Source organism: Ruditapes philippinarum, unplaced genomic scaffold, assembly GCF_026571515.1.
Source record: "Ruditapes philippinarum isolate M1 unplaced genomic scaffold, ASM2657151v2 ctg638_1_1_1_1, whole genome shotgun sequence".
Lineage (NCBI taxonomy): Eukaryota > Metazoa > Mollusca > Bivalvia > Venerida > Veneridae > Ruditapes > Ruditapes philippinarum.
The window spans coordinates 5,260-59,709 of record NW_026861796.1 but is presented as its reverse complement, the minus strand read 5'-3'; the positions used below and the strand labels follow the sequence as shown (position 1 = coordinate 59,709).

The window sequence follows — 54,450 nt, the reverse complement described above, 5'->3', positions numbered from 1 at the left end:
AAACCGTTGCAACGCTTTTCACTCAAATTGGGCTAAAATAGCACAAAAGTAGGATTTTTATTTTATTTCTGAGTATATTTCTAAATTATCTTTGTATATCTGTTTTAAGTGCCCTTGTTGATTTATAAAAGGAATTAAATTTTTATGTCTTTAGACTTCCGGATCTCAGTGGAGTTCCTTTAAGTACCAAATTTTCAGCACTACAGAGCAACTCATTTTATAAAACAAAGAGCGTGGCTATTGCTTAGAGATGTTGCTTCAGAAAGTTTAATTTCTTGTAAATTTAACTTACTTAAAGAAACGATGTTACTGTAAAATGAGTGTTGCTTAACAGGATGGCTCTCTGCAGATGCTGTATTGTATTATTGTACCATGTTTATGTCTGACCAGTAAAACAGGTCCGACTGTGTGTAGGATTAGAATGTTTCTTTATAACATACGTTTTCTTATGATTGTCTGTAAAACAGGATCGACTGTGTTAAGTATTGTAATGTTTCTTTATAATATACGTTTGTTACGATTGGCCTGTTAAACAGGTTCGACTGTGTTTAAAAACATTAAAAATGTTTTGGTTTTTTTTTTGTTGTTGTTTTTTTTTTTTTTTTTTTTTTTTTTTGTTTTGCTTTTTTAGTTATTGGTGCCCGTTATGTCTCAGAAATCCTTTTATTTTATTTCTCAAAATCTTTTTTATATTTGATGTCTTACGATAGGTGAAGTTTCCAAAAAGTTACGCATTGGTTATTTATCTGAACCATTTGTTTCTGTGTCCATATGGTAATAGTACAGATGTAGTGATTTAGTATTTGTATTGAGGTCAGAATACTACTTTGTTTAAATTTTGCTACTTTTATGACAAATTATTTAACATTCAGTACAATTTTCTCAACGTGGTAAGCATTTAACATGCTCTTAAACTATCATTTATCGTTATTATTACAGATACATCTCATGTTTTCCCTTTCTAAGAAGGACATATGAGCCGCGTCACGACAAAACCAACACAGTGCGTTTGCGACCAGCATGGATCCAGACCAGCCTGCGCATCCGCGCTGTCTGATCAGGATCCTTGCTGTTCGTTAACCATCCCTATTACAAGTAGAGAAACTGATAGCGAACAGCATGGATCCTGATCAGACTACGCGGATGCAAACCCTTTTGTCGTGACGCGGCTAATATATTCGTTTCTGAGGCATAATGTGCCTTTAAATAATCTTTATTCGCTTTCAGTAAAAAAATAATTTAATATTATGATGTGGAAGTTTAGAATCTCATCAAAAAATCATGAGGGTTTCATTGTTAAAATAGGTTAGATATTTCTTTATAATTGCCAAGTGTCATAATATCTTTCATAAAAGAAAATAGTTATTGATTTAGTTGTTATTTATTTTCATACCACTTGATGAATGTATAGATATCCCCTCTATGCATTCTTCTTTGCTGGCTAGTCATTTCAAAAGAATAGTGCCATTGAAACGTGCACCGGAATAAAACGTTGAATATGTAAGTGATTAAGATTACATTCTTGGAAGACCAAGTTAGATGGGTGTCTTCATTCTTGGAAGACCAAGTTAGATGGGTGTCTTCATTCTTGGAAAACCAAGTTAGATGGATGTCTTCATTCTTGGAAGACCAAGTTAGATGGGTGTCTTCATTCTTGGAAGACCAAGTTAGATGAGTGTCTTCCAAGAATGTAATCTTAATCACTTACATATTCAACGTTTTGATATTGAAGCCCAACAGTTAGGCTACACTTTTTGGATTTCTGGCGTATACTAAGAACAGGTTGGCATACGAATCATGGGAGAAACATTTCGTGAAAGAAAAAGGTTGCTTGCCTGTTTAATTTAAATATATATTTAGGGAAAATCATTATGTAGAGAATTAATCCCCTTCAAAAATAATTAACCTTCAAAGAAATTTAAGCGATGTGTAAAAAATAATCATAAGTTACTTTTATTTCGCATAGTACATGTAATACTGACTCAAACTGTAAAGATCTTTATTGTTTTTCTAGCATTACATTAAAAAATATCAGAAATATTTTTCTACAGGCATTCAAATGAAAAGAAAAATTAAAATATACGAGTGACATTAAAAAGGCCCACACGAAAGTACTTTTAAAACTGTTACGATGATTGTCTACTTCACTGCGCCGACTTTTGAAAACAGATTTACAAAGATAATAATGTTATCAATGATGAAGGAAATTTAAATATTCTATGAATATAACAATATTGAATTTATTATGTTACCATAATAATACATTTTTATATAAAAAAAAATGTAAATTTACAGAAATTTCGTCAAGTTAATTTTTTAATCGTTGTTGCGGATAGATAAACTTTACCTTTAAAAAATAAATTAGATATTTATATTAAACAAGTAATGTAAATCCGTGCAATAGCTAACTTTAAGTTTATCATGAATATACAACTTGCGACATTAAACAAGGGAAAAGCTTGCGACATTTAACGATACAAATGCGACATTTAACGGCATAAGATTTCGAGACACTTATTGGAGGTCAAGACATTTAATTCGCAATGATGTGACATTCAGCGGTAAGTGCGACATGTAACGACGTTACACTGTCCAATTTTAGTCACTGTTGTGCCCAATTGACCTTTTCGAAAACCTAGCTAAACACCGTTTTCCGGTACGTTGCGGATTTAGCTCTGGTGAAGTACATAACTCAGTTACATGATATTTCTATTTTTCTATCATTATTTTACCGTTTAAGGTGAAAAAAATTGATGTTTTTGAAAATTATCAATATTCCTTTAATATCTATTGCAAATTTTTGTTAAAAATAAATTGTTTTATGATGAAAATCAATAAAATTTAAACAGACATAGTGGAATCTTCCATAATAAATAAGGTTATTTTCTGCGTAAACTTATGTATTTACTTTATTTTTTTGTATGGAATTATTCATACAATGATATTCAATTATTTTCTTGTAAACAAATAACTGTTTTATTTCAATTTAATTTAAAAAAGGCCGAAAACATCGAGTTCGCTATTACACTCCATTAGGTGAATTCCCCAGAGCTATGTACAGAAAGACCGGAAAACGGCGTTTAGCTAGGTTTTCGAATTGCTGAATGACCGTCTATATTCTAATGTAAAGCGGTCATTAGCCACACTGAATGGCAGGCTTTATTCTAGTGCACAGGGATGATTTGTGCCTAATTAGATATCAGTTGGCTTGACCACTTTAATAAATTGATGATAATTCTAATCTTTAATAATTCAGCATATTTCCACAAGTACTATTATTGGACTGGGACAATTATTGTGAAATACACAAATAATAAACAATTTTATTATCATTTAATTCTTTTAATTACTCTATAACATTAAGTTTCAACTGTAAAATTTAACCCATAACAAGGTATATACATTGCTTAAACTAACTTCAAAGATTCACATTGCAATACATTCCTTCAAAAATATTCAAAATAAAAATTAATGCAATTAAAAATTCAATATACACTGTATAACGCTGTCTTTGCTGGTATTGGATAAACAAGAAAATCTACATTCAATAATTTACTTTTTCATAACAAAATGCTAATGAAGGTCGAAACAACTTTCCCATGGAAGCCCTACACTGTACATTCTTCACTTCCCCTCATCTTCTTTTTTCAGTATGTCAGAAATATAATTATTTCCCAAATGTGAATTTACTGACATTGCAAGCTGGAAGAACCAGTGTTCATTCAATAATCACACAGGATTCTAGCCTTCCAACTTGTTTTTTTTTTTAAGAAGCTAACCAAACAAATCCAAATAATCATAAATATATTAGCTCAGTATTTTAAAAAAAATATATATATATTTACACAATTTTACATCAATAAAACAATAATAAATAAACAATAGACTTGTTAAGCGAGTCTGTGTTGTTCAACTGAATAAATGAAAACAAAGATGAAAATTTTTATATGGAAGATCTTCTATACTTTACAAAACGCTTGGTGTTGATAACAATAACATTGTCCAAAATATTATGTAAATTACAAAAATCTTGACTGGATTTAGATGGTTTTTACATCTTTAATATAGTGTTTTTCATTTTATGAAATAACCGGTCATATGTGTTGGTTTTAAAAGACTGTACCTACTATGGTTTTGACAAAATTGAACTATCACCCAATATCATTTCCACTCTTAAAATAAATACTTGAAATCTGCTGAATTTAGTTTCATAATTAACCAGTAAAAAGTATATACATGTACATGTTGTTTTTTTTAAATTAATTGCAAAATAATGGCATTTACCCTTCCTCAATGCTTAAACATATGGTTCTTTATGTTCAAGAGAGAGAGAGGGGCGGGGGTATTTGTTTTGCATGTAAGATTGAAATATATTAAACTCATGAACACCAGCTATTATATTTTCCCTTGTGGCTAAGTCACTTGTGAAAATATTGCAGCTGGTGTCCACCCAGTGAAATAGATTTCATTCTTACATGCAGAACATACAAATTATTATTTCATGTTTTTTGTGATTTTAAGTCATTTGTTTTACTTGTTTTGCCGTGTAACGTCATATAATTTCTTAATGACGTCACCATACAAATGTTGAAATTTAGTTCTATAAAATTTCTTTTTTCAACACAATGTATGCAGTTATTTACTTTCATCTCTAAAGAAGCAAAATTTACATATGACTGAATTTATTCCTGTTGATAATTCTATTTAGTTATTTCAAATATTTCACTGTGAAAATTATCAAATATAATTTCACTGTGAAAATTATCAAATATAATTTCACTGAGAAAATTATTAATTTCATTTTCAACTCCAAAGCATGTAATAAATTGAATTGTTCCTTATACTATATGATAGTTTTGGTGCAAGATTTATTAATGAATGTCAAAAATCTAGACATAATTTATCTCTCTTTTCCAACTTGCCAATGGTCAGATCATAATCATTTACGGGTTTTTAATTCATATTATAAACCCATCTTTTAAGAGATGATCCTATTCTCTCAAAAATCAACAAAATTTTGCTGTTCAGCATATCTTTAAAAAAATACAAATTTCATTACAACTGGGAATTAGATACTTTTTTTTTTAGTTACAGGTGATATGTACATGTATTACATATTTTCATGCTTATGATTGCACATATTTATTTATTCACAATTATTATCTAACATTTATGAATTCCATTGGCAACAATTACTTGTAAATTAACATCAGGTTTTATACGGTTGATTGTTCATTCTTTTCTCATTTGGTTTAAACATATTTATTTATCTCGATTGTGAAACAAGTTCTTGCAACTTATATTAATCGCTTTCGAGTCCACTTCCTGGAACCAACCAGTACTGGTGTCATATGAAGAAACATGGTCGTGACCCGAGTAGGGCTCAAACCCATGATCCCTGTGTTGAGAGGATCGTCTTAACCACTAGGCCACTTCTCATTTAATTCTAACAAATCTTACAATAACAGTTCCTAAATCAGAGCGGGGAGCCATGCAACTCCTTAACATAAAATTCCACATGGTAAAGGTTAAGTCCCATGATTGCATTTGAGAAAAATCCTATGCCACCGCATGGTTCAAATTTCATAGCTGTACATCAAAGGACAAGAAAGTAGGTCACATCATCAAAATCTAGGTCACCTGATATCAAAGTTCAATTTTACAACTAAAACTGTGCACATGGTCAAAATGTCGTTGCTTTACATCAAAGGACAAGAAAGTAGGGCACTGTCCCATTTGGCAAGGCATAATTTTGACTCAAGGGTTTTATTCAAAACAATCTTGATACAGGTCCACCAAACAACATTTCAAGTCAAATATCTAAGCTATAGCTTTCTCCCATTCAGAAAACATTTGTTTTATTTTCTGTTTTTACTATGTGTACATAATAAGGGGCAGGGCCAATTTTGACACCAGGGGAAAATTTGAACAACTTTGATAGAGGACCGATAAATGATATTATATATATCAAACATCAAAGCTCTATGCCTTGTACCTTCAGACAAAAATATTTTTAATTTCTTCACTATATGTACATAATGAAAATCAATGACCCCCGGGGTGGAACCATTTTTGACCCCAGGGCTATAATTTGAACAATCTTGCAAGAGCTTCACTACACAATGTTTCGTGCAAAATATCTTAACTCTAGCCTTTGTAAATTTAGAGAAGATGATTTTTTAAGTTTTTACTATATACATATAAGGGAAAACCTATGGCCCCCGGGGGCGGGCCTAATTTTGACACAAGAGACAAACTTTGAATAACTTTTGTAGAGTACCTTTAGATGATATTATTTAACAAATATTAAAGGTCTAAGCCTTGCACCTTCAGACAATAAGATTTATTATTTTTTACTATATGTATATATTGAAATCAATGACCCCCAGGGCAGGGGCAATTTTGACCCCAGTGCTATAATTTGAACAATCTTGCTAGAGGCTTACTACACAATGTTTCATGCAAAATATCTAACCTACAGCATTTGTCAATTGCTAGAAGAATTTTTTTTGAAGTTTTTACTATAAGTTTTTACCTTATACATATAAGGACAATGACCCCCCCCCCCCCCCCCCCCCCGGGCGGGCCGATTTTGACCACAGGACTATAATTTGAACAATCTGGGTAGAGGTCTACCAGACAATGCCTTATGCAAATTATCTAAGCATTAGGCCTTTTGGGTCTTTACAAGAAGATTTTTTAAATTCATTCTTAGAATTCTTTTGGTTGCCATGGCAACCAGATTTCTGCATGGAATGAAATTCTTTGAATTCTTATAATCTATATAACACACACACACACAGGTGAAACGCTATATGCCACTGCATCGCTATATGCACTGATTTCATTAACACATCTGTAAAAACCTCCTATCAAACCTTTTATTTGAGAACTTTTGAACCTATACTTGCATACAATTGTTGACGACATATCCTGTCAACATGAGAGACCCACAATACAATGGTCTCCAAACTGAGAGAGACAGAGGTTGGATCTCTTGTTAAAATTTTTCCATTCGGTGGTTTATGTAATACCAGCATATAATACAAAAAGTCTTAAAAAAGTTCACACAGGAATCTTGTTAAGTCTTAATCATGTCTGTTTATTCATCTTTCAAGGCAATTCTTGTTTTACATCTCTGTTTATTCATCATTCAAGGCAATTCTTTTTTTACATCTCTGTTTATTCATCATTCAAGGCAAGCATCTCTGTTTATTCATCTTTCAAGGCAATTCTTTTTTTACATCTCTGTTTATTCATCATTCAAGGCAAGCTTTTTTTTACATGTCTGTTCATTTATCTTTCAATACATTAACATCTGTGTCATGCAGTCTTTTTACTTGTAGAGTTCACTGCATGTTGTAGAGCTAAATCATCAAATATGTCCCTGAAATAAGTCAAATATTGGTTCATAAACTAATGATCAAACAGCATCATACCATAATGTGTCTCAAACGTCTTGGGCATTTAAAAACACATAAATAAGCACCAAAACCCATATTTTAATGGAAAAAAAAATCAATAAAAAAATACTATTATCAATAAGAAATTTGCCCAAATTACATCCCCCACCCACAAATTGATTCTTTCAACTCAAGATTCATTGCTAGAAATGGTCATAATTCTTCAATGCAAAGTATTTAGGTTAAATTGAGGCATGCCATTCTTGACCTAATCAGAATGATTCATAATTTTTTTTTATACATATCGACAAGGACAAAAAGTGGAGAGAAAAAGCAGGATTTAAATAACTTTTGCTGCGGACCACTAGTTAATGCTGCATACCGAACATGTCAGCTCTAAGCATTGTAGTTGACATACAACTTGCATGAATTTCTCCGATGAACTAAAAACTTTCAATAAAGACCATCAGAAAACTATTGAATATTGTTTCCAATCATTTATAAATAACACTTAAATGAAATTCAAAGTTTTTTTTTTTTTCAATTTTCAAAACACTGAGGGAGAAATATAGAAAAAAAATCTGAAATCAATTTCTAAAAACTGAATAGAATTTTCCCAATTTTTTTTCATAATTTTTAATTTCAATTCAATATATCATGCATGGTACATAGCAGAGGCAATTGTAGATGAACAGCTGTCTGTCTGCTAGCTGATATAAGTCAGATGCTGTTGTGTCCTGGCTCTGGTGAAGAATGTTTAAACAACATTTATGTACAGGAAAATATACTTATTTTGGGCCAGGGGAAACAGTCTTTATACGGCTGTAAAATAAAGGTGAAAATTTCACTGAAATTATGAGTAAGTACTTACTTGCTCATATAGAAAAAGATGTATCCACTTCTTTCACGTTTTGTTTTCACCTCTTGTTCAGTGATCTTTGTAACATGAGAGTCATCAAAACTATACCACGATCTCTTCTTCATGTCATACACATCACTCAGGTAATGACCTATATGATAGACATATGAAAAGTCTTACTAGCTCAGGGGAAATCATTGATAACTTAAGAAAATAATGAGTAATTTTTTGTTCTTTGTTTTTACACCAATTTTAAAGGAACTTCATCGAGGTCAAAAGCTTAAAATAATAAAATTTGAATTTTTTACGTAGATCAACTGGCATGTTTCAAACAAAAAGGATATTTTAAGGATAATTTAAAAACATACTCAGAAATAAACTGAAATCAAATTTTATTTTGATTCTTAGTCTTATTTGAGCTTAAAGCGTTGAAATGTTTTTCAACTTTAGGTCATTTTTCATAATCAAAATAATTATTCTAGAAAAGCAGAGAGAATGGATGATCTGAAATTTTGCACATAATGTATTGGTGTAGATCTGCATCAAATAGAACTTTAATTGTGTAAAAAATAATTTCCTGTTCCATCATGTCAAAAAACCTCAGTGGAGTCCCTTTAAGACTAGTCATATACCGGAGGCCAGTCCACCTCACCAGCTTTCAAGGATAACTAACCAGAAATTTTGGCCGCATCAAGACAAAACCAACATAATGGGTTTGCGACCAGCATGGATCCAGACCAGCCTGTGCATCCTCGCAGTCTGATCTGGATCCATGTTGTTTGCTATCAGTTACTCTAATTGTTATAGAGTTGGTAAGCGAACAGCATGGATCCTGATCAGACTGCGCAGATAAGCAGGCTGGTCTGGATCCATGCTGGTCTCAAACCCATTATGTTGGTTTTGTCGTGACATGGCTCAATTTTCTGTTCAAGTGACAACTTCTTATTCCACATGATTTCTGAATCTGTGGCGAGAGACCAACGACCATTTTACACCCAATTTTTAAGATGGATTATCACATATAAAAGTCGCCTGGGCCCAGTTGTTAAAATTTCACAAATAAGACGTTTCTTTGTTTTCAGCTATGCAGGTGTAACTCCACAGAATGTTTATAAAGAAAGATAGCTTTGTTGCTTCTTATATACAAATGTTCAGTATGATACATATATCTGGTAAATAATTATGCACCAGTATAACTTTGACAATTTATTCTGTTATCTTTTTTATTAAGTAAAATTAATTTACAATACATTTTAATTTCTAAAGTAACTTATTTTCATAAAAAAAATATTTTTGACTAAAATTATTTCAATATTGTTTAGTGTTACATTTCAATACATGTTAAAATGAATTAGATGTATGTGTCTGGAAGAATGTTTACGTACCCGACTATATAATAAAGATATACAAGTCTGAGTGGCGGCATGGCCGCGTGATTAACACATCGGACTAGTTATCTAATGATTGCTAGCTGCTTAACTTCAAACCAAATCAAGGGAAAGTTGTTGTTTCCTTGAGCAAGAAACTTTTCATTGATTGCTCAGTATTGGCTGGTTCCACAAAGATTCGAAAGTGTCTCAATAAGCTTTATATACATTTATATACATTATGAATTCTTTATAAACCAAGATATATCTTACCTGTTGCAGAGGACAGGCCCATGTGGTTGACAATACTGACTAGTTTGTAGGAATAAGGCAAATCTCCTTTCTGGAATTACACAACAATTTACAACTACTAACAGAATCAATTATAATAAAAAAAATACCCTTTTAAAGTTTCTTTTCTGGTAAACAAATTTATTATCTAATCTTATTTAACTGGCGTGAACTAGATTGCATTTAATTCAGTCTGACGCAAGTGATTCGGTGAAATTTGGAAAACCTGTCAATACAGAACAGTATATTTTACTTTTATCAATGCTTATCAGTAGCACAAAAGCCTGTGTTATAATGCAGGAATGATTCACAAAGGACAAAATACATTTTGCATATGAAATTGTAAATCATTGCAGGCATATATAGCATTTCAAATACATCGAGACTTTTAACCTATACACATAACTATCCATATTATTATGCTTACCTCATTAACAATATCTGGTATTTCTATATTTTCCTCAATGTATGCGTCTACTTCGTCTGTAGATTTTTCTGTAACATCCATGGCAAATTCGGAAGGATCAGATAATTTGGGTTTCTCTGTTAAAGGCACTTTGTTTTCCTTGTCTTCAGCCATCAGCAACCAGGAATCTATGAAAAGCATAATGTATCACATATATACTTCTGACCCTACTGCACTTTTTGTACTGGTTTTATACTGCTTAGGATTTTTAATAATCAGTTGTAAATTTTGCATATTTTAATGTAAAAAAAATTAGTAAAATTTGTTTGATTAACTAGGGGACACAACTAAAGCTGGACTATAAATAACACTGTAATTTACAGTCCACTCCAGCTTTAATTGTGTCCCCTAGTAAATCAAACGCCAATTACTTCCTGTCATGGCCGCTCTATTTACAGTGCAGGATTTTAAATTGATTTTGGGCTTGTGGGTTATTTAATTCAGCGAGGTTTACATGTCAAAGATATGTGTGTGAATTTTAGTTTATTTATACTCATCACCAGTTGCCAATGTCACAGTTATGATATGAATTTGAGATTTTGCAAACAATTTGAAGACAGATAAAACAACAAAAGAGCGGATAAACGCTTACCTGGGCATTTTTTTTACATCTTTGGCGCTCATAAATGTCCTAATAACAATTGTTTATTGTACTTGACTATCAAATTGAGCAAGCGTTATAGCATGCTATAAATCTAGGTCTACTTAAAAAAATTTGGGAGCCAAGGTCTTTGAGCGCTATACTGAGATTAGCGTTATAATGGAAGGCAAGTTATCGAGGCTACAGTGTACTTATTTTACTGCACTCGGCTACAGAATCAGTCTTATGCTTAAGTATAAAACTTTGCCAAACACATATGTATAAAACATAAAATGCTGCTGTAATTGCCATATCACTCACATTAGGTAAAGTTTTATGCTTGGCCATGACGTCGATTCCAGGATAAAAGGCATCTGCAGTCTGATTGTGTACTGAATAACTTCATTTATTATGTTTAGAGAAACATTTGGATTAAAAGAATCTTGCTCCCCTGGCCGGGCAAGTTTAATCACCATTTTACTTGTCCAACCCAAACTTTCACTCGCAAATTTATCTGAGCAGGCCAGTGGATATATTAAAGCCTGGAGCCTACTTAAAACTTTAACACAACAAAGATTGTTAACTATAACAGAGACTCACCATCTTCCTCCTCAGCCTCAAACACAAATTCATCAACATCAACATTTGCAGGCAACTCTTTCTGCTCATTATCTCCCTTGCTTGTTAACTGACAGTCCCTATGTAAATCATAGCCCTGCTCTCCAACTTTTCTATCCTCATTACAATCATCATTAGCACCAATAACAATTATGTCATTTTTGTCGTCAAACTTTTCCGATATAGTCCGATTTAATCCATCATCGGCATGGACACCATTTGATCTCATGTATTTGTTGCATTCGTCCTCGGCTAAAGCCTCAATGTCATGGAGTTCATACACTTTACCTGGGAACTTCACTTTTACCTTGCATTTGTCACTTTCAAACTCCAGGTCATCGGGAATTTCTTCCGTACACAAAAGGTCATTACTATTAACTGACTCATCGTCACTGAGCTGATGGGACAGATTATTGAGCCTATTTCCCCAGTTACTAGCACGCCTCTGTGCCGAATTTCCTTGGTTATTTTCACTACCGATATTCGAACAATGTTGATTACAATCATTATTATTATCACTATCATCAGCGTCACACTTATTATTATCATTCTCAACCTCATCACCACTTACACTTGAATTTATTTCAATATAATCATGTTCAAACATGGACTTAGACAATTTTTCTTTATTTCTGGTACTTTCTGTCAAGGGTTTCTTCGATTTTGATTCACATTTTGTATCAAAGTCACTTTCTGATTTGTGTCTGCGTCTTTCGTAAGTTTTGTGAGTTTTGACAGACAATCGGTCTCTTTTACATTGTTCATCATCTTCAGGGCCAATGTCAAAACTTTCTGTGTATGAATGATCATCTTTGTGTACATCTTTGTTTCTTGTGTACATGTGATCACCGTTTTCTGTGATGTCATCAGTATGTGTGTTGTTACCATGACTATATGGATCAGAATCCATGAGACTTTGTTCTATTGCAAGCTGTATCATCTCGTCTTCTGTCATTTGATTTACATTTTTAACTTTTGAGACATCTGTAAGTAAAATAAATATATTATTTTACAATGTTCAAGTCGTAAATGCTTGTGCAACTAACAGATCTCTGAACTTTATGATCTTTGCAAAACAAAAAACAAATTAACAGTAAAGATATAAAATCTGCATAAATAGCAGAATTAATATGAAAGTGACCCAATAAAAATCTTTATCTAAGTATAATTTCAGCCATATGAAAGCATCTTAGTTAGATTAGCAAGAAACACGCAAGCCACTATTGTCTTTCTTGAGCACCGGAGTAGATCCACCGACATTCCATAAGCTAGCCGGATAGCTTTCTCACATCAAAGAATGCAAATTTTCTACGAGTAATCAACAAATACATCATAAAATAATTTACGAGTACATTTCCGTATCAATAAACTATTTTTTAATGTGAAATTGGCAAAGGCTACTGAATTAATGCAGCACAAAATTTAAATTATCTAGTACGGAAAACTTGAGGTAGTCTTAGTTTAGTTTTCTTAGACTGATACATTATTCTCAAATTATGTGAAAAACAAGCTGAATTCCATTCAAATTAAAAATTGCCCAAAACTGCAGATTTTGAGAAATTTATTTTACAATACAAAATTAAGAAATATTTAAAAATTTGTGATTTTTTTTTTAGAGATTTAAAAAAAGAACGGTCAATTAATACTGATTGTTTTTTTCTTTTTGTTACCTGATTTACGTTCCTGACGACTAAGTTCTAAAACTCTCTCAAAATTGGTCGTAGAGTCTTCCCCGTAGTCTCGACACATCTGTTTGATAAAAATATTGTCAGTATATAACTACAATATTATATGACAAAACCAACATAGTGCGTTTGCGACCAGTATGGATCCAGACCAGCCTGCGTATCCACGCAGTCTGATCAGGATCCATGCTGTTCGCTTACAAAGTCTATAACGAGTAGAGAAACTGACAGCAAACAGCATGGATCCTGATCAGACTGCGTGGATGCGCAGGCTGGTCTGGATCCATGCTGGTCGCAAACCCATTAAGTTGGTTTTGTCATGACGCGGCTCATAACTACAATATTATATATATATATATATACCGTTAATGTGTAGCTTTGATGTCATCATCAAAACAAAATTGCATACGATTTTGCTGTACACCAACAGCAGAACTGTTGGTGTTCTTTTTAACGTTGGAATTAAAACAAGAACAGTACAGGAATTTTTCAAGATCACAAAACTAAAACTAGCTGGATAGCTTCTTCACATGAAATAAGCCAAAGTCACTGTCTAGATTCAAACGTACAGTGGTCAGGAGCAAGTGGATTTAAGTAAACACCCTTAACCACTCAACCCTTAAATTGGTAACAAGATATAGTAGCTCATTTTTCTCTCTAAAAGAAAACAGACTGTTATATATCAGCTCTATCTCATGCTGTTTTTTCTCAGGTTTGACAGGGTTTTCATTATCAACAGATTTGCTAGCCATATCACCTGTTAAAATGCTTTGTATTTTCAGTCTGTAGATAAAAATATTCCCCTTGACCCTTAGCTAAATAGATGTTATCCAGAACTCGGCAAATGTTGGTTTTTCCCCAGCTAATCAGTAAACTAGAAATGTGTCATCATGCCACGGATGCCCCCGCATGCAGCCAAAATTTCAGATGGTGCATTAATTATTTTTTTCATTTTAAGTTTAAAGCCCTTAAAACTTTTCAATGTTAACACAAACCATTTTCATAAAATGTTCAAGGCATTGAAACTATTCAGTCTAAACCTTTTAAAAATAGCATATTGCATATTTGTAGCCAAAATAATGGCTAAAAGTAAGAGTGCTGAAACTGAAAGTTCAAAATTTTTCCAACATTCAGGAAAGATAAGTTTGTCTTAAATCATTGAACTACAACCAAATTCAAACTTAAACTGCTTATTCCTAAGATGTATCTATATTATTTTCAAAGTGAAAGGGACATAACTCTGCCAAAAAATCATCAAACCATGATCAACTTCCAACTTGACCTGCCCATTCCTTTGACATATCCATATGTCAAATTTAAGTTGAATATGTAACACTGTTGGGTAGATAATGAAAAGAAACTGTAAATTTCATATTATTTTCAAAGTAAAAGGGGCATTACTCTGCCAAAAATCATTGAACCATGACCAAACTCAAACTTGGCCCGGGCATTCCAAAAATATATCCATATGTCAAATTTGAGTTGAATGTGTTGTACTGTTGGGGAGATAATAAACAGAAACTGAAAATTTCATATTATTTTCAAAGTGAAAGGGGCATAACTCTGCCAAAAATCATTGAACCATGACCAAATTCGAACTTGGCCCGGGCATTCCAAAAACATATCCATATGTCAAATTTGAGTTGAATGTGTTGTACCATTGGGGAGATAATGAACGGAAACTGAAAATTTCATATTATTTTCAAAGTGAAAGGGGCATAACTCTGCCAAAAATCATTGAACCATGACTAACTTCGAACTTAACCTTCGCATTCCTTTGACGCATCCATATGTCAAGTTTGAGTTGAATGTGTTGTACGTTTTGGGAGATAATGAACGGAAACTGAAAATTTTATATTATTTTCAAAGTAAAAGGGGCATAACTCTGCCAAAAATCATCGAACCATGACCAAATTCGAACTTGACCTGTATTTTCTCATGACATATCCATATGTCAAATTTGAGTTGAATGTGTGCAACCGTTCTTAAGATAATGAACGGAAACTGATGATGACGGAATGACAGAATGACGGAAGGACGGAAGGACGGAATGACGGAACAGGGTAACACTATATGCCCCGGCCATTACATGGCGGGGGCATAATAAAAACAAACTTTTACCCTTATAGCTTCGAGAGGCAGTACCCATCACAATAGATAAGTCAACCTGTAGCACTTTTTTTTTACGAAGCTATAACTGTTTTAACAGGGTTCATACAGACCATCCAGGACAAAATTCAAGGACTTTTCAAGGACTTTTTCAAGTATTCCAAGGACTAAAATATGTGACACACTAAAAGACAAATATGTGTAAAAGGGCGACAATGTATGAAATTAGTGTTTTACATGCAAATACCTGTTGAAGTACTATCAAATTTATGAAGTTTTTTCTAAGAGTGCAAGATTTTGCAGTAGTTGCTTCAGAGGGTGGGAGTGGTATTGTCAGATTATTGTTATTGTCATCTTTATTCAAGATAGTACTTGCACCTAAACTGAAGAAGCTAGTTATATCCTGATTACATTCTCTCACTGTTGTGAATTGTTTGTGTTTCTCACTTTAATGTGCGATTTTATAGCACTTTCACCCATTCCTAAAATGTCTATAATCTTATCACAAGCGCTACACATCGCCTTTCTTTAATCACTCTTGAATTCTTTAATGAAAGGGTATTTTTCTACTTACTTTGGCGAGAAATTACACTTCTTCATTTTTTTGATGAATAACCCAAACCGGTCCGTGAAATTTACACGTCATGAATATTTCAATCATGTATAAAAGCCGATACCCATTCTGTACCGTTTCACTATCTCGTTACGAAGTCGTTTTTTTTAAAATTGATGTATATTTGAGTTTTGTTTTTTGGCTGCTGTTTTACTCATTTTAGTCGTTTTGTGGTACTTAACCCTTTCGCTGCCAGAGGGTTATTGTTTTATTGTTCACCTATTTGCCAGTGGGTTTTCTAAGAAATTACTATATTATTAATTAATATAATTATTATTATTTGTTATTAGTATTATAATAATTATATATGTTTCCAAATCTGTTAGTATAATAATAATTATTGTCGATGGTATAATTTTCTTTATATTTATTATCATTTTTATTATTATTATTATTAATTTATTATTATTACTATAATTTTTAAAGAAACGGCTAAAGCCGTCCATATGGCAAATACGCCGAAAACAACAGGGACGGCTTAAGCTGTCCCTATGGCAGTGAAAGGGTTAATGAAGAATTCGTGGATTATTGAACAAAATTCTCAAGTTTCCTGTAAAATTCAAGGAGTTTTCAAGGACTTTTTCCCTGGACAAAATTCAAGAAGTTTTCAAGGACTAACCACCAAATTCAAGGACTTTTCATGGCCTGTGCGAACCCTGTTTAATTTGTTTGTACCTACGAATTAGCTAGGAAAAGCCAAAATATTCTTAGTTCTGAAGGTTAGTCTATAAATTGTTTTCACTGGCACATCTGTTGCCTCAGATTAAAATGAAAATCCTTATATGGCAGTAGAAGATGTGTGTAACTTTTGTGAACATTATTATTCTAACCTGATCTTTTTCCTCTTGTTCTTTTAGACTCATTTCAATGGCTCGACTAAGTTCCTGATCCTCCTCGTCCTCTAATGTTAGAACATGGTCTCCTTCTTCTTTCTGATTATAATAAATAACAGTCTTTGTTTGTTTGTTTCATTTAACACCTTTTCCCAACAGTATTTCAGTCATATAGGCGGGTAGTTTCCTAACCATCGTTCCTGGAGAGTTACTAGAGTACCTTCCTCCGTGCTAAACTACCAAAGCATCTCCCGAGGATCGAACCCACGCCAGAGAGGTAACTGGATTAAAAGTCATCGACTCTTAACCGCTCGACCACGGAGGCGGTAATAACAGTCTTATTATTAGTCTTGATCTCAGGCTGTTTAAATTGGGCCACAATAACAAAAGAATTAAAGTAACTCCACTGAGGTAATTTTGTTAGTTTTATTAGGTTTTACGTCACACCGACACAGTATAGGTCATATTGCGATGTTCCAGCTTTACTGGTGGAGGAACACCTCAGGTGCCCTTCTGTGCATTATTACAGGCTTGAACAGGCACCTGACTAGAACCACCAACGCTCTGTAACCTAGCTGGATAGCTTGGTCGCATGAAAGATTCCAAAGACCCCTGTCGGGATTCAAACCCACAGCGGTGAGGGGCAAGTGGTTTAAAGTCAACGACCTTAACCACTCTGTCACGGACGCCCCTCTACTGAGGTCCAAAAGCCTAAAAACATAAGATTTGAATTTCTTCTAACACTTGAACACTTAAAACATTGGCTAGCTGGTTAGACTTTTAATTGGCAAACTGTTCTATACAGAGATTCTCATTATTTAATATGGTTGGGTTTTACATCACACCAACAAAGTACACTGGAGCCGCGATATAGCGCTCATGTTGGGGTCCATGATCTCAAGACAGCGTTGTAACAACTAACTTTTTATAACGCTCATTTTGTAATTATAGCAAAAATATCGTATTACCCCACCCACCGCCGAAACATATAACGCTTGTTAGTGGAAATGATTGTTTACTTACCTTCCAATGGATATCAGTCCAAGCTTTTTTATATATTATTATTTATTATTTTGTAAAGCATTACTGAATATCTTCAATATAAACATGAAATTTATGAATTAAAAATATAAACCATGAATGAATGTTTGTAAATTTCCAGTAAAACAGCGGTGTTAGCATGAGTTATGTGTGGTCATGAAAATTGATACCTAGTGGATGGGACTAAATTAATCGTCTTTCCTGCTGTCTCTTGTGAAAAAATCAGTCATCCACAACAACTTTTTTTGCAGATAGATCAAAAGTGCATGCGTTTTAAAATTAATTGTACGCTTGGGTGATTTACTTAACTCGTCGGTGTTTGCATGTCTTAGCTAACAGTTTGATACCTGACTGATCAACAGTTCAAAATGAACAAAAGAGCGGATTAACGCTTACCTGTGTATGACTTCACACCTTTTTATCATGAGTGACGTAATTATGACTGTTTATTGCACTCGACTGACACATTGAACAAGCGTTATAGTGGATAAGGTGCGGTATTGATATACATGAAAAAAAAATATAATTGGCGAAAAATACGATTTTTTTTTGGGAGCCAAGGCATATGAGCGTTCTACTGAGATTAGCGCTATACCGAACAGCGCTATATCGTGGCTCCAGTGTATACTGGTCGGAGACCATCAACCGGACACTTTTGGAACATTTTTCCGTACAGATTTCATAATTTTTAACCTAGAGACCAAAATATTTGACACAGTTCAGCTAGGTTCTTCTCCTAACTAATAAACTAGTTTGTTTATTTCTGATTGTATTGACACTTATATCTGAGGCTTGACAAGGAGGGTATCAAAATTACCTAAACAAGATATGTTTGTAAAACATGTATGCCCCCTATCAGCAGCCAATTAGTCATGTGATAAGGTTATTATGACTTCTGACCCAGTGATCAAACAATTAATAAGGGTTATCAAGTATCTACTGGTCATGACCTTAACCTTTGACCCCTTGACCCAAAACTCAATAGGGGTCATCTGCTGGTCACGACCAATCATCATACAAAGTTTGAAGTTCCTAGGCCTCAGCGTTTTTAGTTAATTGATCGGAAACCGTTTTAACATACAAGGTCAATGTGACCTTGACCTTTGACCCCTTGACCCCTAAATCAATAGGTCATCTGCTGGTCATGACCAATCACCATACCATGTTTGAAGTTCCTAGGCCAAAGGGTTCTTAAGTTATTGATTTGAAAGCATTTTTACCTACAAGGTCAAAGTGACCTTGCCCTTTGATCCTTAACCCCAATATCAATAGGGGTCATCTACTGGTCATGACCAATAATGATACCAAGTTTGAAGTTCCTAGGCCTAAGGGTTCTTTAGTTATTGATCGGAAACCGTTTTTACCTAAGAGGTCAATGTGACCTTGACCTTTGACCCCTTGACCCCAAAATCAATAGGGGTCATCTACTGATCATGACCAATCACCATATCAAGTTTGAAGTCCCTAGGCCTAAGGGTTCTTTCGTTATTGATCGGAAACGGTTTTTACCTACAAAGTCAATTTGACCTGGACCTTTGACCCCTTAACCCCAAAATCAATAGGGGTCATCTGCTGGTCATGACCAATCACCATACCAAGTTTGAAGTTCCTAGGCCTAAGGGTTCTTTCGTTATTGATCGGAAATGGTTTTTACCTACAAGGTCAATGTGACCTTGACCTTTGACCCCTTAACCCCAAAATCAATAGGGGTCATCTGCTGGTCATGACCAATCACCATACCAAGTTTGAAGTTCCTAGGCCTAAGGGTTCTTTTGTTATTGATCAGAAACCGTTTTTACCCAAGAGGTCAATGTGACCTTGACCTTTGACCCCTTGACCCTAAAATCAATAGGGGTCATCTACTGATCATGACCAATCACCATACCAAGTTTGAAGTTCCTAGGCCTTAAAGTTCTTTAGTTATTGATCGGAAACCGTTATTGCTTACAAGGTCAATGTGACCTTGACCTTTGACCCCTTGACCCCAAAATCAATAGGGGTCATCTACTGATCATGACCAATCACCATACCAAGTTTGAAGTTCCTAGGCCTTAAAGTTCTTTAGTTATTGATCGGAAACCGTTTTTGCTTACAAGGTCAATGTGACCTTGACCTTTGACCCCTTGACCCCAAAATCAATATGGATCATCTACTGATCATGACCAATCACCATATCAAGTTTGAAGTTCCTAGGCCTTAAGGTTCTTTAGTTATTGATCGGAAACCGTTTTTACCTAAGAGGTCAATGTGACCTTGACCTTTGACCCCTTGACCCCAAAATCAATAGGGATCATCTACTGATCATGACCAATCACCATATCAAGTTTGAAGTTCCTAGGCCTTAAGGTTCTTTAGTTATTGATCGGAAACCGTTTTTGCTTACAAGGTCAATGTGACCTTGACCTTTGACCCCTTGAACCCAAAATCAATAGGGATCATCTACTGATCATGACCAATTACCATATCAAGTTTGAAGTTCCTAGGCCTTAAGGTTCTTTAGTTATTGATCGGAAACGGTTTTTGCTTACAAGGTCATTGTGACCTTGACCTTTGACCCCTTGACCCCAAAATCAATAGGGGTCATCTACTGGTCATGACCAATCACCATACCAAGTTTGAAGTTCCTAGGCCTAAGGGTTCTTTAGTTATCACTCGGAAACCATTTGGTCTACGGACCGACGGACCGACAAGTGCAAAGCAATATACCCCCTTTTCTTCGAAATGGGGGCATAATTATCTACACTACAGTACCATGTGTCCGGACAGATATGTACATGATGTGATTCAATTCAGATAAAAGACTGGGTGTTTTGATTTTTGATTTGTAACATGATATACAATATGTCAGCAACAAATGCTGAGGTTTTGGATATTCTATTATTCACTCTGCAAATGATTATAGCTGGTATATGAGGTCAGGCATTGCTTTCTTGACCCCCTAATTTCAACGTTAACATTCTTGAAATAGACATTAAAATATTACCATTTACGAATAGGTTGAAACAAATTCATTTACTTAATTTTAAAAGAAACATGCACTTATTGTTGATAAAAAAGTGACTGACAACCACTGAACAAAGAAAATACTAAATTAAGCATTTTCGGGGCCGTCCGGGTTTAGTGGTTGGCCGGTTTTGGTGGTCCCCAACCAGTAGGTCATATAGTGACAATTCAGCCTTGCTGGTGGAGGAACACCTTGGGGTGGCTCTAAGTACATTATTTCGGGCACAACAAATGGGCATCTGAGTAGAACCACTGACGTTCTGTAAGCTAGCTGGATGGTTTTCTCATATGTTGAATCTGGCGACGCTTGCACAGCTTAAGCCTACATCAGTGACAGGCAAGTGGTTTGAAGTTAAATGACTTTAACCATTCAATCACAGATACCCCTATTTTCATAATTGTTATTATTGTCATTTGCACCAGATAAAAATGCAGCAATATGTTACTATCCGTAACTTACACAAGTTTAGACTGGAAAAATAAATTCTCACCTTTTCTTTAGTTTCTGTAAACTGGGACCCATTCTCTTTTGATTTGTTAAATAAATCAGTTGAGGTAGATTTGCTCTTAAACTGATATCTGGAAAAAAACAAAACATTTGAGCTGTGCAATGACATAACAAAACTTAATGGGTTTGCAAATAGCATGGATCCAGAACATCCGCGCAGTCTGATCAGGATCCATGCTGTTCGCTATCAGTTTCTCTACTTGTTATATGGTTTGTAAGCAAACAGCATGGATCTTGATCAGCTGTGCGGATGTGCAGGCCGGTCTGGATCCATGCTGGTCGTAAACCCATTATGTTGGTTTTGTCGTGACGTGGCTAGTTTAACATTTACAACAGGTTACACTTGAATATATCCCTTTTTTTGCCCTCCACCAATCATGATACCACCCAGTTATCAGAGAGCCTTTGTTGCTAAGTGGTTGCTATGTTTTCATCACTTGCCTTTCAATGTAGTTGGTTCAAATGCTGGTTTCAAACAGACATTCGATTAAAAAATTATAGCACTTTTTAGCTGCATTTTTCAATTTTTATAGCACTTTTATCACTTGTTACCAATGATCAGTTTAAATGATGAAAGTTAAAACATTTACAGAGATCTGCCAAGAATTTGAAAGTACTGGGCCCTGGGCCCACTTGGTCTGAAAATGATGGGCCATTTTTACCCAAGTATGGGCCTTGGGAAAATAAGTAAACATTTACCAAAATAACTGTTAAAAAGTTTGTAGATAATTGAATTGCCCCCGTAATAAAACTTAAATCATATTTTATGACAAGTGGTTCACTTATAATTCAGTACTTTACCAATAATAAAAAATTATGCCTACATGGTAACTTTCTAACTAATATTAATTGCAGGCAAAAATGAAAATATTTTTTAAATGGCTGCTCAAAAATTTGATATGCAAATTTATTCACATAATTGCTGGTTCTTACTTGTAATGTCTTATATTGTGCATTATCCATTTAATTGTTCCTACTTTGCACCAAATATCCCTAACCACTGTATATTGACGAATTTTATTGCCCCTTGTATGCCTCTGTGTAGACAGCATACATCAAAGACATTTGCCGACAGACCTTTTGATGATGAAAAAAGTCATGCACAATGTTTCTCTGATTGGTTAATCACCCTGTCAAACATTCTGACGACGAAATAGACATCTTTTTATTACACTTCATCAGCCAAAACTTGCGTGAACTTGAGTGACCTTAGGGTTGATCAAGTTGAACACCTGTCAGATTATACTGTAACTTACAGCATTTCTTAAAATAGCAACACTTTTTTCAGTTACCGATAATCATTTTAAATATTAAGTAGTTGTTTAATTTGTTTGTTTGTTTTATTGGATTAAATTTACGGTAGTAGAAATGAGTATCTGTGTGGGAAAGGGATTATAAGAAGAAATGCGGTAAGTAGATAACATGGACAAAAGCTATAGGGGAATGGATAAACTCAAGAATATGCGTAATTACAGGAGCATGGGTAACATGTTGCTGTTGGTACCAGTTTTGACTGGATGACTAAATAACCCAGCAGACAGTTTTGTTTTCTTATAAGTCTGGCACCGATTTTAGATGCGCCCATGGCCCTTTGCTGCCGATTTTCCTGCGCCATTCTCATTTTTTTAGCGCCAATGGCGCAAAATCGCGTCCTCGGCAGATCTCTGCATTTAAGTATTTGAATCCTGTTTTTCCTTTTAATAACAAATAATACATCATTTTTTACAATAATTATGGCTAGAAGTGTTACCTAGAGTAAAATATTTTTTCATTTAATTTTGATACTAAATGGGCACGTTTGTTAAGAACTATTAACTCTTTATTAAGCACCTTTTATTTTCAAGCATGATTTCAGACAAATTCAAGCATTATTCAAGTACTTTTTATGAGTAACCAAATTCAAAGATATTTTCGCTTAAGGGTCCATTTTTTTAAAAAGCACTTTTTAAGAAAGGGACAAAAATTTAAGCATTTCTTAAGACTGCAAAAGTTCTGGAATCCTACCGTTGTGAAAAAGAACATAAACAAAACAAGCAAACGCTCCAGGATATGAAAAAAGGTCATTAGTACTACTACAATATCTGCTTTTTTATGTGCTGTCTTTTTTCTCATAAAATTTTTTACTATAACCACCTTCTTTTTTGTGTGTGTTTCAGTTTAAGACATTACTTGTTTTTTTTCCCCAAGCATTTCAGCCATCAACTAGAATTGTGGCCATAGGACATAGATGCCCAAACATTCCACTGGTTTGTCAGTCTATTAAAGGACAAAGTGATATAGCATGACAAACAAGGAAGAGCAAATCTATATGTCCCCCCACCACTCCTCTACATAAATTGGTCATAAAAAAGGAAAGAAAATGGTACTTGCTAAGCACAATTGGTAGGTATCCCTCAATGTGGCTAATCTTAGAAAGTACCAACTGTACCTGTTATGAATCATAGACATGTAGACACAGGATTGCGCAATTTTCATCACATAAAAAAATGTCAATTTAAAAAACTATGTACAAAGCTTACCCTGAATACTCCAATTTTCTTCTACTGGGAAGTTCTTCCTTTGAATCGTCCAACACACTTCCATTTATCTTGTTATTACTGCAATATAAGTATATCATTACTTCTTCATCACCAAGGATACTGCTATACAAATGAGCTGTGTCACGACAAAACCAACATAATGGGTTTGCGACCAGCATGGATCCAGACCAGCGTAGTCTGATCAGGTATCATGCTGTTCGCTATCAGTTTCACTACTTGTAATAGGGTTTGTAAGCAAACAGCTTGGATCATGATCAGATGGAGGGGATGCGCAGGCTGGTCTGGATCCATGCTGGTCGCAAACCCATTATGTTGGTTTTGTCATGGCGCGGCTCAAATAAGGGTTAAATTACAGCTCAGACATAATAACAAAGATCTATTTCATCTTATATTCAACTTACAATAGATGTTTTGACAGTTTCATGCCAAATAGCTAAAGTCTAACTCTTTGGGTTTTTTTAAAAGAAGATATTTTAAGCTTTTCTCTGTTGGTTGTCATGGCAACCAGAGTTCTGCATGAAATTAAATTCTTTGAACAATTTTCAAAGGTGACCACCAAAGGAACATTCCTGTGAAGATTAGATGAAATTGGCTTAGTGGTTTATGAGGAGATGTCAATTAAAGTAAAAGTTTACGGACGGATGCCGTACGAAAAGCAATCACAAAAGCTCACCCTGTTTCTTTGTGACAGTTGAGCTAAAAACTAACCTTTGAGAGATGTCCATCAATGTGTGAGGGAAGGCAGGTTGTGTTTCCTCTGTACAGTGATTCTGCATGGTAAGGAACATAGGAACAGACACATTCTGTCCCATCTTGGTATGTTTTGAAAACACCTGATTATAACTGTAGCGCTTTAGATGTAGAATAAACACCCTGAAATTATAATAAACACAAGTGTTGCATGGATCATCATAACTGTACTGATTGCCAATATGCAAAAGAAGCTATTTATGGTTAAAAAGAATCTATTTGGTAACACACCACCAAAATTAACAAGCATTTGATAGTATTGCGGGCAATACAGTAGTCCCCTACCGGTCCCTCAAAAAGTTCTTTAATTGTCATACACTCCTGTGTATTGCCATTTATAATGAATTTGAGGATGAAGTCTGTATTTGAAAATATCAACCACAAAACATAATAAAATAAGTTTGTCTATATCACAGTAATGTGTTAAGTTTCCATGCTTAGTAAGGAAATTATGTTTATACAACCTTGTCATATTATTACGATGTGGGATTTTAAAGTAAATCCTATAAGGAATGAAGAAGTTGGAGTGAAAATACCAGTTTCTCGAAAAAAATCTAAGTTAAAGGGGGACATAATCCTGGAAATAGTCTTGCTAGAGTATTTAACCTTCTCAAAAATGTCGAGTGATAATAAGAAACATATATATGAAGTTTGAAGTAGATACATTAGGAAATAAAGAAGTTATTTAAAAAAGACAACATTTTTTCCCCTAAAAAATCTAAGTTCAAGGGAGGTAATACTGATATTTTTTTGTGCTAGAGTTATAAACCTTGTCACATATGATGTGGTTGATGACCAGAAACTTATATTTAAAGTTTGAAGTAAACACCTTAAGAAATAAAGAACATATAGTGAAAAAGCTGAAAAATTTAAATCAGAAATCTTGAAATTCAGGCTATTTGTTGCCATAGCAACCAGAATTTTCAACATAGGAAGAAAAGAAAAAGATGTGCATAATCTCAAGACTGCCATCTACCCATATTTCAAGTTTCATAAAAATATTTTCAGTACTTTTTGAGTTATCACTGGATCCAGTTTATGTGTTAAATTTGCCATATTTTCAGACTATTTGTTAATATTTAAAAAAATCTAAGTTAAAGGGGGACATAATTCTGGAAATAGTCTTGCTAGAGTATTTAACCTTCTCAAAAATGTCGAGTGATAATAAGAAACATATATATGAAGTTTGAAGTAGATACATTAGGAAATAAAGAAGTTATTTAAAAAAGACAACATTTTTTCCCCTAAAAAATCTAAGTTCAAGGAGGTAATACTGATATTTTTTGTGCTAGAGTTATAAACCTTGTCACATATGATGTGGTTGATGACAAGAAACTTATATTTAAAGTTTGAAGTAAACACCTTAAGAAATAAAGAACATATAGTGAAAAAGCTGAAAAATTTAAATCAGAAATCTTGAAATTCAGGCTATTTGTTGCCATAGCAACCAGAATTTTCAACATAGGAAGAAAAGAAAAAGATGTGCATAATCTCCAGACTGCCATCTACCCATATTTCAAGTTTCATAAAAATATTTTCAGTACTTTTTGAGTTATCACTGGATCCAGTTTATGTGTTAAATTTGCCATATTTTCAGACTATTTGTTGCCATAGCAACCAGAATTTTCAACATAGGAAGAAAAAAAAAAGACGTGCATAATCTCCATACTGCCATCTATCCATATATCAAGTTTCATAAAAATATTTTCAGTACTTTTTGCGTTATCGCGGGATCCAGTTTTGTGGACGGACGGACTGACGGACTGACAGACAGACAGACAGACGGACAGACAGACGGACAGACAGACAGACGGACGGAGGGTAAACCTAAAGTCCCCTCCGGTTAAACCGGTAGGGGACTAAAAATCTTATGAAAAACAAAGATTTCTCCTTTCCAGTCTGGTTTTCGGTCACAACAACACAGTAAAGCTTTTCTTTGTTTTCGGTTTTACGTCACATCGAAAACAGTATAGGTAATATGGCGAATTTCCAGCTTTACTGGTAAAGGAAGATCCTAGTTTTCATTCCAAGTATTTTTTCAGGCACAACTGGGCACATGAGTAGAACTACCAATATTCCATAAGTTGGCTGGATAGCTTCCTCACAAGAAAGAATCTGAAGTCCCTGTCTGGATTCAAACCAACAGTGGCTTGAGGCAAGTGGTCTTAACAACTTAGCCACGGACAAAATCAACAAATATTATAACATTTATAAAGCTAGCAACCAGAAATTTACAGAAATTTGTTCTGAGAAAATTAAACGTACTGACATGTATAATTTCCATATTGCAATATTTTCATAAACCTAGTTTAAAGAACTTTTTGTATAATCCTTAGAAGAGCCACTGCATCCCGATCTTACAAGCTTTGCACTTTTGATCAGCATTATAAATTATAAATACCAGTAATTGATACATACAGACTAATCATAAACTGATATAATTAGATTTTAATGATAAAGATAAAGACTGCAAACTCTATATAAAATGAATTAGACAAGGCTGTATTAATGGCCATTACTCTATAGTTATTGGTCCCATATAAAAATACGAGCAATGTGAACTAAAATATATGTCAACATTTTGCCATGGCACACATTTTTCTTTACTACATGCACCTGCAGATTAACAAGAACAGATATATCACACACACCCTTAAAAAGAAGGGTTATAAGAACATCAAGAATATCTGTTCACACTGACCTTGGTAGACGAGTGATTTGATGAGTGACATCAGACTTCCCGTGACCACATTTTTCACAAGTGTACTCTATCTGTTCACTTTTGAAGAATAAACTTAAGGCATCTTGGAGTGATCTGGGCGTCATTAAATCTCTGAAATAATTTGTAAGTTATATTACCACACGTTAATAGTTCATACAAATTTATTTAAGTTTGATTGTGTCCGAAGCTATCAGCTTATTGAAACACTCTCTAATCTGTTCTAGGAACCAACCAGTACTTAGCAAGAAGTGTAGTCATTTGCTCACGGAACCCTGACAGGGATTGAACCCATGCAGCCAACAATCCTTACATTACTAGACCAACATGTTAAACACTCAGCCATGTCACCACAGGTAAATAACACACCAATTCAAGCCACTGATAAATTCATCAATTAATTTTTCATGATTAAACAACTTTCCCAGGTCATTTTCATGATGCTCAATTAAAGACTCAGTAAAGTTTATTTATTACAGACATAGTTTATAAGATCACATGCATGTGCCAGATATCCTGACTTAAAATTAAATTGAAATAATTTATAACTGTAAGAAAGATCTAAGAATTTCAAATATAAATTGTTCAGAAATCTACAAACTCGTGTGACAATTTTTTTTTTTTCAATCAAAACAGCATAACCATAATGTGAATGGGAACAGATGGACAGAAATTAAAAATAAATTTATCCTGCCCATCTGTTACCCATCTTCTGCAAAATCTGTGTAATAAGACTCATCCAGCCTTAAAGTTGGGTTTAATTTTTTTTTTCAAAGTGTCAAAAACAGTATAACCATCATCTCAGTGGAAATAGATGGACAGAAAAATACACAACTGTGAAAAATTATAATGCCCATCTGCAACCCTGATTCTGCTGAATTTTTGTAATGAGCTCGCCCAGACTTAAATCTGGAACTGTCCATTGTGACTGTTAGGGATTTTTGTTTCATTTTCAAGACTTCAAGGGTGTGCACATAACATAACATATGATAGACATACTTTCTCTTTGGCACATCCAGAGATATGTCATGAAACTGTTCGGTTTTTGTCACTTCCTCTCCACACCTACAAATATAGAAATGCAAAATGGATCTTTAAATCAATCATATTAATTAGCTCTATATTCTTTAAAGCAGATTGGTCCACAATTACAGTGAAAGCAGTTTAAAAAATATCAGAAAATCTGAAAACACTAAATTTAGTATTATTTCAATTGGATTTATATAGATATAGAGAGCTTTCAAGTACAAAAATCCAATGTCCAAAAACTTGTACTCATGCAATGAGCACATTTTCCTATTAATATAAACAATAGAAAGCTTATTATTTGGATATTATTATAAACAAACATGCCATAATTGACATAAATCTTCTCCGGGACAAACACCTTATTTCCGGGATTTTCACGGACATCCGGGACGTTATGGCATGTATGTTATAAAATATCTACTGACAAACGAAAATGTTCATAAGAGTTCTGCTGCTTACTGTAAACAGGTTAATGTATGTAGGACTTCAAATTCAAAGTTGACAGTGATTGGATTATTGCCATTGAAAGGTTGGACAGCCTCTGCCTTGTTCTCAGCTCCGCCTTCATTCTCCTTATTTGGTGTGGGCGTTCCCCTAGATGCTTTTATCACCTCCTCTTTCAGCTGATCAAGCACCTGCCCTAGAAACTCATGGGCATCCTATTTACAAGTAAAAGAACATTTAAATATAGGTATATATAACGGTAGTAATGAAAGGGTAATTATGGACAAGATGCATTGAATGTATACAAAGTACATGAAAAAAAGCTGTTTTTTAATGATACAAGGGGCAGTAACAGTTTTTAATTGATACAAAGGGAAGTAACTCACATGCTGTCCATAACCGGAGAACCTTTTGGCTGTGGTCGATATTGCACTTTTAACACGTCTTAATGCCTCTCTTCGTGAAATATCACTGGCATTCAACTGTCTTTTCACAAATAATAATTTGACTAGAGCACTGAAAAATATATATAAATTACCAGAATATAATCAAAATGAAATTTCTAACATTCACTCAGAAAGCCTAGATGAAAGTTCAATATGTAGTCTTTATAGAATAACATAAGATTTATATGGGCCACTTCATGACAAAACCAACATAATGCGTTTGAGACCAGCATGGATCAAGACCAGCCTGCACATCCGCCCAGTCTGATCAGGATCCATGCAGTCCGCTTACAAACTCCATATCAAGTGATGTAGAGAAACTGACAGCAAACAGCATGGATCCTGATCAGACAACGCGGATGCGCAGGCTGGTCTGGATCCATGCTGGTTGCAAATGCATTATGTTGGTTTTGTCATGGCGCGGCTCATTTATTATGATAACAGTTCCTATAATAATCATTTATTACAATCATTGTAAAATTTTTTACATGCACTTGCGTCTGTCAGAAACATTCACAACAGCAAGTGGCTGTAAACAGACAAGATATAGATATATTTATACATCAAAGTTCAATTTACTGAGAAGTGGAAACAAGATCAAATCTAAGAACAGAGGTATATTGATCTTGAACTTCCATGATAAATGTTTTCATCAAAGTACCCTTGAAAGTTTATCTACCATTTAAAGATTACCTGTCTTGTTTATTATTTGTCTATGTTATTTACGTGTATGACAGTCTTTGCTATCATTTTTTATGTGTATGTGTGTTTGTAAATAGCCACCAAATACAAATGTACTGCTGATCGTCAATAAATTAAAAATTGAAACTTGATAAAAATACTCACTAATATAGTGAATGTTGCTGAAGTGTTTTCACAAACTTTTTGCTGGACATTAGATCCGTTGAGAATGTCTCGAGACAAAACAACGACTGGAGGATGGCATTCATGTAACATGTATTACCTAAGTTGGAGAACCTGAAATAAATATTAATATTATCATTTCGAAGAAAGTAAAAATGAAAACAATCGCAATATTAAAATGTTTTATTTCTTTGTCAGCATGCTGTTTGATCATTTGACTTTAACCTTTATTGAGTGGAATAGAAAGAAGAGCTTTTGAAAATAGAATTGATCAATCGAACAGACTGGATGAGCTCTTCTAATATTTGTAGCTCTTCCATTTTCCAAATCAAACGAGCAACAAGTGATCATCCTTTAGCACCAGTGTTAAATCCATGCGGTCTGACCAGGCTCTATAATATTGGTAGCTCAATTTTTGTATTTTAATATTGGATAACCCTTAAAATTTTTAAATACATTTGTTCAAAGCTGTGTAAATCCATAACACTAATACAGCAGGGAAAGTGTTAAAATTCAACACAAAAATGATTTAACTAAACATGTTCTGTATCAATTTTTTATTGCAATAAAGTTCAAAGGAAGTTGAATTAAACTTTTGTTACCACTTTAAAGGTTAAGTCCCCAATAGCTTTTATAAATTTAAAGTCCATCCTCTGATAAGCGTGGGTATAGATTACTTGGCTCAGTAGTCTAAATTGTTGTTACTTTAGTAGGTAAGCAGGACGCTGGGAGGTTGTACGTTCAAATCCCAATGGGATCTTTTTCTGATGCATTTGCATCTTTTGTATTACAATGTAATACCATAATCACAAGATAAGTTACCCATGCATTTAACAACCTTTAGACTTTGTATGAATCTATATTTATCAGTGACACCTTCATACATTTTGCATCTTTGTATAACCACATATACCAGAAGAAATGAGCCGTGTCACGACAAAGCAAACATAATGAGTTTGCGACCAGCATGGATCCAGACCAGCCTGTGCATCAGCTCAGTCTGATCAGGATCCATGCTGTTCGCTTACAAACTCTATAACAAGAAGAGAAACTGATTGCGAACAGCATGGATCCTGATCAGACTGCGTGTAAGCACAGTCTGGTCTGGATACATGCTGGTCAAAACCCACTATGTTGGTTTTGTCGTGGCGCGGCTCATTTGTTTTTATACCTACCCTTGTAAAGCCTGTTGCTGGTTGGTATCGGTGGGTTGTGTGGGCTTCATTTTCATACTGTATGATATACTACTGTCCAAAAGTCTGGCCCTCTTTATAGGAGTTGGGTCTGGCATGAGACCTGGCGCTCGTTTGCTAACAAAATCATAATCATACAGTCGTTTAATGATAATGAAAAATACAGTTCGTCATTAATAATTCAAAAACACTAAAACAAGAGACAGGACTTTGTTACAAAACCATTTTTTTTGCCTATATAACAATGCGTGAAAGAAAAAACAACTGACCATAATTGTGCTAAAGAATTATAAAGTCACAAAACCACATAACGTGCATCACAATATCTTTTGGCGACAATACTTGCACTTCAGTTCAAATCCATTTTGAAATATAGACTTGTGCACAGAAGATAATGTTAATGCCAGATCACCTTGCCACCCATTTGACGACATACACCAATCTAATAATAAGTATTTTCAGTGTTTTTTTTGGTCGAAATATTCAGCGATATTCGGCCCCTTTCCCCACCTCTCGGAATATATATTTTTCCCCATGAAATTGCGAAAATTCCCCACCGTCAAAAAATATACCCAAACAAGAAACAGAAAGAAGACACACAAACCATAAGTAAAATATGCCAATTTATTTTGATTCACAAAGCAAATTCATGAACTCAATCATTATTATCAGGGATGTTTACTTTACGCTTGCTTTGCGACATAGGGCGTTCGTTTTACCGCGGCTGTAAGACAATACGGTAGCGCGACAATCGGTTATTGAGTTTGTTATTTACCGTTGGCTTTAATGAAATAATACATGCAAATATTTATAATTAAACACTCGCCTACTTGGTAAGTATAAAATAAACAGAATATTATAAAATGAAAGAAAAATACGCTATCAAAAAGAGATTACAGTAACAAGATGAAAATCCTCAAGTTACTGAACTGCCGATGTGTCGAATTGTCGCTGTATCTTTACGGCTTTTACGACTATCGCATTTACTGCAAAAATGTCACACAACAGTCGATCGAAAGATAATAAATAAAAAATGTTCCTCGAAGAACAAACGTATTGATGTTCTTTTTAAACAGCAGGCACTTTCTGTGCTAAGTTCAAAGGAAAAATATCAAAAACCAGACCAATGCAAGCTCGATTATGCGATATTTTTTTCTCAGCGTATTTTATTTAGTAATAATAGTTAATACATGATATAAATATTTCCAATCAATTCACTAAATAACTTGTCTGCCAGTGCAAAGAAATGATAAATTATGATTATAGAAACTGCGATTATGTATGCAAAATTTCATAACAAATAAATCTGTGTGAATAATGGCTAATGATATGCTGGTGGAGTTAACATTTGTTGTTATTGAAAAAAAATCTGAAAAATATAAGAAACAAAAAATATCAATAGCATTACTTCAATTTTGAAAACACAGTAAGCGAAGAAAGTGTTCAACTAATTTATTTTATAGGATTGTTAAAAAATCATGTATTTTTAGTCTTTTTATTGAATATTAATAACACTGAAAATTCCCCTTTTTTGGCATTTACGCGCTATTTTTCCCCACCCAATGGGCACTGACCCCCTTCCCCCAAAACTGAAAAAAATCACTGATTTTCTAACTACCACACATCAACATATTTTAATAGAGGCAAACATTGTATCTTACCATAGCCAATAAATATATATATATTTATTTCAAACGGGTTATTCATTTCAATGACACAGTAAAGGTCATATGGTGACTTTCCAGCTTTACAGGTGGAGGAAGACCTTGGATGCCCCTCTATACATTATTTCAGGCATGAGCCAGCACCTGAGTACAACCACCGACGTTCCTTAAATATTTATATTAAACCCTAGTTGAACATGAACTAATTACCTGTTCAGCCATTTAGGTGTGCTACATAACTGTGGCTGTGCCGCAGATTTCCCATAGAATGATGAAGATAGTGGTCCCAGGCATTGACGGCTCTTGTCGGAACTTCTCTGTAGAAACTGATCACTTGATTTTGAACACGATCTATGAAAATACAGTTATAAGATACTTTTACTTAAATTAAAATTTGAGTCACGTCATGACAAAACCAACGTAATGCGTTTGCTTACCAACCCTTCATCAAGTAGCGAACAGCATGGATCCTGATCAGACTGCGCGGATGCGCAGGCTGGTCTGGATCGATGCTGGTCGCAAACCCATTATGTTGGTTTTGTCATGACATGGCTCATTTATTCATACTTGAGAACAAACACAATGCATTATATTTTTTAAGAAAACTTCTTTTCTTAATACTTATAATCATTTATGTTAGTATTATTTTTAATTCATGAAATTCATTGACAGCATTTCTCTCTGTTAATGAAATTTATTGACAGCATTACTCTTCTATCTACAAAGGATCAACTTCCGTTTTTGATCACGTCAGATGAATTAGCTAATCTCATCATCAGAAAATAATTAAAGGAAACACCAGACTGTTCCTCATCCTTGTGCAATAACTAATTAACTGCTTATAAATTTAGAAGCACTTATTACGTTACTGACTAAGGTGACAACCTATGATCTAACATTAATGAACAATTCATAGCAATTGAAAAACTATCAGTTTTTCTTACAAACATATCTGTTGTTTACTCACTTTATCAGATTTTCTTTCCCTTCTATATCCATTGAATCTTTTTTATGTGACTTCATGCTAATAATAGAGGTAATTTTTTTAAATATGGCATAAACCTTTAGTTAAAAATGGTACACTATAAGTGAGGCACTATGTGATAACTATATGAAGAAACATTGGCGACAATAATGCAAAACGTATTGTTTTTCTATGCAAAAATGTTATTTTACCGTTACTTTGAAAAAAAAACAGAAGCTGTCGGTAAGACAGCACATATAACTATTCTCTGTGCCCCAACAGTAAAGAAAAGGGGCATAACTCTGTAAAAAGGTAACTCAGGTTATGGGATATTTGCATATCAAGCAAGATAAGAACAAATGCATTAAGTTTTAACCCATTCCCTTCAGTAGTTTTGGAAATACTAATGTGCATGCAAAAACTTAACCTTAACGCATGCATTATTTCTGGCAAAAAATCTATAAACAATATCACCAACCTAATGGATCAATCTATGCCAGGGCATAAAACGATAATAAAACGATATACACTTTGTTACGTTACCTTGTAAAATTTTGTGAGTAATTTTCTTTTTCAATTTTCATTGCAGGTGGTGAATTGCCGATGTGTGTAAAAAGTCCTGTCTTTGCTGGTGTTGTATTCACACAAACCTCAGAATTGTTTACTTGCGCTGAAAAAATATAATAATCTTCTACAGTGATCTGAAACAGAAAGCCATAAATGTAACCTGTACTAGTGATACTAATACTTCCCAGTTGCACCATTTACTACACACTGCGGTATACCGTACCCGGGATATTGCTCGATATAATGAGGACTTTCATCCCATTTCGCGACTTTGAACGAGGACAGAAGGTAAGTTCAGTGACGATATTTAGTCATTTTGAATTGGTTTGATATAAATTTTATAGAAAAACAAATACTTCGATAATTTCTTAAGTTACTGAAAACCCAAAAATGTTGAGAAATAGCTTTGAAATGTAAAAAGGAGGTAAAATTCGTCTCTTTGCTCGCATGATAAATGACCTCGGATCAGTCAAATTTGATGTTTTTGTGCATATACTTCCTTAAAAGAAAAACTTGAATCGAGTGAAATGTGATAATGATGATAATGTTTATGTTGTAAATATTCAATCAACATTAGAACCTCAGATGACAGTGCATTTTTGAGAATAAATACACATGTCAGTGTACCGAGTATTGCATTGGAGTTGCCCGCCGGTGTCACGAGTATTGCTTTTTAGTGTAACGAGTATTGGTTATCAATATAGAGTAAATGCAAGTAGTAAACAGAGTATTTACCACATTTAATCTTAAATATTTCTTATTGTGCATACTTAATTACACTATATGTGCAGAATATGCAGAGTTCGGGGGTACTTTACTGGATACATCTGCGAATAATCCAGATTTTCATTCCTGCTCATGAAAAATCTCAGTCCAACGAACTCAGCAATTTTCTGTGTTTACAAAGTTCTCGTTGCCATCAACCTTTCCAGAATTTGTCAATAATTATTGCGAATCTTACTTTAAATAGTAAAAAAATGCATCCAAAGTGCATTAATGCTGCCTCAAGATTGTCAATAGTAGACGGTATTGAGCAAGACAATGTGTGTCTCGGTTCAGAACTGTTCACTAATTCCCGGGACCCTCAGGGCTCTACCGACTGAGCAGTTTGAACTTGTAACAGGAGGATTCAATGAAAACAGCCATTTTTCGCCATATGTTTATGCAGTAGAAGGTTAAGACAATACCGGCATGCTTGGACGGCATAAGCCCGCGGGCCAATATTTTACTAAGTGTGTCCATATGTTTCTTTAGGCAAACTTGCCCTGTAAAAACCCTATTATTAATGTCATCTTAATATGTTTTTTATTCTTCTTCTTTTCAGAGATGGGTCTCCTTGATCACAGTTTCTTGAGACATGTATTTAAAGATTTTTGTCGTCAATTTTGATGGTTCTACCCTGCACCCGTCCCTGCTTCCGACCCTGGACACACTTAACGTAACTTTATTTCATCCATAGTGTGATTTTCAATCAAATGGGAAATTAAATCTTTGTATTTGCCCGTAGGAAAAGAGGACCAATAACACTGAAATCTGAAATATTTGAATACATATCAAACAAACAGTGCATTATCAGCAAAATAAAATGGAATCGATAAACAGACGTAAAAAATAAACAAAAATATCGATTTTCCATACTAATGTGCTCATTCTGTTTTGCAATACACTGTACACTTAAGTTGTGCTATTTTGCAATACTCTGTACACTTAAAATCAATACTCGGTACACTTTCTTGTATCTTTTTTGGCCTATATCTTTTTGTACTTTCATACTTTTTGCCTGAAATTTGGCCAAAGCATACTTGGATTGTGAATAAAAAAATTGCTCGATTCAATTTTGTTTATATTGGTAATATTATAATTTCTAACGATTCTACAGTATCGCGGTCAGTATTTTCTAGTGAGCAGCAGATCGTTTAGGGGTATTTTAATCGATTTTACAAATACCTGTAATACTTTTAATTCTTTTAGAGCTACAAAAATACCTCTAGATGTATAAAACCCATTTAGATAAATAAAATAGCCATTAGTTTGGAAAATATCGTCGCTGAACTATCCTTCGTTCCCCGTTCAAAGTCGCGAAATGGGATGAAAGTCCTCATAATATCGAGCAATATCCGGGGTACGGTATACCGCAGTGCTACAGTTTCAGGGAAGTGTTCTACTTTTTTTACATTGCATTGTTAATTAATTTGGATGCATTTTATATATTTTATTGTATCTGTGCATAAAAAGAAGGTGCGACTTTGTTTAATAAATGACATCTATAATATGCTCTTTTATGTCATTATATCATCTTAGTAAATTATTCCATTAAGTAACAATGGTACAGTTAAGAGATGTCGTTTTAACAGAAGACGCATTTCAGTTTATATTTCGAACGATATTTGACATATCAATACATATTACTAATTGGACAAAATTTTTTTTTTTTCAAAATCAATTGGCAACAAGAGCTGTCACCCAAGTGATGAATGCCCCTGAAAAGATTTCTAAAGCATGCAGGTTTTATAAAAAGAAAAGAGAATGAAAGTAACAAATTGCTGAATATTGTTCTTTGTATTATTGTACATGTAATCTCTAATTGTGATGACATGAACCTTCAAAATATAACTGTGACTTTGACATTTGAAGAAGGGACATAGTTCCTGGATGCGACAAATGTTGTTATGAGATAGACATTTGTACCAAATTATTTTAAAATCCCTCAATGCATGACAAAGTTACAGTCTGGACATGATTGTTGTGTAAGTGGGGACAAAAGGAAAGACTGACATGAGCCTAAGCCACAACATATTGTCTTGATGTGGTAGACATTTGTGCCGACTTGAAGCCCGGACACGATTGTGTGTACGTATTAATTCTAAACTTCAATATGTAAGTGTGACCGTGACCTTTGAGGTATAGACGTAATTCACGGACGGGACACATCGTCTTCATGTGGTAGACATTTATGCCTAGTTATTTTAAAATCATTCAATGCATGATAAAGTTACAGTCCAGACAGGAATGTGTGTACCTATTTACTCGAATTGCGATAATATGAAACTTTAAAATGATAGTGTGACCTTGAACTTTGAGGTAGGGACGTGGTTCTTGGACGCGACACATCATCTTGATGTGGTAGACATAATATTTTGTGCCAAATTATTTCAAAATCCCTCGATGTATGACAAAGTTACAGGCTGGACACAAATTAAGTGGGGACTGACGGACGGACAGACGGTTCCATAATATTACGCCTCCCTTCGGGGACATGAAAAAATATAATTGATACATCAGTCTTGTTTCTATCAAAGCAGACAAATGTAACCCTTATATGTCGCTTTTTTCAAGGCGACACAACAAATCAAATTCTATCTGCAGAACATTACAGGGCTTTCGTTTGGTAAAATTTGGGGCCGAATATCGGCCCCATTCCCCCACCAAAAAAGTGTGTTTTTCCCCCTAAAACCGAAAAAAATCCCCCTTGAAATCCCTTGAAATTAATTCTTAACGGGCATAGAAAACGCCGATCAGCGAATGCATATTTCGCGTACGGCAACCGGAAATTAGTATGTATTCCGCGAACGGCAATCGGAAATTAGTATGTATATATTCAAAAACGTTCCGGACGGGTTTTAGCTTCCAACATGTCGCACAATTTCAAGTCGTACCGCAAAAAAAAACAGAAATATTTCATGAAAGCAGCTTAATGATATTTATTTGTTAACTGAATCTTACATTCACTTTTTTCTGTTTTTTTTTCTGAATTAATATTCCTCTGTGGAAATTCCCCTTTTGATGAAAAATATTTGAAAATCATGCAAAATTCCCCCCCTGCATGGACCCTGGCCCCAGTCTCAAAATGCTAACGAGAGCCCTGCATTATCAATGATACATCAATATTATTTCTATCAACACCAGCTCTACACAATGTGACTTACTATGCTTCTTTGTCATGACTTCTTTACACAGTGCCTCTATCTGTTTAGCTACACGTTTATCAGGTGTCTTCAGGTAGAAGGAGATCAGGTCTTTGTCATGTTTATTTCTCGTCACGTCTATCAATATTGTATCCTTACAAACATACTTCTTCAACGTGTCCACATTCAGCTGTTTAAATGATTATTCAGATAAGAATTATGTCAAGGATAAAAAAAAATAGTGCACTGCAATTAAATTTCTTAGGGCCAATTTGAGGCTCTTTTTTCCATTTTTTTTCACCGTCAATGACTGTGACTATGATCATTCTAGTAGCCTTCCATTTTGCTTTATTTTTCCCTGAATCATCAAAGTTTATTTTTTTACTCATCCTGGCAGGGCAGTTCAGCTATTTTGTTTAGACCCCTGGCTTAAATCGGGAAAATTTAAGAAGTTTTGAGAATTTTTTAAAGTTTTATTCATAATTATGATCATATAACCTGTCACTACATTCTAGACACAAGTTGAAACAGATCAGATTTTCTAAAAAGTAAAAATACTACATGTAGATCTATGTGTTGCAGCCTTTGGGATCGGTAAAACAGGTATTACTATAGATTGGTAATTGGACCTTATATTGGACCCCTAGTAATGCGATAAATATTGCCCTGCAGCGAGTTCTCCGTAAAAATACATGCGGATAGGTAAAATTTTATATCTAAATTGAACATGGCCATTCAAAATATTTAGCAATAAGTGTATACCAGGGTGTTCCTAAGGGTCATTTTGACTAAGTTTTACCGACTACAAGGTCAAATCCCCATGATTTTAACATAATTTGACACTCAAATTAAAATCCTGAGGGTCAAATCAGGTCTTTTGGAAATTTGAAGGGTCAAACGGACACCCTGGTATACCATCCATATCTTTTGTCAACAAGTGTTAACTGAAGTCTACTTCGAAAACTTACTGGATAGTTTAAGATGGATGATTCTGAACAGTCTAACTTCATTTTGATCGACCAGCCTATCTTGTCATCTTTATCAATCACAATAGCACCACTTTTCCACTTCATAGAGCCAATACATCCTGAGCTACCTCCATACTTCACATTACCTGGGAAAATTTCCACTTTCTCATTTGGCTTCATATCTCCAAATTTTTAGATAATCTCTGTAGAGAAAAATATAACTTGAAGTGTTAAAATGTAGAAAATTATAAGTGTTAAAATGTAGTGTCTATTCTAGAATTTTGAATACTGTTGGGCGTTAACACCCTATTCCAACACCTATCAATTTTTAAAAGTGGGGTGGCCCCAATGGGGATAATTATTAACTTGGTGGTGTATGGACTTGTATCTTATTAGGTTAGAAAAGTTTTGTTGTTTTTAATAAACATTTTAAATTACTTTTTTCAAGTAAATAAAATGATGGCCCTAGATTGCTCACTTTTGAAACTAAGCAAACTACAAGTTAACTATTCAACGCCACATATGGTACCACACCATTTATCTGTTTATCAAAGTTCTAAGCATTGGGCCACATTTAAAAAAGTCTTTGTTTGCTGTCTCCCGACCCTACTTTTTAGAGTTGGGTAGGTAGGTAGGGATTTTTTTTTTTTTTTTTTTTTGGAAATACATAAATGTTTTTGGTTTGATTCTGTCTGATGGAAAAAACGATTTAATATAATTTTGAATAAACATTTTAAAATTGATATATCTTACTTTTTATTTCAGTTTGTAGATCTTCCAATTTAAGTCAATACAAGAAGTATAGTTCTTTTTTATAAAAATACATGTAACAAAAGCAAATTTCAAACATTTACCCAACATGTGAGAGGATGACTAAAACACTCAAATATACGTGAATGACTTGAACACTCAAATATATTATGCAAGATAACTACTGAACAACAAAAGGCATCATTATACATCAAAAGTTTAAAGTCTGCTTACATTTTTTCACTTAATGAATAGTAAGTAACAAAACCAGAAAATAAAACTTCAAACACTATGCAACTTCAGACAAGTAAACAGTTAAGCCACAGCCCTATTCTCCTAATTGTGGAAATACCAACAAAATTTAGGTTCACATTAGGCCTAAAAAAAAAATTGATGTGTTTCTGGTGGCGAGGCGAAAAAAAGTAGGGTCGGTAGGTCGGACTTTTTTTTTTTTAGTCAATCAACGATTGTAGATATGTCAGATACGGATTATATGTACTTTAAATTATATTCTATAGCATATAAAAGTACTTAAAATGTTAGACTACCAAACCTAGTCTTCAAAATTTTATTTTGAAATAAATTTTACCAATGGCATGACTCGACTTTCGTTTTCATTTTTTTTATTCTTACCGAACAACTGGCTTCAATTTTAATATTATCACTCTAAACATGACCATGCACGTCCGAAAAATGTTTTGAGCTGTTTTGCTGTGGTCTATTAATTTGATTTCCTGTTTTGCCAAACTATGATCGTATTTTTAAAGAAAATCGCCAGCAGTGACACTTCGGCTGCTTGTTGTGCCGCCATATTAGCCGGTGCGCGTTAATACGTAATTGGAACCCGAATCGTCTGTGCCTCACATCGTTGTCGACTCGCAATACTAAAACCTGTCTTCTGTACGGGCGCCATTTTTTTTTGTACATCGATAAAAAACTTTGGGTTGGCGCTAAAAAATAGGGTCGGTCGGGCCACCGGAAACACAACCTTTTTTTTTTAGGCCTTATTCATTTTTTATAGGACATTTATGGGGAATGTTTTTCTTGTGGTCTCACAAACTTGAAGTACAATCCTATACTTTGTTAACAGTTCCGGATTTCTCTGTGCTTCTAGCTCAGCACAATGGGCACAAATATCTGGTCCAATGTTGGAGGCACAGTAAGGGAACTCCATGTGAGATTGGCAGGAAATCTACAGTTGTACAAACAATCTCCCTAAATGCAGCGCATCTCCTATGAAAAAAGACAGAAGGCAAATTAGACTTTATGCAATACAGATTTTGCCAAAAATGCAATTATTTTAACATTTTAATTATACAAATACCATGGGAAATATGTAAGAAAGAATAAAGTCAGGTTTCTTCTTTCAGTTGATTATGTAAAAACATTTTGACATCACTGTTTCAACAAAATAAGCACAACAATGTGCAATATCAATACTAACCATCAACTGTAATGACTGAAACACAGCTGTAATCAAATTTCTCAAGGTTGTGTGTTAGAGATCATGTTTCCCTGACTGTCAATTTATTCTTGGACAAGTTGGAAGAAAAATACCTTGGTTTAACGTATTCAGTGCATGGAACAAATAGCCTTGCATTTTGAGCCACTAGAAGACTATTCTTAAAGCCCTGTAATAATTAGAGGTGCAACGATACCTTTCGATGCATCGAAAACTGGTTTTTTTCGATTCCCGATACCAACTGTAACATTTTCGATTCGATTCCCCACCCAAAAATAAACATGGGAAAAAAGTGAGAGTTTTAGTCTTTCCCTTCCCGCTTTATCATACAATTGGCCAATTAAAACTCGGTCATCCAATCAGTGGGCGCGTAATGTTTTATTTTCAGCGATAAAAGTCAAAATGGCTACCAACATCAATGTTGATAAAATAAAATTAAAAAATCATCCTAAAGAAATTAAAATCAAAGGTTTGGGAACACTTTGGGTTTCGGGAAGGCCAGGACACCGATAAAGCTACTTGCAAAATATGCTTTACGGACGTGTCATATCCAAAGTCCGGCAGTACGTCTAATTTAATGCAACATATGAAACGAAAACACGATGTGGACTTGTTTGGTAAGCTTTATCCGTGTCCTGGCCTTGGTAAGCTTTATCCGTGTCCTGGCCTTCCCGAAATAAGTTTGATTAGTACTACAGTAAGTAGGCATATTTGACATTGGGATTGATTATTATTCTTTAGTAAAATGTGAAAAAAGTGATAATTTCATGAATTTCATTTTTCCTGTATTGTTTACTAGACTAAGAAGTATTGTGTGACAACACTGACATTAGGATTGATTATTCATTTTACATATTATGGGAATTATAAACAGAATATATGCATATCAGGTCTGACAACCTTGTGAAACTGTGTTCATTATTAATTACTTTACAATTTACATACTTTGTTAAATTCCTAGTCAGCAGAAGGTATCTGTGATAGTCATGTTACTGAGATGATTGATTATTTGCCTGATTAAAATTATTTTCCAAATAGACAAGAGCTTTTTATTATCATAAACACAATTATTAAGTCAAATAAGTTTATATAATAGTTATATTACTGTTATTACAACAGAAAAGCAAAGCACTAGGTTGAAGGCAACTGACTTTTGGAGCAGACAAGCAGAATTATATACCAAAGATAAATTAGTAATCAGAAATGTATCGAATCGAAAAAAATCGAATCGGAGTGTCTAAAATCGAAATCGAATCGAACATTTGGTGTATCGTTGCAGCCCTAGTAATAATGAGAAAATGTGATACCTTTAATATTGAAATGAGTGCTGAAATGGTTCCAGTACTAAGACAGGTGGTATTAAAAACAATAAGATCAGTGCATTTGCTGGTTGAAGGAAAATGATTATTAAATAAATAGGCTACTGGTAATTATAAATGAATGAGTCCATACAAGAAACTTAATTTATTTACAAAAACTTTATTTTAAGTCGATTACATGAGCATTCAATACTAAATTAAGTTTTTAACCAATTTTTTCGATGTCAAAGCATACCGTAGGAACGTCCGATTTTTTCGGGTAAAAATCCTCGGCGTCATTCAACAGATCGGCCCATGTCCAGACCAATCCGTACTCGTGGAGGTTATTTTTCAACAAAGTTGAACAGGAGCCAGTATTATACGTAATAATAACTGTTGACGAGATGATAAAATACTCGTATTCTTCTAACTTTTGTTTTGCTTTCGCAAAATTGTAACGGAAGTGTACACAATCGACATTTACCCGGCGGTACTTGATTGTCGATACGCATGATGAATAGTACACGGGAACCAGAATACTACACGCCGTTATTGAACGGATATCGGTAAAAATATGCGGCACCCAAAAAAAAAAAAAAATGGTCGGCGAGAGCAAATAAAATTTTTCGGAAACGCAGCGTTTTTTTTAGGGTCGGTCGGGAGACAGCAAACAAGCTATTTTTAATTTTGGCCTTGGGTTCCAGTGGTTTTTTTTCCACAAAATATTATACGAAATTCAATCCTATTCCGCCATCAAAATATTTCCCCCCCCACTCAAAGCCGAAATTTTCCCCTATTAGGCAACCCAAATTTGCCTGCAATCAATATCATGTTTTTGCAACTGCCGAAACATGTTGTATGTAAACAGGAAGTACCGAATAATGTCTTTTAGCTAGGTTCTAAATTCCTGAATGGGGACAGGAGTATTTGCATGTTGCAGTTACGATTTGACTGCACTTTTTGTTGGTTATGTGTTTTTTTGCTTAAGATTTTTTATGTGCAATCCATTCAATGGAGAAAAATAAGGTTTATGTCAATGTATGTTATTCTGAAAAGGTTTCGCAATGGGTCTAGTCTAAACTTTAATGCCCCAACAGCCGCATCAGATGTAAATTTTTTTTTTAAAAAAAGCTGCTTAAATCTTGGAAGCCAGAACTAGTCTAGATCTACCAGTGACCTAGCAGCAAGATCACTGGCACAATTCGAATCGCCGTAGAAAGGATTTCATGATCAATTAAAACTAAAGTGACCTACTATATTGTCCGTAAACGGAATGATCTGTATAAACTTCTATTTCAGATAACAGGGATATGGTCATAATTTTTGTTCAACCGGTTTTCATGGTTTACAACCGGCCGGTCTACACAACAAATTTCGATAAAAATTGATTATTTGTGCCTAAATTTTGTGACTTGCGTTAAGGGCATCTTTATTATCAAAGACATCAACAACAGTTTATCAATCCTCTCAAGCAATCCACTCAAGCATTTAAAAAACACAAAAAATTTATAGAAAACAACAAACCATGTCCCGCGAAATAAACCGGATGTTCAACATAGTATAAAACCTGTTTTCTACGGTACGGTTTTCGGCATAACGCCCCTAAATTACCCCGTTCTTTAATTCACACGGATACATTACATTCTAGCGGTATTTTTTCCAAAATTAATATTATCACCCTATTTTGCAGCTGGGAAACTTAAAGATAGGCAAAGGATAAAAATAAATATCTACAATTGTAAATCGTATTTTGTGTAAATCTTAGCTATATCTGAGTAAAAAGCGTCTGTACGTGACATAATTAACACTTTTCAATTTTTGGTTATTTTTACACTTATATTTTTTCTGGAAAAAGAGAGTGAGCTAATTATCTGAATTACCATGGAGCTAAACATAGTCGTACATCTGTGAAATTACGCACACAAGTATTAAGTACAGACATACATCAAATAGAACATTAATCTCGAAAAATTGTTTCCAGGTCTGTCGTGTAAAAAATAAACCGCAGTGGAGTCCCTTCAATATTACAAAACTAACTTTTCTTTAAACATTGATTCTCATTAAATTCTCCGAATCCAAAATTGAATTTATCATTTTCAACCTTTTAATTTCAATTTTATGTGAATTTGTTAACAACTTCTGTATGATTTCAGTTTACAATATTACTGTTTTTTATATAGTTGTTTTCTCACAATGTCCAGCTGGTGTTTGGGTAAGGTCAGTCAACTTTAAAACTTTGTGTCTTTATCTCACTCACTCACTCACTCACTCACTCACTCACTCACTCACTCACTCACTCACTCACTCACTCACTCACTCACTCACCAAATCTCACACACACACACTCACTCACTCATTCACTCACACAACACTTGTGAAACTCTTTATAATGATTGTCATTCATTTAACATTTTCTGTTGACAATGTGAGAATAATCATGATGATAGATTTAGAGATAATAAGGTATGTTTGTAAAATCAAAAAGGGTCATTTGCTTGACAAAACAAGTTTGAGGTCAAAGGGCATGTGTGTTGTCGAGGTATTGGTCAGAAATATAAAAGGTCAATGTGACCTTGACCTTTCACCTAGTGACGCTAAAAACATTAGGATTCATTTATGGGTCTTGAAAATCTTCATAACAAGTTTGAAGTTCCTAGGCCCAGGCGTTTTTAAGTTGTAGTTTTTTATGTTATCTATCGAAAACGTTGTGATCTATATATGGACTGACCAATCGACCGACAGATCAACCTGCATGTGCAAATGTTCCAATGGCCGGGGTTAGAGGCGTTGGCATAATTATCAACATTTTTTGAATGTTTGACTTTTGAATGTTTGGCAAATCCGGCATTCCATCTTTTTGCGTACAGTCCTACAGTCTTGTTTTATATGCGACTACTATAAATCTTAGGCTATAAATGCGTTACTCTTAATCTTTGTTCTTGCAATTGAAGATAAGAAAGTACGGTGGTCATCAAAAATATTTTATCTTTCACGAGTGCACGCGATAGCTACTACGTGCGGATGCAATAGCCCCTACTTCGGTCAATCATTACGCGCGCACGTAATAGCTTTCGCGTGAGCACGTGAGCACATAATAGCTATCCTATCATTATGCCACCGTTTTAAAAATTAAGAAAATGTTTATCCTAAATTGGACGTTTCGATCGATTTTGCACAACATCCAACCGTTTTAGATGCATTCAATCGAATATATTTTCAACTATATATTTATAATTAGGAGAGAGATATAACTTTTATAAGTGTAGAAAGTAAAATTCAAAAGCAATAAATAAGGTAACTTGTAAGGATGGAATGAACTATATTAAAAGAAGAGAAAGGGGTAATTTCTATTGAATTAAATTTGTTTTACCCTTTCATAATCTTCACCATCAGTGCAGTACTTCAGATCTAGAATATCTTTTACTCTTTGTATACATGCTGTCACACGATTCTGTAATAATACATGTATGATTGTTTGGAGACTTTTCTATTGAAAAATGAAAATGTGTCATAGTTAAATCATATACCCATACATGCACAGTGCGTTAACTGCAGTTCAGGCATTTGTTACCAGCACTCCAGTTACTGCTGGGTTTGTTGGGAAGAAAGATAGAGAATACTCGATGATTGGCTCATTTTTTCTAGGGTTAATTTATTGTTCAGACAGGGAAAGAGATAACGATAGAAAAGTCATATTCAGATGCTCAGTGACATTGGTTACTTTTTTTCTAGGGTTTCATATTGTGACGACAGGGAACATGTTTTTTTTCTCACTATGATACAACATAGATGGAACATCAAAACACTTGGCAATCTGATTTATGCTTAGGGCTATACCTTTGTACAGATCAGATAACCTTGTGTTTTGGTGTTCTTTATTTCTATCACTTTATTTATAACTAACTAACATAATATAATAATAATAATAATAATAATAATAATAATAATAATAATAATAATAATAATAATAAACTCTTTATTTAAACGAAGGTAACTTATTAAGACAATACATCAAATCATTAGATACAACACATATAATGCAAAATCTTATTTTCAACATGACCTTCTATAAAACATAAACATAACAATGGACATTCAGTAAATCTTAATTAACAAAGAAGACAGACATAATATTATATTACAGTATAGGTAAATTTTCTGTAATTCATCTTTAGATAATAAGAAATGTTTGAAATGTTATTTTAACAATTTAAGACTTGAAAAAAAAATAAAAAAAATTTAAGAAATAGTGTTCCATAACTCCAAACTAGAATAACAAAAAGTACGTTTGAAATAATTTGTTTTAGGTCGTTTATGCATAATGTCTTTTTTATGTGTTGATCTTAGTAAGTAAGTTTTATTTTGATTAGATTAGAAATACATGCTGGCGTTAATTTATTCATCGCCATAATTCCAGAAAAGTATTTACATCTAGATAGAAAAGATAACCATTTCGTATTTTGAAACATTTCAAGAGAATTTGTTTTTACGGGTTTATTTAAAATAATTCTGGCGGTTCTTTTTTGTAATTTTGTTATTCTATTTAGATCTGATTTGTTACGTTTAGACCAAATAATACATCCATAATCAAAACTAGGGGCAATGTAAGCGTTATAAAATATTTGTTTCATTTCAGGTGTAAGAAATATTTGATTTATTTTCAGCAGAGAGCTTAGAACACGTTTAGTCCAAGATAGACAGTTATCAATATGCAATCCAAGTAGCTTTTGACAATGAACATTATTTATACTCGAATTATCAATATGCAGAAAACGATTACGATTGCCTATGTTATTTATTTTACATTTTGATCCAATTATCGTGCACGTTGTCTTTTCTGGATTAATTGCCATATTTTTGACAGTGCACCATACTAGTGAAATAAACTATATCTTATTGTTGCATTTTACCCTTTACTTTTATTGTCATAATAATTTGAAGAATATGGTATAATATTGACCTCTATAGTCTCTCTAAACAAGAAGGATATCATACTAGATTTTAGGCCCATGAAATTCACTAGGCCACCATAAATTCTATGTACGGGATGAAAGTTACTCATCCACATAGACTTAAATGAAACTTTACACAAATGTTACTATCCATAGAAAATTTGTACATTATATATAAGACTTTTATGAATATAAAACAGGATTTTAAATGCTGTATAATTGATTAAAAACTAATTTAAACACTAAAACAGCATAGTAAATGCATTAAATACTAAATATATAAATATAAAATTCATTCGTAAAGAATACACAATATACTTTTATTAATTTTATTACCTCCCTTTAATATTAAGGAAAATAGATTTACCTACTAGCAGATCTGATGAAAATTGAATGCACATGTCGTTCATCTTTTGTAAATCGTCCCGTCGTCCTATTTCAGCTCAGTCCAACTCATTATTTCTGGCACAGAATATGTAATTATTATAATATCTTTAACAAATTTGTAAATTGCACGATAATGATGCAGAATTGAGCTGAGAACGGACTTTTCTTTTCCACATTTTGAAGCCGTTTTCCTGTCCAATCGCAGGTGCATCCAACTGAAAACCTCCGGTAGAAATATGTATACGTTCAATATCTTCTGATATGAAGTGACATATATCTGAAATGTTGAGAAAAATGCCCAGAAGGGGACAATTGGTTCGTTTATTTTCGCCTTTGCAGCGCTTTTCAATATTGGGTCCGTTTTCTCACTTCTAGAATACTGAAAGAGTGAATGATCATAAAGGTTGCACACAAGTCATTAATTATAGTTATCATTAGTCTAGACCTATATCAAATGAAATATTTATTCTCGAAAAGTAGTTCTGGCCCAAGAACGTCAAAAAACCTCAGTGGAGTTTCAGAAATTAAACATTCCGGAACAAAATATTCCCCTTCTTATACTAGTTGGTTTAGCGATTATTGACGCATGTTCCACTGCAATTGCTGCATGGTAATCAAGGGAGGGAATAAACCTAACAGAATTCCCTCCCTTGTCTACTACAAAAGACCGGACAGTAGGACAGTACGTAAATATAATAAGTAAAGAACAACGGTGTTTCATTTGGAATTAATTTATTTCATAATATTTCAACGATTTAACAAAATATGGATATGTGACAGAAAACGCAATATCGTACCGATGTCAATCCGATATACAAAATAGTTGCATTTATTTATCATGTAGGCCCGACGCAGACCCGATGTCCTTTTTTATGTAACATGAAATGTGGTTAATGTGGTTCTAGTAATTGAAATCATACACAGGACTATTTATTAACATAATTAAGTAAACAATACCATTGCATTTAGAATTTTTCAAAATATTGAGCATGTCGGCACTGCAGCGGTCCGATGTCGGCCCCAAATCGGCACACTTTGCCGACATGCCGATTAACCGTATATCGGCCCGATATAGTCGTGCTGGCTGGGTGTTTACTACAGTTGTTTAGGCAGTAGCGGATTTTAGGGTATAGCGGATAACATGGCAGTAACAATGCTCCTTTCCATCAAATATGCCTTTTTCAAAATAATACAATTATACCATCAAAAAGAGTGATATATTTGCCATCCGCCGCTATTTTTGTTTCAAATTGCACAGCGAGTTTTTCTTACATAAATCAGAACGAGGTAACCGGATGTTGCCACCGTCAGACTGTTTATAAGCGCTTCCAAAAGAAATAAACAGAAAACTATTGATCAACACCAAGTAAAATAATGAAATATTGACATGATTTGGTGTAAAATCATTTGTTTATAATTTTGCAAAAGCTTTTACAGATATAACGCGTACTGACACTAAAAAATATTGAAAATGAATAGCAAGTGCTTCTGTCAGTAACGGATTTTACATTTGGGGGTGGTCTCAAAATTTTATTTTATCTGTCAAAACGCTGTCAAAGTGGATAAAAAGTACACTTTTAACAAAAAAATATCCCAGTTTTAATGGTATAATATTATTTATTCTATCTTTTTATAATTTCAACTCAGCTGTATTGATACTTTGAATGTACCATCATTATCAACTCTTCTTAAATTTCAACTAGATTATAAGATTAATAATAGCTTTAATGTTTCATTTTTCATACTAAATACACATGCTCAGAATAAGTTTATTGCAATTTTTTTGTAATTTATGTATTCAGAATATATAGTTACAGACAAATTATTTTATGTAATGGGTTCTGTAGATATTTCAGACGTGATATTTATACACAATATTTTTTGTAAACCAAAGACAGAAAGATACACTTATCTTCTGTCACAGTGTAAACCAAGGACCTCAAATATACCACTTTATTCCCTGCGGTCTGGAGACCGCAGGGTATTGGTACGCGTTTAACTTTTGAGACATGGAGGAGCACGTGGCCTGTTTTCGGTACATGGAGGAGCATGTGATCTGTAAACCGTTCATGATTGTACTATTTAACACATACAAAAATGTTAGTTATGACGGTATCAGAAAAAATCTACATGACTTGTCTCTATTTATTACTTAAGAAAAAATGCAAAACCGTACCGGATATAATAATGTGTGCAAGTAAAACGCTCTCCAAGGAATTTTACTGGCGATATTTCAAGCAATGGTCGTGTTTTATCAATTGTGTAATCGAAATTGATCACGTCTAGACACAAACAAGTTTCCTAAATAAAAAAACAACAACATTTTGGATGATTAGCAATAAAATATTTGCTGCAGTACGGAGTTGTGTTGAACCAATTAATGGATCAGTTCAATATGGCGTAAATAAATAAAGATCACACTTCACTACTATCCAATTAAACTCACATTGCACCATTGAGTAGACACTAAACAATATCAAAAATATGTACGTATGAAGTGATATCCTTTTTATATTATGTCAGAAATTTCTTAAATGCATGTGATCCGATGGTGATACGGTATTTGTGCTTTTAAAAATATTTTGATATTCGTTTTACTAGAAATCATTGTTTTATGTCTTTCTTGAACAGAATTTTAACACCATGTTTAGTTCGATTTTAATGTAATTTCTCATGAACATCTCTTATAATTCCATATGTCATGGCATTGCATCTGTTCATTTTTTATGTTTGATCATGCATATGCAATGATGAGCTGTTAATAAAGATACTACTACTACTACTACTACTACTACCCCTTAGGTAATAATTAAAAGTCAATTACCGTACAAATTAGATGTATTAATGCTGAATTATAAACTGTAGAACAATAAGTGTCCAATATAAGCGATTAAACCATATTTTTGTCATTGAAAAAAATACACTTTTTAACAATTTACCGTTCTTATTTTGAACATGTGATAAATAGAATATTATATTCGTGTAGATTCAATACTAATTTTATTGAACTCGCGGATTAAAACAATATTATGCTCGCCAGAGGCCGGCATAATATGATTTTATTTAACTCGTTCAATAAATTAAGTATTGAACCTGCACTCATTCAATATCCTCTAAATATCAAAAAGGCTAATTTTATAATAATGATGACATTAGGACCACGTTCAAAGTGACATTTAACGTACGGTCCTCCACTCTCAAACAGGGTGTTTCATAATATGTGTCCCCATTTCAAATGCTTATACCATTTACATAATTCATTTAGATTCAGTTTTTATGAATGTTTTATACATGGAACAAAGTTTCATATAGTATATAATTCATTAAAATTTCTTACCTCTGTTGCAAATAGTCATGCTTTGAACTTTTACAGGATATGCTCTAAATGACGTCCTTTTGCTCAATAACGATGTCGAGTCCGTGTTGAAAATTGCGAATCACTGAGGCACAAGTCAAACTACTAATATTTCTGATTTCCCTTTTTATGGCTACTTTAAGATCATCAGTGCTTTTGGGCGAAGGTTTATACACACGGTCTTTAAAATACTCCCAAAGAAATAAGTCCAGAGGACTCAAATCAGGAGAGGGGGAGGCCATTCAATGGCTGTCTTCAAAGAAATGTAGTTTTGGCCGAACGTCTCTTCCAACCATGCTAGCACACCTGTGGCTGTATGTGGGGCAGCTTCATTCTGCTGAAACCATATAGCGCCTACATTTACAACTTTCTTTCTAAATGCTGGCAAAAACTTTCTTTTCATAATATTCAAGTAGGGATCTTTATTTACTGTTTCTACGCTACCTTCAAAGTCCTCGTAGAAAAATGGACCAATAATTCCATTTACACTTAACGCGGCCCACACCGTAACCTTTTCTGAATGCAGTGTTTTTTTCTAAATAAAAATCTGGCTTTTCAGCGCCCCAATACCTGCAGTTTTTCTTGTTCACCTGCAAATTAAGATAGAAATGTGCCTCATTGTGCCTCATCTGAGAACCATATCGTGTCAGCAATACAACTGTTGTCGATCATCCATTTTGCAAAGGTCAATCTGCGCTCAATGTCATTTGGTTTAAGGAGTGAGCTTCAAATCATACCGAAGCATTATAAATACACTAGAATGACTGGCAGAGTTAGTAATATCGCCCAATAGTTGTCTTTCAGTACTTCATACTCTCATATATCTTTGTTCTTAAATGGGAATATGGTCGGTCATTACACGACACTCTACATTCTGAACTGAGAGCAATAAAATCAAGGAAGGACTATCAAACTGATTTATTTTTTTTAATTTATTGTATCATTTGTGAATTTATTGTTGGTAGTTTAAGTTTCACATGATAAACTATGTTTTAGTTATACAAAATGAAATAAATATTATTTGATCTTATTTGGCTTCATAATAAATTCATGCCATTCTACTCAGTTACGATTTAGTAATATTTCATATCTTCTGTAAAATAATTTAATGCAAATACTTAAAACATATTGTTTCAATGCATACCAGTTTAGGTCCGCATGTCAGTTGGTACTTTTTTGTACAATACAAGTACATAAAAACATTGAAAATTATCTTGGCAGGGACAATTGTCATAGGCTATTCTCACAGATAATTTGCCCTTTTACATATAATATCCATAAAGCCTAGTAATGTTCAAGTACAGGATGTAATTTGATTACATTTAGAAGTCTCTAGCATGCTTATCAAAAGTATAATAAGACGTTTCATTCTTTCAAAAGGCCATAGCCGTTTTTATTTGATGAAAACATTGAGCGCCGCTTCATTTAACCGTTGTAAATCGCAATAGAATATATATTTACATATCTTATGCTACGGTTCAAATTTCAACTGTCACACTGAAGTATATTTTCCAAATAGTCAAAGTCAAACATTCTTCTTCTTAAAAGACAAACTGACCTAGATTTCGTTTGACGTCAAAGCGGCAAAGCTCCAGATGAGCCAGCATATTTCAAGAAAGTCAACGTTGAGAAAGAAGTGTACTAAAATTTTAAGAAAAAGAAAAAATATTCACAATTCAAGAAATAATTTACATGTTATATACAACTAATGATTGATTTCACAGTATTTCTCGACATTTTACTACTGCGTGACTAACGCAGAAAGGGCTATGTTTGGCATATCCTGGCCTATGTTTTGTTATTGTGCTGTTTGCAATATGTAAATTACTTTTTTGTTACTTTGATAGCATTTGACATTTTAATACACTTCAAAAAAATTTCATAAAAATAAGCATGGATCTGGATGCATCTTCTTTAATGTGACTAGCATTGGAAATATGCTCTATGCGTGTGTGTGCGTGCGTGCGTGTGCATGTGAATACATGTATAGCCATTCACATAGATAACATTAGCATTGTGAATTGCCTGTTGTCATTTGATAAACAATTGTAGCTAGTTTATCACTATCTATGCAACAAAATTTTCACCAGTGACAGATGCGACAAATACTTTTACAAACAACCGTTTAAATAGGACCATATAACCTGTCAAAAATCTTTATAACTAATAATTTAACAGTCCGTGAATAATGTTTAGTATGATTTTAGTTAAGTAGTTTAGTTTAGTGGAATTATAAAACTATTCAAGAAAGGCATTAAGACACATTATATCTGATAAATAAGGTTTTGAAAAGACATGCAAAGTCATGCTGAAGATAAGTTACGAGGAGCGCCTAAAAGGAAGATTGAAAAGTCGTATGGTTTATTCGAGCACTGAAGCAGTTAGCTACAACGCTTTGTCTAGAGTCAACTGATATATTATCTAAACGAGACTAGGAACATATTAACTACAAGACTAGCTTTTATTTATTTATACTAAGTTCTCTTTTTACCGAGATAACTGGAAAAGTAATCCGGCTGTCGAAACATGTCTGGTATAATAGAAAAGCTCAATAACATTTGAAGCAGCAGAGATATACAGAAATTAGCTTAATAAACTACAATACACAACTTTTAAATTTCATATTGCTGCACCACCTTTATTGTGGATGAACATTTCTCAAGTCAAGTCTACTATATACTAGTTTGTGGTTTAATGTAAATATCTCATTTGTCAGGTATTTCTAAAAAAAATGTCATTTACCAGACATCTTCCTTGGTAATTTGTAAATTCACCTACTTAAAATCAATAGCCAATATGTATAGAAACACTTTTTAT

General features: G+C 33.8%; 1 protein-coding gene across 2 annotated transcripts; it reads right to left on the bottom strand.

Moving 5' to 3' along the window:
- Nucleotides 1-7,206: 7,206 nt before the first annotated feature.
- On the bottom strand, nucleotides 7,207-44,523 carry LOC132716818 (ubiquitin carboxyl-terminal hydrolase 37-like). 2 transcript variants are annotated; one of them, XM_060700153.1, is made up of 22 exons: nucleotides 44,464-44,523; nucleotides 39,430-39,632; nucleotides 38,483-38,651; nucleotides 34,533-34,659; nucleotides 33,993-34,049; nucleotides 33,236-33,376; nucleotides 31,344-31,478; nucleotides 30,151-30,282; nucleotides 29,245-29,374; nucleotides 28,874-29,073; nucleotides 28,385-28,450; nucleotides 27,368-27,499; nucleotides 24,625-24,789; nucleotides 23,896-23,973; nucleotides 21,360-21,447; nucleotides 16,822-16,923; nucleotides 13,255-13,333; nucleotides 11,567-12,568; nucleotides 10,348-10,514; nucleotides 9,903-9,972; nucleotides 8,275-8,413; nucleotides 7,207-7,387 (listed from the first exon to the last, which is right to left on the bottom strand). In XM_060700153.1, exons 2-22 carry the CDS (start codon nucleotides 39,607-39,609, stop codon nucleotides 7,324-7,326), a joined length of 3,423 nt encoding a protein of 1,140 aa, XP_060556136.1. In that variant the 5' UTR covers nucleotides 39,610-39,632; nucleotides 44,464-44,523; the 3' UTR covers nucleotides 7,207-7,323. The 2 variants fall into 2 exon arrangements, with proteins under 2 accessions (XP_060556136.1, XP_060556137.1); XM_060700154.1 differs by having other exon boundaries at nucleotides 23,905-23,973.
- Nucleotides 44,524-54,450: the final 9,927 nt, after the last annotated feature.

What these genes read in the sequence shown, in the direction of transcription:
- LOC132716818 (XM_060700153.1), bottom strand. Translation starts at nt 39,609, where the DNA reads ATGAAGCCAAATGAGAAAGTGGAAATTTTCCCAGGTAATGTGAAGTAT. An exon ending in AACAAGAGGAAAAAGATCAG is followed by an intron (nt 13,334 to 16,821) that starts GTTAGAATAATA and finishes TTTATCAAACAG; the next exon opens with ATGTGTCGAGACTACGGGGA. An exon ending in TCGTCAGGAACGTAAATCAG is followed by an intron (nt 12,569 to 13,254) that starts GTAACAAAAAGA and finishes TTTTACTTACAG; the next exon opens with ATGTCTCAAAAGTTAAAAAT.